General features: G+C 38.1%; 1 protein-coding gene, 2 long non-coding RNA genes and 1 pseudogene across 4 annotated transcripts; 1 reads left to right on the forward strand and 3 right to left on the reverse strand.

Moving 5' to 3' along the window:
* Window positions 1-2,801: 2,801 nt before the first annotated feature.
* LOC147568022 (uncharacterized) lies at window positions 2,802-5,809 on the reverse strand. Of its 2 annotated transcripts, none has more exons than XR_015238051.1 (4): window positions 5,545-5,809; window positions 4,592-4,719; window positions 3,692-3,786; window positions 2,802-3,173 (listed from the first exon to the last, which is right to left on the reverse strand). It is a non-coding gene; the product is annotated as an uncharacterized LOC147568022 (long non-coding RNA). The 2 variants fall into 2 exon arrangements; XR_015238049.1 differs by lacking the exon at window positions 5,545-5,809 and adding an exon at window positions 5,197-5,338.
* Window positions 5,810-8,105: 2,296 nt separating this feature from the next.
* Window positions 8,106-41,620, reverse strand: LOC147568023 (uncharacterized). Its single transcript, XR_015230936.1, has 3 exons — window positions 40,574-41,620; window positions 27,134-27,641; window positions 8,106-12,513 (listed from the first exon to the last, which is right to left on the reverse strand). It is a non-coding gene; the product is annotated as an uncharacterized LOC147568023 (long non-coding RNA).
* Window positions 33,497-34,040, reverse strand: LOC147568024 (secreted RxLR effector protein 161 pseudogene; annotated as a pseudogene).
* Window positions 41,621-63,097: 21,477 nt separating the features above from the next.
* LOC147568025 (oligopeptide transporter 5-like) lies at window positions 63,098-67,000 on the forward strand. The gene is made up of 7 exons (XM_086658892.1): window positions 63,098-63,119; window positions 63,192-63,640; window positions 64,497-64,594; window positions 64,682-65,254; window positions 65,334-65,595; window positions 65,675-65,860; window positions 66,256-67,000. Exons 1-7 carry the CDS (start codon window positions 63,098-63,100, stop codon window positions 66,877-66,879), a joined length of 2,214 nt encoding a protein of 737 aa, XP_086515018.1. The 3' UTR covers window positions 66,880-67,000.
* The last annotated feature ends 5,089 nt before the right edge of the window (window positions 67,001-72,089 follow it).

The following is a 72,089-nucleotide window of genomic DNA, read 5'->3' on the forward strand; positions in this document are numbered from 1 at the left end:
GTGATACATTATGAATTGGTTGAGAACCATTATGAAGTTTAATGATTTTTTTGTCCGCAAAGATGGACCTTTTTGTTATTTCATTTAATAGATTTGTTACTAATACACCCCATAAATTTCTCGTACGAATGAGTGAAAGAAGATAAAATTAATTTACCGTGAAAAGAGACAGAATCGTGAGCCCCAAAACAACAAAACCAACAATCATAGTCAGGTTATCAACAATCAAGAGTATTTGTAAAAGAGCTCTATTGCAAGGTCATTCAAACCATTCGTTTCACTCCCACTGCCAACACCTCCAACTACAGTACGCTTTAAGAAACAAGCCTAAGTCCCAAGCCTTTGATCCTTTTCTCACCATTGCAAATCTAAAACTTCACCAAGGTTCATAACTTTAGTTTTTGTCATCTACCGTCAACCTAAAGAGAAACATATGAAAAGCCATTGTGAGAAGACAAATACTTGTAAAGTTGATCTCCATAAATGTATGGTGTACATCAGGAAAAAGTTAAGGGGCATATATCTAGTGAGAAGAAAAGATTTTTGGCCGTTGGACTGGTTTGGTATAGACTGTTAGATGTTAATTATATCTGAAAGAGGTATGACAAAACTAAGTTGGTAAGGTTTGCGTAATGGTTCTTAGGCCATACTTGTATGATGATGATTAACATGGATGAAATAAATGATAAGAGTAACAAATCTATTAAACGTTACGCTAAAGTCCAAATATGTATCATCGGGGATTTAAATAGATTCTTTCACATTAACACTTTGTCATCCATGTAGGTTCAGATACACCAAGGAACAAATATAGGGCGGTATCACACAAATTGAAAGATGTAGACATTTTAGCAAACATCGACATAAGTATTGAACAACCAAGAGGACATGTCAAATTCCCCAAAAGAAATGAAATAGAATAGAAGCTAAAAAAATATACAAAAGGATCACTTACAACCAAAAGATTGGACTGCTTAGGAGCGTCTCCGAGGGAAACGAAGGTAGACTCTGCCGCAACAAAGTTAGACTTTGGTCCAACTGTGATAGACTCTGGTGCAATCGAGGTAGACTTGGCGCAATTGAGGTAGCCTTTGGTACAACACCGCGGCTACTGTTTCCTCTTCAACATCAACTTCTTCTAGCAATGAAGCAGGTTACTCAATAGGTTAGGGTTCTTCTAATGGAGTGAGTATTGTAATTATCACAATAATGCATATCAATTAATAAAATAGGAAGATGCAATTATCAATAACAAATAGTGACTAAATAAAACCTGTTTGGAAACTGAAAGACCAGCCACCCCCCTTTGCCATATTTTCTATTATATTACGAAGTTCAGCAAGGTATCAAAATATATCATTCAAAACTAAATAGCCCTCCTCTTGAGAGGCTAGGAAGAAAGAGTGAGCATAATTTTCATTCCATTTTTCTTTGCAAGTAAAACACACAATCACAAGAACAATAATTCCTTCATTCAAAAAATCTCGAGCATCAATTGTTTTCATCTCTGCCTAACGTTTGTCATAGTCAACAAATTTCAAAAATATATATTTACCTATTTCTTTTCAATAATCTAGGAATATGAAATGTATTAAAGTTAAAAAAAACTAACGTTTAAGATCTAAGACAATAAAAATTATGATGGTGAGGTTCTTAGTCCTCTTTTAAAACCACAATGACCATCAGAAAATTAGAAGAAATTTAAGAATACATGAATACGGAAAGGAAGGTAAAGGAATAAATCGAATGGTAAAACTGAGGTTTGTGCCGGTGAACGTAAAACTGAGCTGAATTCTACTTCCACAAATTGTGGAAGATGAACATCTATGCACAACCATAAATACAATTTGGTTTAATTATGAACTAAAAGACCTAAGAGTATGAAATTTGTTGGTTTCGAGTCTTTAAGGTACAAATGGAGAGGAAGTAGGTACAACAAACATATACATCACCCTATATGACATATTGTCAAACACCTTAGGTACAACACCCTACATTCCTTATTGCCAAACACATTATGACATTTACCATGAAATTAGTCAAATTCCACTATCTATGAAAGAAAAACATTCGTTCATGAAAGGAACAACACTAAAAGAATAATAACAGTAAGGAAAGAAAAACAGTAACTTTTAGAGCAAGAAAATCCCATATTTAAGCAAGGAATAACCGAAAAGGGCGAACATGATCCAGAGAGAGTTTCAGGCAGAATTGAGACCAACTGAAACACAAAAGGATAAGGATTTCATAGCCACTGCACAATGCCACACCAAGATATGATGTGACAGTGCAAAGAGCGGTCAATAAGAGTAAGGGGTTTGTACCTACTAATTTATGAAGATGAAATGGTACAGTGAATGAAGGAGCTTGATGGAAGAGGGAGAGGCTTAGGGCAATGAAGAGAGTTACGAGTTAGGAATCGATCTTGGTTGAGGGAAAGACATTAAAACAATCGTTCATTCCATTTAGCCGTTGATTCGATTTAAGAGTTTCGGTTACATGTGAGATTCCTTTGGACGGCGGAGATTATATGCATATGTGTCTTTCCAAGTCATGATCCAACTCACCATCTAGGATCATTTATTTTGTCCTAGTCACAACCTTTCTATTTTGTAATATAGACTAGAGATAGCCCGTGCCTCCGGCACGGTGCAAGTCCAAATGTCAACAAATAATTCGATTACATTACATTATAGAAAAAAATAATCTTCGATCGTTTCAAGTTTCACTCATATCCTCTACCGTTCGACTGTAAAAACAGATGAGCGAAGTAGTAAATTACAAAACTTTTAAGAAAAGTAGTCCAACAAATTGATTCCATTAGTTACAAAAGTTAATGATATTTGTTTCACGGCATTAAGTTTATTAAATTTCATTGAAGTATAAGAAAATCATAATAAAATTTAAAATCAATCACATCGTTCTTCTAATTTGCTCACCATCTTCGCTAATCATTTTCACAAGCAAAATTGAAAAATAAACCCACTATGACAAATTATAGAGTCAATGTTGAACTGCCGTTCCAAGTGGGTAAGAACCCAAAATAATCAAAAGAGTAAGAGAACTTCATCAACATCAATGTCAAGTTCATCAACCTCTCTTCCACCACGTGGAAAAATTTGCCCAACTTTGCCTTGTTGAATTTTTAAGTAATCATATAATTCCCCCCAATCCTGAAATGGACACAAGTTATATTGTAAGGTAAAAAAAGTTAATGTTTGGCAACTACCTTTATATTTTGCCATATACAGACATTATTAAGTATGGATTTTGATTTACCAATATAATAGGAATCTCTTCCAATAAAAAAGAATAGGAATTTCTTTCAACAAGAACGACTCTCAAGTTCTCCTTATTCAATATTAGTTCATTTGTCAAAAAGAAAAAAAAAATTCTTATAGATTATTAGATTAGCCTATCCAAAAACACAATCAAAACTAAACTGGAGGCTTAATTTAAACCATATCTTAGTTTAAATATTAACTCGTAAAACTAAATTATAAGTTCACACCAAACAACTATACTATGGAATAACATAAAATGAATACTCAACACTTAATTACCTTTAATCCATAAGAGTAGAGAAATGCGGGATCAGTTCAAAGATTAACTCGTATAAACTAAACTACAAGTTCACACGAAACAACTACACTATGAAATATCATATCACGAATATTCAACACTTAATTACCTTTAATCCATATGAGTAAATAAATGTGGGGTCAGCTGCACCTTGTTGTAAGCAAAGACCAACTAACATCATCTTTTATGCTATCCTTGTTGAAACTGCACAAAGAAACATGTAAAACTCATTACCAACTTCATAATGAATCCAGAAGGATAAGAAACAACTTCATATCGTTTCATTCATGGCAACTATTTTTTGTCGGATGGAGGTTGTTTCTACAAATGCTAAAAGATTCTCATCGCCTAACTTAAGACTTCTAGAAAGAAACATTTGGTTTTAAACTTGCTGAAAAAAATACAAGTCATGCATCATAGTCTGAATGTCTCGACATGCAATGGCATTAACCTTGACAACTTGATCATCAACACCTTCATCGTCCTCAACACCTTCTGTCAAAGGATTCACACCGATGTTCACGCCAACTACTCTTTAAACAACGGCCTATTATTTATCAAAACATGAGTGTGAGAAAAAAGAAGATGCAGTGATTGTAAACTACCAACCTTCTCCTCAACTTGTTAGAACATTCCATTTTCAATTTGAGCCTAAGAGAACAAGTAAGAAAAGTTCATCACCTAGAAGACATTAACACACCAACTATAGGACAGTGATAAAGTAAAATTCTATAATATATGCATCCAAATGGGATGTCAAGTAGAGAAATGAGTCAACTATGAACATAACGTAGATTAAAGTTGGCAATACTAAATCACACTAAACAAATTTCGCTAACTGATTTTGGATTTTCAAGTCTAACCAAGACTCTTTGACTATTTCTTACACAAGGGTATCTCAACCCTTCATTGCAAGGGCAAAAAAAACAAATATTCCCCACGGATCATATGCTTGCAACCACACACGATAATACAAATCCTTATAATGTAATGTACAACGAAGTCTTACCATCACAACCCACGTCATTGCTTGCATATGCAACCTCCTTTACAAGGATTGGGTCCATGTCCTTGACTATATGCTTGAACTTTATGCTCTTTGCAACAACGACACCATATTGTGCAGCTTTTGGCACCCTAAAGTTTTGTTCCAACACAAAATTCGAATACGAATTAAGATTTACTCATAAGGAACTAAAAAAGAAGAGTTCAAATACACTTATTTCAATTGAAATGAGTTCAATTAATAAATAAACTTATATTTTTGTCGAGAGAGAGACCTCAAATTTTGAAGAAGCAAAATGAGCAAAAAATTGATGTCAGGGGCAGAGATTTTTATTGAGAGGAATGCTTCTACAACAATCCAATTTTTAGCTTTTTATTATTATTATTATATATATATAATAATAATAATAAAAAAATGATTCTCTGATTTCCATCAAAAATAGAACATAAGTGAAATTAAAAGAATGGAAAACTGAAGTCAGCCAACCAAAAAATCAAACAGGGGCATATTCAAAAGCTTGGATTAAGAAGCTAAAAATTGGAGAACAACCTAAAAAAATTTCTTAGAAAAAAAATAAATTTACTGAAGATAAGATTAAAGAAACTAACCTTGAAGATATAATGACTGATTTGGTTAAGGTCTTTTATCGAACAATTTGAGCTCAGAATTCATTAATCAATATTATTCCAAAAATTAGTTATAATCACAAATTACAGAAAGTATGATTTTGTTTCAACTTGCTTTTGAGGAAAGAAAAAGTCATCTAGAGAGAAAAGTATATGAGGAGAATCGCTTCATGTTTCTCTAAACGATAAGCTTTATATCAAATATAAATAGTCCATGAAGAAAATTCAAGATTTCAGGAGAAAGATTAGAAAATTGACCAATAATCAACTATCAGGAAAAAGATTCATAATCAAAATCAAAATTTCTTAGAGGAACTTTCGTCGACTTACCTTGCTCTAATAACACATGTTGAGAGAGAAAAGAGAGGAAGGTTAAATAGGAGAACATAATGAGGTTACTAATTAATAGGGTAACTGAAGAATTGAATATGGAGATGGGGGCATTTGGGTTTCGGGGGAGAGAAAGAAGTCTGGGGTGAATGAAGAAAATTAGTGTAATGCGTCTTGTAATCAAGAGTCACAACCAATTCAATGAAGGGAGAGTTACATGAATTTGTTGTTGGAGGGAAGAGATAGAAGTTGAGAGGACTCTGAATACTAAGTTGGGTTGCCTACTCAGCTTTTAGACATCTAAATAGGTGGGTTGTCCTAGTCAGCTTATCCTAGTCACAACTTTTGTGTTTTGTTATATAGACAGGTATTAATTTTTTTTATTTGTATATTTGTTGTTGGTTTAATTACAAGTTTTGATTTTCTCTTTATAAAAATCTTGGATGATTCAACACAAATAGAACTACGATTTCTATATCATGGTTTTTGTTGGTTTTAGCTAGGGTTTTATAGGTTTTCTTTTGTCGTGTGAAGTTTAAACTTCGGACAACAATGAATCGATGCTTGGGGAATACAAAAATTTTCGGTAGATACGCAGTGTAGAAGCTGATTTTTTCGGCATATACTGTCGAAAATTCAATCGTTTTTTTGTTGTCGAATATTGCTTGTCTTTTCTGTTATTTTTGTCAGTATTTTTTTTATTTCTTTTTATCTTAATTTATTATTAATACATTATGAAGTCTTCATTCCTTTGTTAATTTTCTTTGTTTTATTTTATTAATTTGTCTAGAGAGACGAAACTGTGGAGTCACTGGAAATTTCATCACTTTCTCCTTCATTACTTAGTTATTCTCGTTTTTTCGCTCCAAAACAAATTTAGATAAAAAAAAGTGGTCAAATATGTTTATCGTTGTGACCAGTTACTGGCTGAAAATGTTCATAATTATGACCATTTGTTAGCTGAAATTTTGGGTACTAAAAAATATAAGAAAACAATTTTGATTCAGAAATCAGAGCTTTTTTTTAGTAATAATCACAAAAGAGTTTATCTTACTTCTTAATACAAGTTCTGACTCAAAATATTGCGATAGAAGTCTAAGACGTGAAATCCTCCTCTATCGGTAAAACTTCTTCGATGTTAATCATGCATCTTCTTGAATGTCAACTTCCTCCATTAATGTACAATAATGAACTCCTAAGTGGTGCTACAACTTTAATGGTTCAGCTCAGAAATGAATAAGAAGTATATCTTCTAAACCTATAAAATAAATATATCACTCACTATCAATATGGTCCCTTATAGTTCAACAAAAAAAAAAAACAATATGGTCCCTTAAAAAAATTTCTTTTAGTATTTGAATTATCTGTAGATACCAAAATTTTATCTAAAGAGGAAGAACAAAATATGAAAAAAAATGTTTGAAAAAGAGCTTTTAGTGCTCCGTAAATACTATTGACCTTTTTGTTTGGTATCATTTTTCTCTGACGCCGCTTCGGAGCAAAACCCATAGAGACTCCCATCTTATTTGGAAGCCTCTAAATTTTTGGGAGCCTTTTAGATTTTCAATTCTATGAGGGGCTCCTAACATGTATTATGTAGGGTTAACATCTTCAGTGTTAAAATTTTACAAATTCAATCTTTACTTTAAGAGCAACATCATCCTTATGTGGACAATTTGTAACTGATTTTTATTTATAAAGGATTAACTCCAAAAAATCATAAACTTAAATTGTTTGGTACGTGTGTGGAATTTTTAATTCAAATTTTCAACTATGAATTATTAGTTCCAAATATAAATTTTAAATTTGATCCATTGTTTGAAAGGAATTTTTTTTCTAAAAAAAAATAATAAAGAAATATATTTAAAAACGAGTTGGACAAAAACTTGTAAAAACATTAAGAAAAAGACAAAAAAAAAGTAATGGAGTGGATCCCTAATTCTAGGGAATTCACCCCAACGGCTAGTTGGAATATGCTGGGAGCCACACCCTAAGGGCCCATTTATGAGCCCCAAGGGTGGAGATCCCAACCTCTCGGGGGAGCCCAACACTATGACTCCCCTTGGGCAAACCTGACTGACTAGGTTATGGACTCCATACTTTTTGAATTTGGGATTCCTAACACCACCTACTGGGCATACTCTTAAAGAAACAAGAAAATAGTTTTATAATACAAAATTTGTTGAAAGTGTCTTGAATACGGGTTGACATCTAACCCAGTTTACTATCCGCCAACCCACTTTCGGTGCGAAATTTTGGACCCGTTAGCGAAGCTAATTTCCGAGGCAGAGCTGATATGCGAAGCAGTGCTCTAAGGCAGAGCTGATCCCCGAGACAGAGCTGGAAGGCAGAGTAGAGCTTATGGCGGTTATTAGTGTTAGCGTATCCATGTGCATTTCAGATTTAGAAATAGAGAGTTGGTGAGGCAGTGGGATTAGAGTTTTAGTGGCTATATAAACTAAAACCCTATGAAATATTTGTGCTCACGAATCTCTTGTGCATGTAACTTGTTTGCTTATCATAGTGAAAATTATTGCAGCGTTGTTGCCGTGGAGTAGGTCTCACCAACCGAACCACGTAAATCTCTCGTGTTCTATGTGATTGCTCTTTATTTCCTATTGCTTTTTCTTAGATTACTTGCTTTTGTCATTACAAACTTATTGTGGAAAGAGTCTATGTTTACCAACCCCTTACCACGACTTATTTTCTTTACGTCGATTCCTTGTTCTCTCTTCCTCTTTCTCTCTCTTCATTTTAACTTTGCCAGAACAGATTATTTGGCTTCGGTGATGACGTTAGAAAGTGGCTTCCCGAAAATCGTCTTCGAACCTTCAAACAACTTTTCCATCGTGTTGATGGTGAAGAGATGCGGGGACCTGTAAAGACACTTTGACGTCCAAGTCAGTTCAGAGTTAAAGGTTGAAAGTCAAATAATTGAAGGGTAAAGATCAGATCTCTTTTCAGGGCATGACAGTGGTGAATCGTCGGCTTGAAGGAAACCATGTGGCATGGTCTTTTAGAATATTTCAGATCTTTGCATATACGATAAGGCAAACAGGTATTTTTTTGTTATCTAGCCTTCCGCGTAACTTACATTTCTCTTAGGCGGAAGCAGAGCTCAAGGTGCCAATAACATACTTCTGCACCTTCCATGTCAGGGCTTAGGTTGCAGAGCTGGACTCGAATCCACTCTTCTCCTAACCTTTAAGTCTTGACAGAGCTCAAGGCATGACAAACTCCCAGGTCAAAGCTTAGGTAGCAAAGTTCCTTCATGTCCACCTATCTGTTGGTTTAGTCAAGGTCATGCTCGTGCATATTCAGGTGCCCGACACGCGTCGCCCAGGTCCATTAACTTACTTCATTGACTTGTCAAAGCTGGCCAATATTTGATGCAACAGAGGGAAACCCTAAACCAAACGATCTGACAAAAGTTTTTTTATTTCAGGTTTCCCCCAAACTAAAAGTTTGGTTATGGCGAACAAGACTGTCGCCTTCGATGAACAGAAAGAAAGATAAATGAGGAGAAAGAGAAACAAATAGAGGAAAGAATGAGAGGAAAATGATGATATATGTATATAAAGAGAGAGAGATAGAGAGAGAGAGAAGGGGGGGGGGGGGGAGGGGTGGTGGTGTGGTGGTGGGAGAGTGGTGGTCTGATATTTTTTTAAGGGTTGTCGGGGATGGTAGTTGATGTTGCGTGAAAATGCCACATTTAGATCACTTAACTTTGATGAGTTAGTTCGTTTTAGTTTTATTTCTAATAATTTATGTGTTTTCTTTAGGAAGCTTATTTGAAGTTTGACCTTAGATTTAGAGTAAAACAAAGCAATTCATCACATTTTCATCTCATGCGGACGAGATCGGAAGAAAACAACACCAAGGATATTTTGGTAAAAATCAGAGGTTAAATTATAAGTGGAGTCAATGGTGAGTCTGGCAGCGAAAATGGAAGTCGAATCGGAGTTCGGACGGGAAAGTTATGACAGATAGACGTCTAGGGGCATTTTAGTATTTTTTGGAAATTAGAGATCCAGAGATATATGATGAAGGCGCCCCTTGGTTTCTAAATGAGAAGCAAATCCCAAAATCCCAAAGAAGAAGAGCAAGGAATAATTCTAGGAACACCTCTCTTTTATGAAGACCAAGTCTAAATAAGATGACTTAGTCAAGGTTTTGTGTGGAGGTAGGAAAGAAAAGAGAAGTTTGATTTTGGTGTATGATCTTCTCCATTGGAGTTCTAGGGTTTTCAAGTTCTAAAAGGAGGAAGCAAGGGTTTGGAGTAAAACTTAGAGAGAGAAGGAGAAAAGGAGGAAGAAGAAGGAACTGGCCAAGCTTGGTCGGTCAATACACTAGGTCAGTCATAGCTTTGGCCGGTGGCAGAGCCGAGAGACAGAGAGCTCGAGCAGCAGGTCGAGTCTAAGATTCGAATGAACAACAAACACTCAGGCTTTCTGGTGTACCCACAACAAGTTGCTCAGGGAAGTTAACAGTCGGTTCAGATGCTTGGTCGCCGACACGGGACGTCTGACATCAGCTCGGGAAGAGCATATTCTTAGCCGAAAAAACCATATCTCACCGGACTTTCATTGGTGATTCCGACCATTATTTTGGTCGAAAAGTTTAGAGGTTTTGCTTGAGATGTTATTGCCTTGATTTCCTTGGTATTTGATTTGGTTTTGGGTTGAAATTTCTAGAGGAGAAAGCTTGGGTGAATCTTTAATGGTGGATGTTTTTTAGAAGAAGAAGATAATGAATCTGATTGCTAAAGGAAGTCCAATTTTTACGAAGGGGGCACCTAATTTGCAGTGTTAAGGGGAAATCAAAACTTCACTAAGGGGAGATCAGTTGCACCTAAACACATACATTTCCCGACGATCCTAGCCTCGCACCTCATTAAAAAAGGGGGATTTCAATCTTAACTCCTGTTTTTCTTTATCTTCTTCAAGTTTATAAATTGTTTCACTATGTCTAGCTAACACTTGTATTCGAATATTTTTGAAGCATGATTTGATATGTGGTGAATTCCTTATTATTTGTTAATTGGTTGTTCAATTAACTTCGTCTAATTTTATTAATTTAAAGTTTTGATCTTAATCGTTTATTGGCACATAGTTTGATAGTGCGTACATAGTTTGATAATCGATGCTTAGTAACTTTTGATCGGTTATATTTATTTTGATGCATTATACCGAGGAGTGTCATGTTTGTTCATTGTCAACTCATTTGATAGTGTGTGCTTAGTTTGATAGTCGATACTTAGTCACTTTTGATCGGTTATGCTTATTTTGACACATTATGTTTAGGATTGTTAATGTAGGTAAAGTTAACTAATTACCATGCTAATAGATAATTAATATTTGTCACTATCGATCTTGTGGATTGAAGTATCCCTCTCAATTGACTCATGCGCAATTCTTCTTGTAATTATTCTCCCGAAACTCTTTCACCTCTCACTTAGATAGTTTGTCTAGTTTAATTAACTTTTATTTATTTCTTATACATCCAAATAAAAAACCCATATATTAATCTTTCCACTTTAGTCTGAGATAGTAAGTGAAACCTACACCGGTGGACTAGACTATCTCGATATTCGAATGACCTCCCTATCTCTATGGACCGATCCCGATCTTACCAAGTTTTATTACTTGATCGTATATTTGCAGGTGCACCCTTTTTGGGCACATAAAGTTTTTGGCACCGCTGCCGAGGATAGGTTTATTAGTTTGGATATTGTTTGCTCGTCTTGTTCATTAATTTAGTGTAATTTGTTAACTTAGACGTTTTTTTTTAATTTCTGTAGTTTCTCACTCTTTATTGTTTTTAGGAACTACTTTAAGAAAAAAAAAGCCAGAAAGAGACATAAGAGCAAAGGAAACGAAAGGAATCAAAAAGCAAGTCGGAACGACGAACGAAGCAAGAAGAACATTCAACAGTATCACATGCTATCTCTTTCTTCTTACTTATGTGTGATTGTTTAGTGTATAAGTGTTAGCTCTCATTCAGTGATTGTGTTTCACCATCCTTGAACATTGTGAGATCATGACACGACACTGTAAGGGTTGGTCATACGATGATGATGATGATGACCTTGTTTTAAGAATTCCCAACACTAGTTGACCACTTAGAAGTCATCAGAACTACTCAAACTCATCTCGTATGGCATTAATTTGGATAATACCGACAGATTAATGAGGGGAATAGGCCACTTAAGCCTAACCGACCTAGTATGACCCTAGGAGAATACCAGCATATGCGTAGAAACAATCCGTCTCTAAACATCCTTTCGTATGACATTTGGAGAATACCGACGGATGTGTAGAGACAATTAGATTAGTGAGGGATATGGTTCACCACCAAATATGTATGGGAGACCTTATAGTCCACACCTATCTAAAACCAATGCCTTTAGAGGTGGGTATAATCTTAACATGTATGGTGGGAATTATCGTCAAGAGTATTTATCTAGTTACACTTGTGGACCTTATAATGAAGAGACTCTTGAGGATAGATCCCAATCAGAGTCTGAGGAACATCTTCGGGAGATGACGAAGTTACGTTAGAGGATTGAGTCCTTAACTCAACAGGTAAGATGGTTGAGTCACAGTTATTCGTCGATGAGGAAAGGGTTTCACCACCCCAAACTCAAGGGGGTACTATGTACGATGACGAGGTTAATATGTTTAACCCTACTAAGTTAAATGTCGATGAATCTACTAATAGGACCCAATAGCCCTTATCGTCTCATTATGATATGACCACACTAGACTTTGATGTTCAGGTTGATGGCTCCATGAGCAAGTTTGGGGATTACATGATTCTGAACTTTCCGATTTTTAACACTTGTAAGGGGTCAGTCTTAGATGCCATGTTGAGAAGACATGATATTATAACTAACTACGAGGCTCTAGATGCCCTTGAGGACATTGATGACGTAGTAGTTAAGGATAACATTGACTTAAAACCCCTTTACTTGACATGATTTAAGTATATGATTCTCGTGATTAGACATCTCTTGCTCATAAACGAACTTCTTGTATATATATGGTAGAATAGGTAATAGAATTCACCATGATATGTGAATACATGTGGTTTAAGTTATTGTTACACATGAAGTACTACTTGCCTAATATTATCTAGATGCAACTGGTAGGTCATAATATCACATTGATGAACATGGATTTTGATTTATGAATGTTGTGGTGTGATGCTATTATATGTGTGTGATGTGATGGAGTTGGTGAAGGTTGTAGGAGTTTTTGTTGTTGGTTCGACCCTCTCTACCGGATATGGCTTAGGTATGGAGCGTATGAGGTCGGCGCTAGCTAACACAAGAGTAACCTTGTGGACCACACTCTTATACAACGTAGACACCAACTTGTCATATTGTTTTTGGTTGTTTACTACAAATGGCGTGATGCTATTATGGATGTGTGACGTGATGGAGTTGGTGGAGGGTTGTAGGAGTTTTGTGGTTGGTTCGACCCTCTCTACCGGATGTGGCTATGTATGGAGCGTATGGGGTCGGCGCTAACACAAGGGTAACATTGTGGACCACACTCTTATACAACGTGGACACCAACTTGTCATATTGCTTTTGGTTGTTTGTTACGAATGTGGTTAACTTCATTTTTAACGGTCACAACTCGGATTCTATTTTCGGACACCTTTATATTGTTTTGGAGTAATCTATTTGTTTTGGTAGTTCTTGAAACTATCTATTGAGGCTTTAGAGGTTTCGAAATCTACTTGTTGGGGTCTGACTCAACCTATTATTTTTCAGGTCAAAGAAATCGGGAAGTGCCACCTGCTTGAGTCGTAGTTAGCCTTGGAGGAGTTTCTTAACATCCTTCTTTCTTTCTTTAGGTAGTTATTTTGGGAGTTGCATCTCCTAAATACTTGTCTTTATTTTTATTTGATCTTGTCCGACATATGTGTCGATGACTTAAAGAGATCATGCGAGTTTTGAGAAACTTGGTAGAGTTTTTGTTAGTTGATTTATTGTTACTTTTGAGCTTCATGTTCGATGACATTTGTCTATTTGATGAATATATCGTCTATGTTCACTGTTCTGCGGAGAAATGCTTTAAGTTTAGGTTTTTATGACAGCCGATGTGGAAATCTGTATTTGGGGTGTTACAAAGTGGTATCATAGCTCTGAGTTCATAAATCCTAGGGATTGTGTCTAGGGCTATTAGACAGTTAGAACCAGTAGTGGCACTTTAGTCTTTTCTTGGGTGTTGTGTGTGACATTAATTTAGTTTATCTCCTTATTATTCTCTTCATTAGATTCATGGACGGAGATGGAGCTATTGGTAGGGGAGTCGTAGTGCTCGCATCCGAGACCGAGGTAAATGCCGAGGTGTAAGCAGGGGGCAGGCCGAGGTGTAGGCAAAGCGATGGGTCGAGGAATCTTTGCGGAGGAAAGAGGATCAACAAGAACTGTGGGTACAACGTCGCAAGTTGAAAGCAATGCCACTCCAACTCAAAATCCGAATGGAGGGGCAACGGTGACCATTGACGCAGCTGCATTGCAAGATTTGATTAACATTGCAGCGGAGGCTAAAATGCGGGAACGAGATAGGGTTCAGGTTCCAACACGGGAAACAGGAAATCCTGTGGTACCTGTGGTGAATCAGAGACCACCGACTGAGATAACTTGGGTGCAGCATTATCACCATTTCAAGAAGATGGGGCCACCAGTATTTAATGGAACTGTGGGACCTATAGAAGCGCATGGATGGTGCCAGAAGATGGATAAAATCTTGCAGAATCTCGAGTGCTCGGAGGTTTATAAGTAGAGAATGACAGTGTTTCAGTTGGAAGGAAATGCAGCTTCGTGGTGGGATACAAAGACTCGGTTAGTAGATCCTATGACTATGACATGGGCACAGTTTAAGGATTCATTGAAGGCAAATTACTTTTTATATTCAACACAACAGAAAGTATTGAGAGAGTTCCAAAATTTGAGGCAGGGAGAGAATCAGACAGTCTTAGAATATGAGCAGGAAATTCATAGACTGTCATTGTTTGCGACTCACTTGATCCCTACTGAACAGGATAAGATTGAGAGATTTGTGAATGGGTTGCTCCCGAACATTGCGAGATAAATCATTGGGCAACCTAGTTTTGGCACTTATCAGAAAGTGGTGACATGTGCTAAGGCACAAGATTACTACATTCAAGAGATTAAGAAGCAGAGGAGTTCCAAGGGTGAGATGGGACATAATCAGAAATGGAGTGGTAATAACAAGAATGTTGGTAAGAATCGAATTGACCGCTATTATGGGCAGCATGATGGCAAAAGGGCTCGTACAGACCGAGATGATAGAGCAGTGATAGCAACCGATGGACAACCGGAACCGCTAAATGGCAACTGGGGAGACAGAGGGGTTTCCAAGGAACTTGTTACAACTGTCATGGGCAGGGTCATAGAGCAGCTGATTGTCCTAAGAAGAATGGGGCTCGAACTGGTAATCAAGGGCGACAACATGATCATAATTAACAAGGGAGGTTGCAGGGACGTGGTCAGCAGCTGCAGCTGAATGTCGTAGTTCCTAGAGATGTTGGAGCACCTGTTGAGGTAGTTGAAGGTACTTTCCTTAATCATAGTAATCTGGGAAGAGTATTATTTGATCCTGGTGCCATGGGTACCTTTATTTCTGCTTCTTTTTTACGCACTTTGCCTATTTTGTTAGATCGATGTGTAAGCCCTTTTATTGTGTCGTCACCATGGGTTGGGTCTATAGAGATAGACCATATTTGTCGGGGGTGCATTATTAAGTTAGGTGAACGAGAGTTTGCTTTGGACCTTTTTGTACTTCAGTTAGTTTACTATGATGTCATCCTAGGCATGGATTGACTTACTTCATATCATGCACTTGTGGACTGTTTTGCTAAGACGGTCACATTTTCTCTTCCGAGTGAAGATGTGTTAGTTGTGTCTGGACTTACGAGACAGATGAGGGAGATGCACTTGGGTAACGTGGAACTGATAGAGCATCCGGTAATGGGTAAGACGCTAGAGATGATTGATGTGGTATGTGAGTATCATGGGGTGTTCAGCGATATACCAGGGTTGCCACCGGGCAGAGAGGTTGACTTCTGCATAGAGTTGGAACCGGGTACTGCACCGATAGCTAGAACTCATTACCGAATGACTCTAGTTGAACTACGTGAGCTCAAGGACCAGATTCAACAATTACTTGACCTGGGTTTCATACGCCAGAGTAGCTCCCCGTGGCGTGCGCCTGTTCTTTGTGTTAAAAAGAAAGACGGGTCGATGAGGTTGTATATCAATTATAGGGAGTTGAATAAGGTTACTGTGAGGAACAAGTACCCTTTACGGAGGATCGATGACTTATTCGATCAACTGAGAGGATCCAAGTGGTTTTCAAAGATTGACTTGAGATCAGGGTATCACTAGTTACGGGTTAGAGAGGAGGACATTCCTAAGACTGCATTTGTAACACGACACGGTTCTTCTGAGTTTTTGGTTATGCCGTTTGGCTTGACTAATGCTCCAGCAGTTTTCATGGATTTGATGAACCGGGTGTTTCTGGATTTCTTAAATAGGCTTGTCATTGTATTTATCGATGATATCCTTATCTACTCCAGAACTAAGGAAGATCATGAGGATCACTTGTGACATGTACTAGAGAGACTGATGGAACATCAGTTGTATGCTAAGTTCGAGAAGTGTGAATTTTGGCAAAAAGTAAAATTCTTGGGTCATGTTATTTCTAGCGTTGGAGTATAAGTCGACCCTTCTAAGGTCGAGGCAGTGCTTAACTGGAAGCAACCTACATCAGTGACGTAGGTTCCCTGTTTTCTGGGTTTGGCTGGATATTACAGGCGGCTTATCAAGGGGTTCTCGAGTATTGCAGGTCCTTTGACGAACCTAACTAAGAAGGAAGTTTCGTTTCGATGGTCTACAGAGTGTGACCTGGCATTTGAAGAACTAAAGACGAGATTGACTACTGCACCAGTTTTGACCATTCCTGAGAGTGGTGTTCGGTTAGTGATTTACACTGATGCTCCATTCAGGGTTTGGGTTGTGTTCTTATGCAAGGTGATAGGGTGGTTGCCTATGCTTCGAGAAAGTTGAGACCGCATGAGCGGAATTACCCAACTCACGACTTAGAGTTGGCGGCTATAGTGTTTGCTTTGAAGATTTGGAGACATTATTTGTACGATGAAAAGTTTGATCTCTTTACCGACCATAAGAGCCTCAAGTATCTATTCTCGCAAAAGGAGTTGAACATGCGCTAACGCCTGTGGTTAGAGTTGATGAAAGACTATGACTTCTCGCTGCAATACCACCCAGGTAAGGCTAATGTAGTAGCTGATGCATTAAGTCGACAACTGAGGGGTATCATAGCCGCATTGATGATGAATCAGTGGAAGATGTTAGAGGATGTGGAAACATATGACATTGATATGGTTGGGTCAGGAGTTGACTCGTTATTTCTGGGTAGTATGGTTGTTAAACCATCCTTACTAAACCGTATTGTGGATGCACAAGTTAACGATGAGTGGTGCCAGAAAAAAGTTTCGTTAATTCAAGAAACTGAAACTGAGTTAAGTACGAGACAGGACGGAGGATTGAGATTCCGAGGGAGGTTATTTGTACTGGCAGATCCAGTCTTGAGACGGGATATATTAGACGAGGCACACCGGAGTAAGTACACCATTCATCCTGGTGGTAAGAAGATATACAGAGACTTGAAGAGGCAATATTGGTGGCCCGGAATGAAGAAATATGTTGCTGAACATGTAAGGAAGTATGAGGTGTGTCAGATGGTGAAAGCATAAAATCGACATCCCTTGGGACTTCTAGAACCGTTGCCTATTCCAGAGTGGAAATGGGAGAACATATCGATGGACTTCATCACAGGTTTACCGCGTTCAAGTCGAGGCTTTGACGCCATTTGGGTGATAGTTGATAGGCTGACTAAGTCTGCTCACTTCCTGCCGGTTAAGACGATGGATACCGGAGATCGATTGACACAACATTATATCAAGGAGATAGTCAGGTTGCACGGAGTTCTAGTGTCTATTGTGTCAGATAGGGATTCATTCTTTAGTTCTCGGTTCTGAAAGAGTTTCCAAGCTTCTATGGGAACATCATTACACATTAGTACAACCTTTCACCCTCAGACCGATGGGCAGACAGAGAGAGTCAACAAAGTACTGGAGGATATGTTACGGTGCTCGATACTAGATCTTGGTGGTAGTTGGCAAGATCACTTGCCTTTGGTAGAGTTCGCATATAATAATAGTTACAAATCTAGCATTTGGCATGGCTCCTTTCGAGACATTATATGGGAGGCCTTGTCGATCACCATTATGTTGGACAGAGGCAGGAGATGTTAAACTAGAAGGACCAGAGGTGATTCGAGACACTTCTGAAAAGATTGCGTTAATTCGGAGTAGGCTCCAAGCAGCTCAGAGCCGTCAGAAGAGTTATGCTGACAAGCGACGTAGGGATTTGGAGTTTATCTTTGGAGATGAGGTTTTGTTGAAGGTGTCACCTATGAAGGGTGTTTACGGTTTGGTAAGAAAGGAAAATTGGCTCTGAGATACATTAGACATTTCAGGATAGTTGAGAAGGTAGGCAAAGTGTCTTATCGTCTTGACTTGCCTGCAAGCTTGGCAGGAGTACACAACGTATTCCATATATCGATGCTTCAGAAGCATGTGAGAGATGAAGAGCAACATTCAGTTATTGACTACGATGATTTAGAACTCCAACCAGATGCAGCATACGAGGAGGAACCCGCTCGCATCGTTGACCGTAAAGAGCATGTGCTTCGCTGGAAGACTATTCCTATGGTAAAGGTGTAGGGTTTCATGCGTATCTAATACATTAAATCTAGTGTTCTAAGCGGAATCTCAACATCTATATGTTAACACTAGATTACCAGGATCGATTATACATGAACTAAACAATGAACTAGAAGAGAGATAAATACCTTTTCGCGTTTTTTCCTCGAACCATTCCAATTCGCGTGCGAAGATCGAGAGCTTCAATCGTCGCTCCTCTACTTGAGACACCGAGTTGGTTAACTTGATCTCCCTTCTTTAATGTCTGCTAGGACTTAATAGAAGGTTGAGAAGAACCTTTCTCCTTGACTAGATTGATAGAATGAGAGCTTTTTCTCTATAATCTCCTTTCTCCACTAGTCGTATATTGTGAGAGAGAGATGTGTATTCTTGAGAAAATTCCACACCTTCTCTGAACTACTAATGAGACTATTTATAGGCATTACCTTAGTAGAGTCATACTCGAATAAGGAATCCAAAAAAGTCTCCTTCAGAAAAGATAAGCATAGAGGAGTTTTAATCCTCTGGGATTCCGTAATTAGGGTTTTACCCTAATTAGGGCATCCCTTAGTGTGGCCGGCCATATCAGCCCATTATGGTATTTATGTGGCCGGCCCACTATGCCTTTAAGCCATCACATTGCCGGCCATAGTAGCCTTGCTTAGGGGCACCCCCTTTTATGCCCCATTGTTTCTATCTTGTTTCGAATCTATATTCGAACCCTTTTGGCCTATTTAGTTGGATCCAATCCATCTTTAGTCTAGTCCCATCTAGTCAAATCTCTCCGATTAATTTACCACTCTTATGTGTAACCCGTTGTAGGATCCGGTCTATGTTAGCCGCGAATTACCTAAGTAATCCGACGATCGTAGTTGGCTTCTAGCAAAGCACTACGACCCCTAATTGGACCAGACTGGATGATCTTCATAACTTATTCATCGTTATCCTAACCGACAAGTTGATCGCATTGTCATCTTGGTCGAAGGACACTCCTTCGGAAGAACATCTCCTTCAGACCGAACGGATATATCATTCAGTCTCCCACTTGTCCTTAGAACAAGTGCAATGCTCGATTCCCATGTCACTTTGTATCTCATCTGATACGTCATATCCTTTCAGACTTTCTTGATCTGGAGAACAACGACCAAGCTAATGATTAATCTTTTAATCCATTAGAGTACGACCGTACATTTTCAATTGCTTCTCCTCAAGTGGCCCGGAGATACTATTCCTAACCTAGTTAGGAGGACATAATCCATTCTTGTACTCCACTTAACTTCATATCTATCCTCTCTCCCCCAGCAATCCGCATTTATAACCTCCTCTTACGGCGCGGCGTTTAACGGTGCCAAAGTTCGACATTCCTTATAGAAGATGAGTGGAGTACTCATGTTTTAAGGAATCTCTCCAATCTTGTCTTATGAGAATTCCTGACGTGTTTCAATCTTCATTTAAGAATTCTCATTTTTGGGTTGCCCAGTGTATATTCCCCGATCATACACCCATGTAATTGACTTAAATACTATATTCTTATGGCCCATGAAACAGCGCGATCAATCAGTCTCACATGCTAGTCGTCTTGAGTCATTGTTGTCCATGTAATGATCTGGACTAGGGTTTTGATAATGAATCTTTTCCAAATTCACTTAGTAGGGTTTCATTTATCAGATCACGCATCTGATAAACCTACTTGATAAAAGTTTCATTATTTTGGACTGTCAATTAAATACTAAACCAATATTTAATGATGAAATAATTAAGTTTATTTCTTTTATTGAAAGTAGCTAATCAAATTACATAAAACTCCTTTTATTAATCTGATTACAAACTTAAAACCATTCTGCGATGTGCTTTATTCCCAGCCCCTTTGTATGACTCTCATGTTTGGGATGAGGTAGTGGTTTAGTTAACGGATCGGCAATGTTGTCATCCGTATGGACTTTGCAAATCACCACTTCCTTTCGCTCAATGATCTCCCTTATCAAGTGGTATTTCCTTTGGATATGTTTGGATTTCTGGTGTGCTCTTGGTTCCTTAGGTTGGGCGATTGCTCCATTGTTGTCACAATATAGAGTAATCCCTTTTTCGATGCTGGCAACGACACCAAGCTCGGAGATAAACTTCTTCATCCAAACTCCTTCCTTCGCTGCTTTTGAAGCGGCCAAGTATTCTGCTTCTGTGGTAGAATCTGCTACAGTAGTCTGCTTTGAGCATTTCCAGCATACTGCCCCTCCATTCAGACAGAAAACATGTCCCAACTATGATCGGTAATCATCTCTATCCGTTTGGAAGCTCGCGTCCATATAGCCTTCCACGATTAGTTCTTCTTTTCCGCCATATACCAAGAAATAATCCTTTGTCCTTCTTAAGTACTTAAGGATATTCTTGGCTGCGGCCCAGTGATTTTCACCTGAATTTGATTAGTAACGACTATACATGCTCAGAGCATATGAGACGTCTAGGTGAGTGCAGGTCATGGCATACATGATGGATCCTATTGCCGAAGCATAAGGTACCTTTTGCATGATTGCTAGCTCACGTGGTCACTAGGACTTTGGGTCTTGCTTAGCACTGTGCCATGAGCCATGGGCATGAATCCTCTCTTAGAGGTTTCCATTTTGAATCTCTTAAGAATCTTTTCTATATAAGTTTCTTGGCTGAGTCCAGTCATCTTCGATGATCTATCTCTACAGATCTTGATGCCCAATATGTATTCTGCATCTCCTAGGTCTTTCATTGAGAAACACTTCTTAAGCTATTCTTTTACAGAATTAAGCATCGGAATGTTATTTCTAATGATTAGTATTTCATCTACATATAAGACCAAGAAAACTAGGTTGCTCCCACTAACCTTCTTGTATACACAAGATTCTTCTTCGTTCTTCAGAAAGCTAAACTCTTTGATTTTCTCGTCGAAACGAAGATTCCAGCTCCTGCTTGCTTGCTTCAATCCATAAATGGACCTTTGAAGCTTGCAAACCTTTCTAGCATTATTGCAATCTACAAAACCTTTAGGTTGTGTCATGTACACATCCTCTTCCAGATTCCCATTCAGGAAGGCGGTTTTGACATCCATTTGCCAAATCTCATTATCATGATGAGCGGCTAATGATAGAATAATCCTAATGGAGTTAAGCATTGTGACAGGGGAAAAGGTTTCGTCGTAGTCTATACCATGGACTTGTTTGTAACCTTTTGCCACGAGTCTTGCTTTGAAAACGCTCACGTTTCCATCCATGTCAATTTTCATCTTGAAAACCCATTTGCATCCGATGGGTGTTACTCCTTCGGACAAATCTACCAAGTTCCAAACCTCATTCTCGTACATGGATTCCATTTCGGATTGCATGGCTCCAAGCCATTTTTCGGAGTCTGGGCTCGTCATAGCTTCTTTGTAAGTACTAGGTTCGTTATCTTCTACCAACAGTGTATCTAACCGTTGAGATAACTCGATTAACCTTGCTGACTTACGTCGGGGTTGAACAACTGGTGAGACATTCTCAATTTCTTGAGGATTCTCTTGCGCGGGAGGATCTCCGAGATCTACTATCTCTTCCTCACTGTTCCTTTGTATCAACTCAGTATAGATAGGAACCGCCACTTCTGACATCGGTGCATTGGTGTCAGCTTGTTGCTCGGATCAAATTTCTTCGATTTCTATATTTCTCCCACTTGTCTTCCTGGAAAGGAACTCCTTTTCTAGGAAGACACCATCACGAGCAACAAACACTTTGTTCTCTGATGCGTTATAGAAGAAATAACCCCTAGTCTCTTTTGGGCAACCCACAAAGAAACATTTGTCTGATTTGGGTGCTAGTTTATCTCCTTGTAGACGTTTTACATAAACGTCGCAACCCCAGACTTTGAGAAAACACAACTTTGGAACTTTTCCAAACCATAACTCATATGGCGTCTTTTCCACAACTTTTGACGGAGCACGGTTAAGTGTGAAAGCAGCCGTTTCAAGAGCGTATCCCTAGAAAGTGGTAGGAAGATCGGCTAAGTTCATCATTGATCAAACCAAATCCATCAAGGTTCGATTCCTCCTTTCGGACACACCGTTCATCTGAGGTGTTCCTGGTGGAGTGAGTTGGGACACGATGCCGCAACTCCTAAGATGATCCTCAAATTCTTGACTCAAATACTCACCACCTCGATCCGATCGAATGGCTTTTATTTTCTTGTCAAGTTGATTCTCTACTTCATTCTGAAATTGTTTGAACATTTCAAACGATTCTGACTTATTCCTCGTAAGATATATGTATCCATATCTGGTGAAATCGTCAGTAAATGTGATGAAGTAGCCATAGTTACCTCTTGCGGGTGTACTCATAGGTCCACATACATCTGTATGTATGAGTCCTAATGGTTCACTAACTCGGTCACCTTTCCCTTTGAAGGGTGATCGTGTCATCTTACCCACTAAGCATGGTTCACATGTATCGTATGATTCTAAATCACACGAACCTAGAAGTCCATCTGTATGAAGCTTCTGCATGCGTTTCATGTTTATGTGGCCTAAGCGACAATGCCAGAGATAGCCTTGGTTCGAATCATGAGTGCGAAGCCGTTTAGTGTCTATGTTCAGGATTTCGTCTTCTATGTTCAAAACATAAAGACCATTACAAAGTCTAGCACTGGTATAAAACACATCATCTTTGTATAGAGAACATTGCCTGTTTTTAAAAACAGTATGATATCCTTCTTTGTCCAGAACAGACACAAAGATGATGTTTCTTGAGATATTAGGTACATAATAGCATTTATGCAGCACTAATATCAAACCAGTATATAGACTGAGCTTATAGGTTCCTACAGCCGCAGCAGCAACTCTTGCTTTGTTGCGACTCGTAGAACCATTTCGCTCTTTGACAGACTTCTGACTCCCTCTGGCCCTTTCAAATCCGAGATTATGTGAGCTCCACATCCTGTATCAAATACCCATGTAGGGGAATCAGCTGTGTCTGCCAAATTGACCTCTATAACATAGATGCTAATTTCCTCTCCTTTTCTTGGTGTCTCTATTACGTTTTATTTCTTCGAAGTATGGAGAACTCTTCTCTGATCCTTCTCCCAATCTAGAAAGTTATCTAAATCTAAATTAATCGTGTGTGCCATTTCTACTCTACATTAACAGAAAAAGAAAATTTGCTACGTACTACATTCAATTGTTGTGCAAAAGCAACTGTTTTGCCATATTTTTCAATAAAAAACGTCCCCCTTTGAAAAATACGATTCCAAGATCCCATTGTTACGGGGCTAAGCGTACTAGGGCACTGCCCTTAACTCCGTCATCCTGGGTTAGCATTATGACTCTTGGTTGATGAATAACACTTATGTGTTAAATTCATCCTTTTGCCTCGAAATCCAAACCCTTTTGCTGACTCGTTAAGAATAACAATTTAGACATGTAGACCTCTGCTATAGATCTACCCGTATTGTCCCGAGGTAAAAGATGGCACTCTGCGAAGGCCGACCCACCATCGATGAACAAGGGATCAACAGGTGTCTTAGTCTGAGTAGGCATTACTCAAAATTCTTTTTCGGGACTTTTACGTAATTTATCAAGTTACGTTATTGTGAACTCTGGCATAGCTAACTGTGATTTATTACGTAAAGATTTATGTGAGTTTGCGTAATGTTTTTCATGTTCGCCTAAGGTTCGTTTCGATTCATATCCGTGAACCACCATTGAGTACTCCCACTCGAATCATGATCTCATCATTCGATTCGTCAATGGTTTCTCTAGACCCTATACTCTAAATATTATTCGGGCACATTACGCTTGTTCTTAGAATCAAGAAACGTTTACCTATCTAAAGGTACATTACACTATGCAATCACATACATGTACATACATTCATAAATATGACAATCATATAAAAAGTATGTCTCCTAGATTCGTTTCTAGGTTTGCTATTCGTGGGAAATTGTGACATTCCTATGTCTATCATGGATTCTCAGTCTATTTTTCGTAAAATACGGACTAATTTATGTCACGTTTCTTCCTTAATGATTTCTTAAAACCGTTTTAAGGAAAAACTCCGTTTGGATTATCGCATAATCCGGGTCAATTTCGGAAAAATTAAGGTTGAGGTCGGAAGAAGAACAGACTAAAACTCCCACTCGTATCAAGGCCCAAAAGGTGCCCGAGTCAAACTTTGAAAATCCGGGTCAGACTTGGTCAGGGGACCTTTGACCAGTCAAGGATGGAACCGAGATAGGTCAAAGTCAAGGTCCGGACTCTGGCCAGACCCGGCTCGGCACGTTCTGAGCCGTGCCGTGTCAGTCGGGTGGACGCGTCCTGGCCCTAGGCCAGACGCGTCCCCAAGCAGCTGCATCTCGGATCGCATCCGAGATGCATGGGAGCTATCAGACGCGTCCTTGGTCGTCTCAGACTAGGAGTCCGAGATGGCCCAGGATACCCCAGAGCGTCTTTTAGACGCGTCTGGAGCCGTGAAAGTCGTGTCTCGGATCCTAGTCCGAGACGCGCTAGGAGTTCTCATGGTCGCGTCTGATGACGCAACCTTCCGAGATAATATCGAACTTCCCAGTCTTAGTCGGACTGGGACACGTCCGAGATATTCTCGGACTCCCAGTCCGAGACGGACTGGGAGACGTGCCAGCGCACGCGACTGGCCGGGCTCATCCAGGGACGCGTCCAGGTCAGTCTGGCCTGGGACAGACCTCTTCTTCCTAAAAACTTGCTGTTTTTACCGTTTTCTTCCTGTTCCGAGCTGCTATAGCTGCTGTTTTTGATGGAAATCCATTAAAAAAACAACAATTTTTGAAAACCCTTTTAAAAAAATCAACCTTTTTCAATCATCCTTTCGAAAACGTTTTTCAAAATTAAATTTATTTCTATCCGATTAGTTCTAAACTAATCAATTCTATGTCAAACATGAAATTATCTAATCAATCAAGTTCTAATTCGACTAGTCAAAGTTAGTTTCATGTAACCGGCTCGTGATGCCACTGTAGGGTTTCATGCGTATCTAATACATTAAATCTAGTGTTCTAAGCGAAAACTCAACATCTATATGTTAACACTAGATTACCAGGATCGATTATACATGAACAAAAAATGAACTAGAAGAGAGATAAATACCTTTTCGCGTTTTTCCCTCGAACCATTCCAATTCGCGTGTGAAGATCGAGAGCTTCAATCGTCGTTCCTCTACTTGAGACACCGAGTTGGTTAACTTGATCTCCCTTCTTTAATGTCTGCTAGGACTTAATAGAAGGTTGAGAAGAACCTTTCTCCTTGACTAGATTGATAGAATGGAAGCTTTTTCTCTACAATCTCCTCTTTTCACTAGTCGTATATTGTGAGAGAGAGATGTGTATTCTTGAGAAAATTCTACACCTTCTCGGAACTACTAATGAGAGAATTTATAAGCATTACCTTAGTAGAGTCATACTCAAATAATAAAATCCAAAAAAGTCTCCTTCAGAAAAGAAAAGCATAGAGGAGTTTTAGTCCTCTGGGATTCCCTAATTAGGGTTTTACCCTAATTAGGGCATCCCCTAGTGTGGCCGGCCATATCAGCCCATTATGGGCTTTATGTGGCCGGCCCACTATGCCTTTAAGCCATCACATGGCCGACCATAGTAGCCTTGCTTAGGGGCACCCCCATTTATGCCCCATTGTTTCTATCTTGTTCCGAATCTCTATTCGAACCCTTTTGGCCTATTTAGTTGAATCCAACCCATCTTTAGCCTAGTCCCATCTAGTCAAATCTCTCTGATCAAGTTACCACTCTTATGTGTAACCCGTTGTAGGATCTGGTCTATGTTAGCCGCGAATTACCTAAGTAATCCGACGGTCGTAGTTGACTTCTAGCAAAGCACTACGACCCCTAATTGGACCGGACTGGATGATCTTCATAACTTATTCATCGTTATCCTAACCGACAAATTAATCGCATTGTCATCTTGGTCGAAGGACACTTCTTCTGAAGGACATCTCCTTCAGACCGAATGGATATATCCTTCACAAGGTTTAGTGGAATCATCACAATGATAAAGAAGTTACTTGGGAGCGCGAGGATGATATGCAACTTCGTTATCCTCATCTTTTCCTCTCATCATGTACGTTCAATTTCGAGGACGAAATTTTCTTTTAGGAGGGGAGATTGTAGTGCCCTTACCTATATAGTGGGGTGCATATAACACCACCAGTTAATACCCATAAACCCTATACCACTTTCTTATTCCCATTTTCTTCTTCCCTTTCTTTTTTGGCTGCATAGTTGAGAGAGAAAGAGAGTTTGAGGGTTTACAGTGAGAAAGAGTTAGGCAAAGAGAAGGAGAAAAAGAAGAAGGGCTTGGAGCTTGGGGTTTTCATTTTTGTTTTTTGGTGTTCTTGGTGTGGGAGTTCTCTTCATTGTTTTGCTTTGGATCTAAGGTAGGTTTCTACTTCTCTAGTGCTTGAATAACCATTTTCTAGAAAAACCTAGACAAATTAGATGAAACTACAAACCCTAGATTTTAGTATTACTTGAACATATATTAGGGTTCTTGACACAAATATATATATATGCTACAAGTATTAGATTTATATTTCTACAAACTCACTTTTAGGACACTTGAAACTCATCTATGTGTAAGATTTTGAAGAATATTTGCCCTAATGACATAGTTGATTAACCCTACAATCTTTACTATATTTCCCATGTTATATTCATGTATAAATATCAATTTGAGTATGATGATAGGAAAATTTAGCATGTATTATAAGGATAACATTGACTTAAAACCCCTTTACTTGACATGATTTAAGTATATGATTCTCGTGATTAGGCATCTCTTGCTAATGAAAGAACTTCTTGTATATATATGGTAGAATAGGTAATAGAATTCACCATGATATGTGAATACATGTGGTTTAAGTTATTGTTACACATGAAGTACTACTTGCCTAAAATTATCTAGATGTAACTAGTAGGTCATAATAACACATTGATGAACATGGATTTTGATTTATGAATGTTGTGGTGTGATGCTATTGTATGTGTGTGATGTGATGGGGTTGGTGAAGGTTGTAGGAGTTTTTGTGGTTGGTTCGACCCTCTCTACCAGATATGGCCTAGGTATGGAGCGTATGGGGTCGGCGCTAACACAAGAGTAACCTTGTGGACACACTCTTATACAACGTGGACACCAACTTGTCATATTGTTTTTGGTTGTTTACTACAAATGGCGTGATGCTGTTATGGATGTGTGACGTGATGGAGTTGGTGGAGCTTTGTAGGAGTTTTGTGGTTGGTTCGACCCTCTCTACCGGAGGTGGCCTAGGTTGGAGCGTATGGGGTCGGTGCTAACACAAGGGTAACCTTGTGGACCACACTCTTATACAACACGGACACCAACTTGTCATATTGCTTTTGGTTGTTTGTTACAAATGTGGTTTACTTCATTTTTAATAGTCACAACTCGAATTCTATTTTCGGACACCTTTATATTGTTTTGGAGTAATCTATTTGATTTGGTAGTTCTTGAAACTGTCAATTAAGGCTTTGGAGGTTTCGAAATCTACTTGTTGGGGTCTGACCCAACCTATTATTTTTCAGGTCAATGAAATCGGGAAGTGCCACCTGCTTGAGTCGTAGTTAGCCTTGGAGGAGTTTCTTAACATCCTTCTTTCTTTCTTTAGGTAGTTATTTTGGGAGTTGCATCTCCTAAATACTTGACTTTATTTTTATTTGATCTTGTCCGACATATGTGTCGATGACTTAGAGACATCATGCGAGTTTTGAGAAACTTGGTAGAGTTTTTGTTAGTTGATTTATTGTTACTTTTGAGCTTCATGTTCGATGACATTTGTCTCTTTGATGAATATATCGTCTATGTTCACTGTTTTGCGGAGAAATGCTTTAAGTTTAGGTTTTCATGGCGACCGACGTGAAAATTTGGATTTGGGGCGTTACACCTTGAGCTGCCATCGGCCTCAGTCTCGGATGGACCACCAATAGATGATGAAGAGACCGAAGTAGGCACATTCAAATCAGCCGTATACTCAGCAAATAATTCGCGTAATTTATTAACCATCGTGAAGGATTGCGAAGTAGAACACCTAATAACATGAGACGAACTTTAGAAACAATTCTCAAGTTCAGCTAAGAGCATATCAACTTTCATTTTGATTCTTGGATCTAAAATACATGCAATACCGAATAAAACGGGGGTTTCACCCCAATACTTGCAAAATTTAGCTTCCATGGAATTAATAATTTCCGCAAACATAGGATCATTTTGATTATCCAGAAATACCATTCCAATATCAACCAAATACTCCAAGAAGGAGTTAGTAGTTACATAATCAACACCTGAAAAGAAATTGGTTGCCTCATAAAAAGGCTTCAAAAACTTGTACAACATATTGGCATGTTGCCAATCATAACTCGATAAAACATACAGAGGAGAGCGATCGGATAAAAAAGAATCTATCGTATCCTTAAATGGCAAGACACTTTTCAACATAAGATAAGTTGAATTCCAATGATGGTTTACATCCAACTGTAATTTTTTGGGAGAAACCCCCTTTGATTCACAATGTGTTCGAAATTGTGCGTTTCTAGTCTCCGATGCAACAATATATTCAAGAGAACCTTTCAACCGTATAAGCATTTCCCTGAATTGAGGAACTTCGAAACCATCCTGAACAACTAGGTTCAAGATGTGACAGCAACATCGAACATGAAACAGTTCACCTCTCAACGGTAAATGAGGCATTAACTCGACCAATCGAGAAACAAAAACAACGTTTGCACTAGCATTATCCATAGAGAAGGAAAACACTTTGCCCGAAATCATCCAATCATTAGTTAATTTGTCAAACAAAACATTGGCAATATGTTCCCCGGTATGAGATTTGTCTAACAAAATATAAGAGATAATTCTCTTTCGAATGCACCAAGTCTCATCAATATAATGTGCAGTAATGGACATGTAACTAAGCCTCTGATTCGAAGACCAGATATCAGATGTGAGAGCAATTCGGCCAGGAGCATTAAGTAGAGAATTTCTAAGTGCATCTTTTTCTTCCTTAAAACATTTTAAGATATCATTTCTAGTTGTGCCCGTCGAAAATGATTTGAAACCAGGATGAAACGAGTGAGTAGCATAAAACTCGAAGAACGGATCTTCTACAAATTGCATTGGCAACTCGCGAAGGATTATAAGTTTGATCATATTTTTCCTAGCTCTCGCCTGACTAAACTGAAATGAGGCCAACTTTCCATTCTTTTGATTTTGCGACAATTTTGTCTGAGACATGTCAATTTTCAACCTGGCAGCACATATTGCAGTGTGCCGCCTAAAATGGGTTGTCCCATTAGACGATTTCGAATATCTCATAACACCACAAAAAGTGCATTTGGCCATTTTAATTATATTGCCATCTTTTTTAGGACCTGGAACATCCACAAAGGTATAAAAGTTCCAAACCTCAGAGGTTCTGTCTCTCGTACAGGTTGATTTTCCAGTCGCCAGATCCACTTCAACTGTGGGAGATCCGGCAGGAGCAGATGAACCAGGAACAGAAGAACCAGCAGTACTAGCAGGAGTTAAGTCTCCATGAGCACCACTTTGACTCTCCGTCAAATCAACCTAAATTAGAACCACAACCAACATAGAAATGTCGTACTAATAGGCTGAGTTCTTTTCTAGAGAATTAAGACAATTAACTTCATCATCGGTTTGTAGGCGGAGTAGATATTTGTTCCAACAATCAATTTGAAACCAGCTTCCTTGAATCACCCGTTTTGGTTACTATTTTTTCACAACAAAGAAGTATCCACAATTGTAAGACCACATGACCAGGTTCTTCTGTTGGATAACAGAATAAACCTAGACAACCGGTCTTCATCAATTCGGTCCTTCTAAGAGTTTAAACAAAGCATTCTGAAAACAGAATGACAAGTTATCTAGTTTGAATCCTACAAAAGTCCAAGAAATATCTGCTTTAGAAAAAAAATAAATAAGAAACTATTGAAGAAAAAACAAACAAGTTATCTAGTTTGAATCCTACAAAATGTTTTTAATAAAAAGAAAGATCTATTTTAGAAAAAGAAAGATCTATTTTAAAAAAAAAATCTCTTTTAGAAAAAGAAAGAACTGTTTTAAAAAAAAAACTAAACTGTTTTAGAAAAAAAGATCTGTTTTAAAATAAAATATTTTACAAAAGAGAAAGATATGTTTTAAAAAAAGATATGTTAAAATAAATCGATTTTAGAAAGATAGATCTGTTAAAAAAAGATCTGTGTTTGAAAAAGAAAGATCTTTTTAGAAATAAAGTTTTTAATTTTTTTTTTAAAAGATCTGTGTTAGAAAAAGAACAATCTACAATTAGTATGCTATACTACTGTATTTTTTTTTTGGAAGAACTTTTGTATTAGGTATTAGGCTATTAGCTATCTAATGGTTCTGAAACAGAACTCTCTGATCTGTTTGATCAGACAGATCGATGGTCAGATCTGTCTGAAACAACAGATCTGACTCAAAGATGAGTTATGTTTCAGAAACAAATAAAAAAATGCACTATTTCATTTTTGTACATCATACATATTACATCAACACCACATAAAAAAATACACGATAACATTATCTAATTACAGAAACAAAACTCTCTGATCTATTTGATCAGACAGATAAAGGGGTTGGATCTGTCTGATAAAACAGATCTGACTCGTGAGAGTCGAGATCTATATACAACCTTTACAATAAAATACAAACAACAAATAACAACATAAAATCAGAAAATAAAATCATTAACATCATTTATTAACTTTTCTATGATGAATTCGAAGGCTTAACCACGCCATTTAATCGGTAGATCATCGGTGTATACCCATTACGAACATAATATCATATCCTCAACCAACATGCAGAGATCAGAGAGATGCAGACAATAGATTTGATCATAAAAATAAGCCACAAATTCAAATAAGGCTTCGGTTCTCGAACTACTAACCATTGTGAAGCACCGAGGGAGCAGAGAGGCAGCGAGTGAGCAGAGAGGCAGCGAGAGAGAAGGAGAGACAGTAAGTAAGTAGTAATTATAATGGAGTAATGGTTATGGCTTAGGGTTAGGGACTTAGGGTTCTCTATTTAGAGAGAGAGAGAGAGAGGAGGAAAGAGAGAGAGAGAGAGAGGCGTGGAGAGAGAGTGAGAGAGGGGCGGAAATAGATTTAGGATTAGGGTTCCGGTTAAAGACGATGGTCTTTTATAGTCGTTGTTGTTGGGTTTTACAACCGTCTACTAGTGTTTATAGTGGAAATAAGACATCTAATGTCTACACTAGTATTCCCAGGATCACAATCATAAGCCCATAATAATACTAAGTAAAACTAGAAAGATAAATACCTTATTCGCTAGTTTTCCCTCGAACCTTTCCAATTGCTTATGAGAAGAGCAAGAGCTTCAAGCGCAGCTCCTCTACTTGGGACACGAGCAATCAACTTGATCTCCCATCTTGTTGTTTAGCTAGCACACCAATGGTGGTCGGAAGAAGAACTCCTTTCTTCTTGACTAGATAGACAGTTAATGGGATTAGCTCACTTTCTCCTCTCTACTTGATATGGTAGAGTAAGAAAGCTTAGAGAGAAATTCCACACCTTATTCTCTGCCCTAAAAGTGTTTATATAGAACCCTAATGAGAATACACCTCCTCAAAGGTTTCCTAAAACACCCTTTAGAATAAGATATAAGGAAATAGTCGAAAATAGCATCTAATGATCTCAATTCCCTAATGAGGAGGTGTCCACCCACCACGAAATTTTGCATGCATACTACTGGATATGTCAGAAATCTCCCCTCAACATTTCAGCCCAATTCGATCCCTAGAAGTGCCCAAATCGGCTAAGGCCCAAAACCCTGTTTTTGGCCTTTTTGTACTATCTTTGCCTAATTCCTTTTTAGGCCTATGAGATATGTTTATGGGACATTCCCATTGTTATATCTCACTCCCACTATTCATATCCTAGATCAATTTGACACTCTTATGTGTAAACCGTTGTAGGATCCGATTGAAGTTAGCCGCGAATTACTTCGTAATTCGACGATCGTAGTTGGTCTCTAGCTACAACTCTACGATCCCTAAATCAATCGGACTTGATGATATTCCACATCAATTTTCCTATCCGACAAATTGTTTGCATTGTCACCTTGGTCGAAGGATATCTCCTTCAACTCCTTCAGACTCCCACTTGGACTTAGAACAAGTACAATGCTCGATTCCCATGTCACTTAGTATCCCATCTGATACGTCACGTCATTCAGACTCTCTTGATCTCGAGTACAACTGTCAAAAAAAATGATTAACTTTTAATCCATTTGAGCACGGCCATGCATTTTCAGTTGTTGCTCGTCAAGTGGCCCGAGGACACTGCATCCTAACATGGTTATGAGGACATAATCCATTCTTGCGCTGCCACTCCACTGCATGTCTATCCTGTCCTTCCCACTATCCGTTTTTAATGGCGCGACGTTTAACGGAACCAAAGTCAGACATTCCTTACATAAGATGAGCTGAACACTCATGTTTTGAGGAATCTCTTCAATCTTGTCTTTATGAGAAGTTTGGCGATTCATCATTCTTTGGATGAACTTCTCATGTTGAGGGTTATTCCGGTGTATAGTCCCTATTATGCACTCACGTAGTCGAATCGAATACACTATTCCTATAGCCTATGAAACTGCGATATCCCATCGACTCCCGTACTAGTCTTCGTGAGTCATTGTTGTCCATGCAATGCCCTGGACTAGGGAATTGATAATGAATCACTCCAAGTTCACTTAGTAGGGTTTCATTCATCAGATCACGTATCTGACAAGTCTACTCGGAGTGCTTTCTTTATCTATGGACTGTCTCTTAAATACCAAACCAAATTTTAAGGACAAAAATAAAATTCCTTTTATTTTATTTATCGAATGTAAGTAATAAGGTACATAAACTCTTTTATGAATCCAAATTACATTTGTTGCCATTCCCCAATGCGCTTTATACCAATGCCCCTCATGTGTGAATCATGTTTGGGCTGAGGTAACGATTTAGTCAACGGATCTGCAACATTGTCATCCGTGTGAACCTTGCAAATGACCACATCTTTTCTCTCTATGATTTCTCTAATCAAGTGGTACTTCCTTTGGATATGCTTGGATTTTTTGTGTGCTCTTGGTTCCTTGGCTTGGGCTATCGCTCCATTGTTGTCACAATAGAGAGTCACTCCCTCTTCTATGCTAGGAACGACACCAAGTTCTATTATGAACTTCTTAATCCAAACTCCTTCCTTTGCAGCTTCCGAGGCCGCTAGGTATTCTGCTTCAGTGGTAGAGTCTGCAATTGTGCTCTGCTTGGAACTTTTCCAACTCACTGCTCCTCCATTCAGACAGTAAACGTAACCGGACTGCGATTTGAAGTCGTCTCTATCCGTCTGAAAGCTTGCATCCACATGGCCTACAACCTTTAGAGTATCTTCCCCGCCATATGCCAGCAAGTGATCCTCAGTCCTTCTCAGGTACTTTAGAATATTTTTGGCGGCGCTCTAGTGCGCTTCACCTAGATTTGATTCGTAACGGCTGCACATGCTCAAGGCATATGAGACATCTGGGCGAGTGCAGATCATGGCATACATGATAGATCCTATTGCCGAAGCATAAGGTACTTTCATCATGTGTGCTAGCTCATCAGGACTCTTAGGACACTGATATTTGCTAAGCACTATGCCATGTGTCATGGGAAGGAATTCTCTTTTGGAGTTTGTCATCTCAAACCGTTGAAGAATCTTATCTATATAAGTTTCTTGACTGAGTCTGATCATCCTCCTTGATCTATCTCTATAGATGTTGATTCCTAATATGTATTCTTCCTCCCTCTGTAACTGATTCCAACATCGGAATATTGTTTCCTATGATTAATATGTCATCGACATAAAGGACTAAGAAAATTAGGTTGCTCCCACTAACCTTCTTGTAAACACAAGACTCTTCTGCATTCTTGATAAATCCAAATTCTTTGATTTTCTCGTCGAATCGAAGATTCCAACTCCGGCTTGCTTGCTTGAGTCCATAAATGGATTTCTTAAGCTTGCAAACTTTTCCAGCATTTATGGAATCTACAAAACCTTCGGGTTGTGTCATGTACACATCCTCTTCCAAGTGTCCGTTTAGGAAGGCGGTTTTGACATCCATTTGCCAAATCTCATAATCATAATAAGTTGCAATTGCTAGAATGATCCGAATGGATTTAAGCATTGCGACAGGTGAAAAGGTTTCATCATAGTCTATACCATGAATCTGTTTGTATCCTTTTGCCACGAGTTTAGCTTTGAAAACGCTAACGTTTCCATCGTTGTCAGTTTTTACTTTGAAAATCCATTTGCATCCGATTGGTGTTGCTCCATCGGGCAAATCGATCAAGTCCCATACTTGATTTTCTGACATGGAATCCATTTCCGATCTCATGGCCTTTAGCCATTTTTCAGAGTCGGGGCTCGTCATAGCTTGGTTGTAGGTACTTGGCTCATTATCTTCTAACAGTAGGACATCTGTTTTCTGAGATAATTCCTGGAGCCTTTGAGATCTACGAGGGGCCTGAGCAACTTTTGGAGTGTTCTCAACTATTTGAGATGTCTCATGCGAATTTAATTCGACTTGTGCGGGAGGTTCCACGAGTTTCTCTAGCTCGACCTCATTTTCCTCTTCCATACTTTGTGGATAGATAGGAGCCGCTAAACCTTTTGATATCTCTATATCCTTGTTTATTTGTTGCTCATATCGAATTTCATCGATAATCAACATTTCTCCCACTTGTCTGCTTGGAAAGGAATTCTTTTTCAAGGAAGACACCATCTCGAGCAACAAACACTTTGTTCTCAGATTCGTGGTAGAAGTCCCTTGTCTCTTTTGGATAGCCCACAAAGAGACATTTGTCTGATTTGGGTGCGATTTTATCTCCTTGTAAACGTTTTACATAAACTTTGCATCCTTGACTTTGAGAAAAGACAACTTCAGAACATTTCCAAACCATAACTCATATGGCGTCTATTCTACAGCTTTTGATGGAGCTCGGTTAAGTGTGAAAGCAGCCGTTTCTAGAGCATACCCCCAGAACGTGTTCGGAAGATTTGCTAAACTCATCATAGATCGAACCATGTCTAACAAGGTGCGATTTCTCCTTTCGGAAACACCATTCATCTGAGGCGTTCCTGGCGGAGTGAGTTGAGACACTATACCACAGCTCCTAAGATGACCGTCAAATTCTTGACTCAAATATTCACCACCTCGATCGGATCGAATGGCTTTTATTTTCTTGTCAAGTTGATTCTCTATTTCGTTCTGAAATTGTTTGAACATGTCAAATGATTCGGACTTATGCCACATCAAGTATATGTAACCATAACGAGTGAAGTCATCCGTGAACGTGATGAAGTAGCCATAGTTACCTCTCTCCGGAGTACTCATTGGTCCGCATACATCCGTATGTATGAGTTCCAAAGGTTCTTTGGCTCGGTCTCCTTTTCCTTAAAAAGAAGACCTCGTCATTTTACCCATTAAACATGATTCGCATGTGTCATATGATTCTAAATTACACGAACCTAGAAGTCCATGCTTATGGAGCTTCTTCATGCGTGTCAAGTTAATGTGACCCAAACGACAATGCCAAAGGTAACTTGGATTTGAATCATCTGACCGTAGCCTTTTGGTTTCTATGTTAAAGACTTCGTTCTCAATATTCATAATATAGAGACCGTTGTATAACTTAGCACTGGTATAAAACATTTCACCTTTATATAAAGAACAATGCTGATTTTTTATTAATAGGTGATATCCCTCTGTCTAACTCTGAGACAGAGATAATGTTTTTAGAAATAGAGGGTACATGATGAGACGTGAAAATGTCTCATTTGAATCTCTTAACTCGGGTTAGTTAGTCCAGTTCGAGCGGTTACTCTGATTATTTGTTTGATTTTCTTTCTCAGGTCTCATTTACGGAGTTCGATGCGAAAACATCGTGATAAAGACATACTTGAGGGGCATTTTGGTCATTTTAATGACAAGGGTATTCTGGTCAATATTAGTGCTCATAGAGTCCAATACGAATCTATCAGAGAAAGCGGAAGTGAAATCGGAGTCCGGACGAGTGAACTAGGCTAAGTTAAAATTCGGGTTGCCTTCAAGTCAAATGTGGGAGAAATTCGGGATATTATGGGCATGCGGGATAGCTTGGGACGAGCTGGCGCAATTCCAAACTAAGCGTAGCATTGTTTCGATAGGCTGCACTACACTGAATATCTATTACATGTCCCAGCTTCGTTCAGATCCGCGCTTCTCTATCTCACGGTCCAAGATGAGAGTTTCATAGTAACACCGTTCAGCCGAGATACACCAAATCAGTCTGGTTTGGCTCCACCACAATTGGCGCTCATTTCTCTCCCTTAATAAACTCTCTCTGTTGTTATCTTCTTTTTCTTAAAAAGAAAGAACAAAGAAGATATTGAGATAAAGGAAGACCGAGAGAGCTATTGATGGAAAGATAGGATTTGATTTTTGGAAAACTTAGAGAGTGTGAAGAAGATTATTTTCTACTAAACTGAAACTCTCTCAAGAAATATAGAGAGAGAGACCGAGAAATATAGAGAGAGAGACCGAGAAAGGAATGGAGAGTTGGAAATCGATGGAGAGATTAATTTTGAAATTGAAGATTTGAGGGAAAGAAGGAAAGAAGATAAGTGAGATATCTAGAGATATTTTTGGATTTTCAAATATAGAGAAAGTGGGATTCGGCTTCCATAGTCAGAGATGACTTAGTTATTTTCTAGAGAGAGAGAGAAGAGAAATGGAGGACTAATTTGGGCGACTCATCTTCTTATTATAAATAGAAGAGAAACAGAGGCTGGAGGTATCTCGGTTTGGGGTCGGAAAAAAATCACCATCTCGACTGGAGAGTTTTCCTCTGGTAGCTCAACCAAAACCGACTATATTAGAGAGAGAGAGTAATGTAAAGAGCTCACGGCTAAGAAAGAAAAAAAAGACTTAGAGAGATAAAGGAAAAAAAACCAGAGAGCTATAATTCATTGGATCATCTTCTTCATCTTCATTTTCTGAATTTCTTTTAGTGACAGAGAGAAATTAAGAGAGGTTGTAGAGAGATAAGAACAGTAGAGAGAGAAAGAACCGAGAAGCTTATTTTTCTTGTTTTTGTTTCTTTTATTTGTAATCTCAAGTTCTTAGTGAGAAAGAGAGAGAGATTACAGTGGAAGAGAGAGAATTAGAGAGGAAGACAGAGAGATTGTAGAGAGAGAGAGAGATTAACAGTGAGATCAATTCTCGGTTTTTAAATAAATTTCGATTTGTTTCATTGATTCCGGTTAATTAAGTTAAAGAGACAGAAAGTAAAAGCTAGAAAGAGGTTAAGAGAAAATAAATCAGAAGGTTAGAGAGAGAAAGTAATTGGAGAAGACGAGAAAAAGGCGTGGAAAAGAATTTTCTCACGGGGAAAATACTTCCGGGAAGACGAGAAAATCATTTTCCCAGAGGGCGCGTTTGGCAGAGCAGTGGAAAATCAGAAGGAAATTACTTTCCTAAGGCTCTGTTTGGCTGGAAAATTTAGTAAGAAATCCAACTTTTCTACTTTTCTTTCCTTTTTCCATATATTTAAGCTTCCATCCTTTATCATGAAGAACTAATTTTCTATTTAGGGTTTAGATGAAGTCGTAATAATCATTTTCTCGACAATTTATTAAAGTTTTTACCATTTTAACGATAAAATCTTCCGGGTTTTTAGACCGTTCATGGACTAAAAACCTGAGTTATATAAAGAACTATCTAATCAGACCAAAATTAATTTGTCGTTAGAATTGTTAGGAAGACGGATTCAGAAAACCCTAGGCTCTCCCCCATTTGAGTTCCTTGTATCATTTGTAATTATTTTCTTTCCGTAATTTTATTTTAATATTTTATTTATTTTATTTTATTACCAAAACCTCATCAAAACCAAAAACCAAGTTACTTCCAAGTCTTAGAATAGGTTTCACTTAGTCTCTGAGGAACGAACCGGTCTTACCGGAATTTATTACTTGACGCCCGTGCACTTGCGGGTGTAGACCTATTTAGGGTAACTTTTTAGGCCCATCAAGTTTTTGGCGCCGCTGCCGGGGACTATGTTCCCCAAAACCAAAAACGGAATGGGGAAGTTAACCAACTCTTCTCACCTGATCAACTATCTAACAATGCTTCCTAGAGGTCAATAGACTATAATGATGATGTGACTAGAACTCCTGAGAACTCGACGTCTTCAAATCTTCAAGAATTACTTCAAGGGATAAACATTTAAACAAAACTACACAAACACTTTTTTTTTTTTTTTTTTTTTTTTTTTTTTAGTACTTTTCTGGTAATCAAACTCAAATACACAACATAGACTTTCTTAACACTTTCCTTGGGTATAATTCTCTCCACTTTGCTTCATGCCTTATTCTCAGGGTTCTAACAAATGGATTTCTATCTTTCTCTAGTTGACACTGTTTTCAAGTTTCTCAGACTACAAGAGAAAGGTTTACTTCTTGATGACATCCCTAGTGGTTGTAAAATTTGAACTCAAGAGATCAAATGAGTTCTTCTTTCAATATTGCGAGGTTGAGTAGCTCTTCATTCTACTCAGAATTAGCTCAGAAGAGATCACTCAAAACAACAAGAAAGGCTCAGAATCTCACATAGGTTAAGTCTCCACTAATGATCGATTAAGTTCTCTCAGAAAAGTCAACTCTTCACCTATCTAACACTCACATGGCTAGTGCACAAACAACTTCAAGACTCGAAATTCGTGGAAAAACCTTTAGCAAACGGATAGTCTGACAAACTAGACTCTATAACTATTAACAAGCAAAAACAACTAGACTCACATTTTCAATCCAAAAATTTAAAAATTTTGAAAAATTTTAAACCCTTTTGAATTTTTGAAATAAGGACTTAGCAAAAAATTTCAATCCCCTATCCCCAAACTTAAACCGAACATTGTCCTCAATGTTCTGAAGACTATGCAAAAAATAACAGGGTGAAGGGAAAGATATTACCTGATTCGGATGTCCTAAGCGTGGGTTGCCTCCCAGAAAGCGCTAAGTTTAACGTCTTCAGCCAGACGAAACAGATGATTCGAAAAATGGAAAAGATTATACCTACTGGATTACAGAAGCGTAACTAACTGTAAACCAATAATCGATACATCTGTGGGTCCACCCAAAACACAAAGTTTTCAGTGAACGATAGTCTCACATTTTTGTAAATTATTGATAGTGTATGTGAGACTATCAGAAAAGAAAGGCAATCCCCAAACTTAGACGACATTAAGGTCGTTAAGTTTGGTACTACACCCGAAATAGTATAGACCTGGTAAAAAGGGTCTATGTAGAAATGAAAAAGTGGGTGAGGAACTGCAAAAACGTCTAGACTTACTCTCGAGGGACCATATGCATTAACATCTAGAGGACTCTCAGGCTCAGATGAACATATACTCTTTTGGTCTGTCATAGACCACCCTATTGGTTTCCCCATAAATAGAGAGGACTCTAGGTTAGACTGACTGGAACCCTCTTCCGATGATGGTTGAGGTGCCTCTAAAGGTGACAGTATAATTGGCTCTGAGATTATGAGGAGTTCCGCTTTAGCTTCCCACTTTGCAGTATCCAGTAATGGGGTTGAATCCAATAAAGCATTCACCTCATTGATACTGCTCTCCTCGTCAAAATCTAAGTTAAAATGGGCCAACAATGCTTCCAACGGGTCAACTGCTAGAGTTTTTGGTAACAAGGGAACCATTTTTTTCTTTTTCTAAATTTTTATTTTTTTTTTTTTCAAAACCAAGGAATCACTACGAAGATCATATAGGAAAACAAGCACAAAAGTACCCACTTACAGGGGATTCGTGGGTGATCAAGGAATTACCTCCCGTTCAAGACGGGCGATGACATTTGAGGACGACCCGGGCCACTCTTCCCTCAAGTGTTCGAACCCGAGGCTTCTTTGGTTTCGATTACAATAAAGCCCTTTAAATTAGGGTCAAAACTTTAATCCAAAAATAAAAACTAGAAAGTCTAAAGTCTCTCTCTCACCAAAAAAAAATAAAAAAAAAAATAATAAAACTGTAAATTTCATCTTTTCGACTCCTCCTCCTTGTTTGCGTCTTCTCTTTCGCTCCTTAATGCCCTACACACCAAAAATAGAGAAGCAAGTCAAAGTGGCCAAAAATAAAAACTTACCATTCGTTCCTCAGAGACTAAGTGAAACCTATTCTAAGACTTAGAAGTAACTTGGTTTTTGGTTTTGATGAGGTTTTGGTAATAAAATAAAATAAATAAAATATTAAAATAAAATTACGGAAAGAAAATAATTACAAATGATACAAGGAACTCAAATGGGGGAGAGCCTAGGGTTTTCTGAATCCGTCTTCCTAACAATTCTAACGACAAATTAATTTTGGTCTGATTAGATAGTTCTTTATATAACTCAGGTTTTTAGTCCATGAACGGTCTAAAAACCCGGAAGATTTTATCGTTAAAATGGTAAAAACTTTAATAAATTGTCGAGAAAATGATTATTACGACTTCATCTAAACCCTAAATAGAAAATTAGTTCTTCATGATAAAGGATGGAAGCTTAAATATATGGAAAAAGGAAAGAAAAGTAGAAAAGTTGGATTTCTTACTAAATTTTCCAGCCAAACAGAGCCTTAGGAAAGTAATTTCCTTCTGATTTTCCACTGCTCTGCCAAACGCGCCCTCTGGGAAAACGATTTTCTCGTCTTCCCGGAAGTATTTTCCCCGTGAGAAAATTCTTTTCCACGCCTTTTTCTCGTCTTCTCCAATTACTTTCTCTCTCTAACCTTCTGATTTATTTTCTCTTAGCCTCTTTCTAGCTTTTACTTTCTGTCTCTTTAACTTAATTAACCGGAATCAATGAAACAAATCGAAATTTATTTAAAAACCGAGAATTGATCTCACTGTTAATCTCTCTCTCTCTACAATCTCTCTGTCTTCCTCTCTAATTCTCTCTCTTCCACTGTAATCTCTCTCTCTTTCTCACTAAGAACTTGAGATTACAAATAAAAGAAACAAAAACCAGAAAAATAAGCTTCTCGGTTCTTTCTCTCTCTACTGTTCTTATCTCTCTACAACCTCTCTTAATTTCTCTCTGTCACTAAAAGAAATTCAGAAAATGAAGATGAAGAAGATGATCCAATGAATTATAGCTCTCTGGTTTTTTTTCCTTTATCTCTCTAAGTCTTTTTTTTCTTTCTTAGCCGTGAGCTCTTTACATCACTCTCTCTCTCTAATATAGTCGGTTTTGGTTGAGCTACCAGAGGAAAACTCTCCAGTCGAGATGGTGATTTTTTTCCGACCCCAAACCGAGATACCTCCAGCCTCTGTTTCTCTTCTATTTATAATAAGAAGATGAGTCGCCCAAATTAGTCCTCCATTTCTCTTCTCTCTCTCTCTAGAAAATAACTAAGTCATCTCTGACTATGGAAGCCGAATCCCACTTTCTCTATATTTGAAAATCCAAAAATATCTCTAGATATCTCACTTATCTTCTTTCCTTCTTTCCCTCAAATCTTCAATTTCAAAATTAATCTCTCCATCGATTTCCAACTCTCCATTCCTTTCTCGGTCTCTCTCTCTATATTTCTCGGTCTCTCTCTCTATATTTCTTGAGAGAGTTTCAGTTTAGTAGAAAATAATCTTCTTCACACTCTCTAAGTTTTCCAAAAATCAAATCCTATCTTTCCATCAATAGCTCTCTCGGTCTTCCTTTATCTCAATATCTTCTTTGTTCTTTCTTTTTAAGAAAAAGAAGATAACAACAGAGAGAGTTTATTAAGGGAGAGAAATGAGCGCCAATTGTGGTGGAGCCAAACCAAACTGATTTGGTGTATCTCGGCTGAACGGTGTTACTATGAAACTCTCATCTTGGACCGTGAGATAGAGAAGCGCGGATCTGAACGAAGCTGGGACATGTAATAGATATTCAGTGTAGTGCAGCCTATCGAAACAATGCTACGCTTAGTTTGGAATTGCGCCAGCTCGTCCCAAGCTATCCCGCATGCCCATAATATCCCGAATTTCTCCCACATTTGACTTGAAGGCAACCCGAATTTTGACTTAGCCTAGTTCACTCGTCCGGACTCCGATTTCACTTCCGCTTTCTCTGATAGATTCGTATTGGACTCTATGAGCACTAATATTGACCAGAATATCCTTGTCATTAAAATGACCAAAATGCCCCTCAAGTATGTCTTTATCACGATGTTTTCGCATCGAACTCCGTAAATGAGACCTGAGAAACAAAATCAAACAAATAATCAGAGTAACCGCTCGAACTGGACTAACTAACCCGAGTTAAGAGATTCAAATGAGACATTTTCACGTCTCATCAGTACATAATAGCAATTATGAAGTTCTAAAACTAGACCAGTTTCTAAAGGCAGACTGAATGTTCCTACAGCTTTCGCAGCAACCGTTGCTCTATTTGCTACTCGTAAGACAAGCTCCCTTGCAGATAAATATTTGATTCCCTTAAGGCCCTGCACATCAGAAATGATATGAGCACCACATCCGGTATCGAATACCCAGGATTGAGAATCAAATGTATTTGCTAAGTTAACTTCGATAACATAGATACGTTGGTCGTAACCGTGAGTTCCTTCCTTCTTCCCTTTGTTCTTCTGAATCAGTTGACGTTCTTTCTTTGATTCAGACATTCCAATGCCACTCCGGATTGCCTTGGAAGTCCCGTACGTCTTCAACCGTGATTTGTTTCGGGACATGTCCCTTAATCGACGGATGATTGTGTGCGCATCCATTTTCCTGAATCTCTTTTGAAGATTAGGCTCCATGGTGGCCAACATATGGCAAGTTACTGAAACCGATTTCATCAAGATACTTTTGACTTGCTTTTGTTCCTCAACCTTTGAGTTCGCAGTTATTTTTGGAATAGGGGTATCTAGTACGCTTTCTTTGTTTGTAGACTTGAGAACACTTCTCAATCTCTTTTCCCAATCAAGGAAGTTATCCATGTTTAATTTATCCTCATCGAGGATTGAACATAGGTTGAATGATTTTTGCCATAGTAAAACAACATGAAACAGAAAAAAGATTTTGCTAAGTATTACATTCGATAATTTTTGCAAAAAGTCCTAAGTTTTTGCCACATTATTCAAGATAAAACGTGTCCCTAGATGAATAATGCGATTCCGAGATCCCATCTCTCAAAGACTAAGCGGACTAGAACCCTTCCCTTAATTCCCATTGATTTAGGTGAGTGAACACTTTCACTGATCATACGATACGATTCTCGGTTGATGGACTACATGTTTAGTGTAAAATCCATCCTTTTGCCTCGAGTATCCAAGACTCTCTTGCTGATCTCGTTGAGTAGAACCATTTAGACATGTAGGCCTCTTCTATAGGCCTACCCGCAATGTCCCAGGGTAGAGGAGGTACTCTGCGAAGGCCGACCCACCTTCCTCGAACAAGGGCGCAAGGAGTGTCTTAATTTGGATAGGCATTATACTCAAAATTACTTTTAGGGACTTTTACGCTAGTCTGGCGTTTGTTTTAGTGAACTAATTAGCCTAACTAACATCCACGACATAAAGCGTAAAAAATAAGTAAATGCGCACGAGAAAGTAAATCAAGCACATATGGATCCTAGTATGACCCCTAACCTAGAAGATCTAATCTCCTTTGGTTTGCTTCTTGTTTCGCCTTTTAGTTCGTCTAGATCTCCATCTTTGAACCTCCATTGATTTCTCCCACTTGCCTTTGGATTTCCTCCTTCAGTTTCTTCAATGGACTCATAAACCCTAAACTCTAATTACAAGACTCAAACGATTCGCAGATCGTGTAAACTTGAAATTAAAATTATTACAAATTATGCACCCATCCGTGATTAAAACAAGAATAAGAAATAAATTCTATGGCCATACTAGTTTCCGCATTCACATCACATGCAATCATATAATATATTTCAAGGCTAATAATTATATATGCATGTATATCCGGGAGATACTCTTGTCGACATCCATATGTCATGTACGGACCTTAAGTCTACATCAAAGGATTAGACTAATGGTGTGTCTTGGTTTGATTTTAAAATCCGATTTTAAAGAGAAATTCCGTTTGGGCCTTGAATGGCCCGGGTTAATTTCAAAAATATTTGGATTGGAATCGGGAGAAAATTTGGATAAAACTCCCACTCGAATGATGGTCCCTTTTCGTGGTCCGAAAAGCCTTGAAAAAGCCCGAGACAAGTCCTAGAGAAGTCTCGGCCCAAGCCCAAAAAGGGCTCGGACAAGGTCCGGACATGGCACGGCCCATAGGGCCGGCATGTCAGGGCCGAGGCCTTTAGGCCTGGTCTCGTCCTGGCCGGAGCCAGGACGCTAGTCCATGCACCAGACGCGTCCTAGACGCATCTGGTGCTGGACCAGACCAGCACTAGGTGTCTCGGACCTAGTCCGAGACACCTTGGGCCTCCCAGACGCGTCTGCAAGACGCATCTGGTCGAGAGCTACCGGACGCGTCTTCCAGGCTGCTGGTCCGGCCAGGAAGCTTCCTGGCCGGAACTATTGAGTTTCTAAAAACTCAATAGTTTCCAATATTTTTTTTTTGTGTTGCAATTCTAAATTGCTATTTCCAAAATTTGAAACACTTCTAAAATATCTCAAATTCTTTTTAGAACAATTATAAAATTTCCAAATTTTGTTTTTCACAAGTTTCTAAAAACTTAAAACAACTCTTTTAATCAAACCAATTTGGATAAAAAATTTAGGTTTTGAAATTCTTTTCAAGAACAAATTTTAAAATCTTTTGACAAATACTTGAATTTTATTCAAAATTAATCAAAATTTTATGTTCAAAACCATTTTAAACACAATAATCTATCTAGAAAAGCATGGAATGGGTCCAAAACTTAGATAAGATAGGCTATTTTCAAGAGGCTCTGACGCCTTTGTTGGGTTTTACACCCTTATACTCGTGTTTATAACGGAAATAAGACATCTAATGTCTACACTAGTATTCCCAGGATCACATGCATAAGCCCATAATAATACTAAGTAAAACTAGAAATATAAATACCTTATTCGCTAGTTTTCCCTCGAACCTTTCTAATTGCTTATGAGAAGACCAAGAGCTTCAAGCGTAGCTCCTCTACTTGGGACACAAGCAATCAACTTGATCTCCCACCTTGTTGTTTAGCTAGCACACCAATGGTGGTTTGAAGAAGAACTCCTTTCTTCTTGACTAGATAAATAGTTAATGGGAATTAGCTCACTTTCTCCTCTCTACTTGATATGATAGAGTAAGAAAGCTTGGAGAGAAATTCCACACCTTATTCTCTGCCCTAAAAGTGTTTATATAGAACCCTAATGAGAATACACCTCCTCAAAGGTTTCCTAAAACACCGTTTCGAATAAGATTTAAGGAAATAGTCGAAAATAGCATCTAATGATATTTTCTCATTTCCTAATGAGTAGGTGTCCAAACACCACATAATTTTGCATGCATACTACTGGATATGTCTGAAATCTCCCCTCAAAATTTCAGCCCAATCCGAGCCCTAGAAGTGCCCGAAACGGCATATGAGATATGTTTATGGGACATTCCCATTGTTATATCTCACTCCCACTAGTCATATCTTTGATCAATTTGACACTCTTATGTGTAACCCGTTGTAGGATCCGATCGAAGTTATCCGCGAATTACTTCGTAATTCGACGATCGTAGTTGGTCTCTAGCTACAACTCTACGATCCCTAAATCAATCGGACTTGATGATCTTCCACATCAATTGTCCTATCCGACAAATTGTTCGCATTGTCACCTTGGTCGAAGGACATCTCCTTCAATTCCTTCAGTTGTACCTTTCATCCAACTGCTGAGAGATGATTTGAAGGGGCGCCCTATCTCAGCCGTTAGATAAAACTTGAACGCGGATCCTAAGCTGGGTAGCGAGTAGGGTAGCCGGGCGGGTCGGGTAGGCGGGTATCGGTATCTTTCGCGGGCACGGGTATCGGGCGGGTTGACGCGGACGGGTGTTGGGCGGACCAAACGGGTCAGGACTCAGAATTGAGGGTTTGTCCGAGTCCCGCTCAATAAGCCCGATTCTCTCAGGCCGGGTAAGCCCGACTCGGGTTCATGTCGGTCTGCGGGTCCAGACAGACGGGTCCCGGGTTCCCGGACCGTTTTCCCAACCCTAGTTGCATGTGATGGAAGTTCTTCATCCCAATTCCATCCATGCTTCCTTTTCATGTGTCATTACCATTTCATGTTAGGGGTTGTTGTATGCTATATAACATTATATCCTTCTTAAGATTTTTCCTTGTATGTTTATTCATGTTTCATATTATGAAATTCTATGATCGTGGGAGTATATCTGGAAGAATGTAACTTAGTACTAATCAATGTTAAAGAGACGAATCAATTTTCTATAATTATAATTTACAACTACAAAATGAATTAACACTTGAAAAACATCTATACCTCTATATGGTTTCAACTGTATAAGAATGAAGATGACGTGCAATAACATGAATCAAGTATGGAAGAATGTACTTTGAATAAGTCGTGTGCGGGTTTCCATCACATTGCGAGCAAGTTGGTTTTCACTCACTTACACATCTGAAAGATTTATTGTTGGAATCGACTTTTTAGCAGGAGCGTTTTTTGCCCTTTTGACAAGGTTCCCTTTGTCGAAACAACTCAAATAATATACCGTTGCGTTCGTCTCGTCGAGGGCTTGAATTTCAAGCTTTGGTTTGCTCAAAACCGGTTCCGTATGAATAAGATACTAATTTTTGAAGTTTGGGTTTAAATATGGAAATATGTGAAATATTTAAAGAAAGTCCCATATCGGGTAAGTTAAAGGAATATGTAGGGTTTATAATAAGCTGCTCTCCCATACTATAGTATGATTGAAATAAAGGTCCAACGATTTGCGTGGTTTGCACGCGCACGCGCGTGGGCGTTTAGGGCGCATTGGGCGCTTTAGAGGCGCCCGCACGCACTTTGCACTTCCTAGGAGCATAGAAGCCTTTATTTTTATTTTAACACCAAAGGCAATCCGACGGACAAGATTAAATCAACATCCGACGGACCAGATTAAACCCGTGGATCAGTACCTCCTTTCTTCAAGAGGGTTGTGACTTTTCCCTCCAAATGTGACTGTTAACAAACAGTCACCTCTCACCTTTAAATAAGCCATGAAACCAGACTTCAAGATTCACTTCGAATTAAGAGTTTTTTAAGGCATTCAAGAGTTTTCAGTACTTACTGACGTTCGAAAGAGTTTTCAGATCCAAGTACCTCCGATCCGAAAAGGTAATCCGTTGTATCCTGTGAGACAAATCGCCTATACTGTTGGTACAATAAACAGGGCGAATTATTGTCTTAAGGAAAGAGATCACTCGCTAATATAATTTCTGTTCTTTATCCTCTTTTTTATTTTATTAGTTAAAGATATAATTTGTATCTGAAATTTTAAAACAGAGTACTAACCTTCTGTTTTTCATTTAAGGAATTTTAGTTAAAATACTGACTCTTTATCTCTGAAAAAGTTTCCAAAGGATATTATCATTGTTGAAAGAAACAAGACGATAATATAGTATACAAGTTGAACAACATTTATGTCGAGACAAAGTTTAGAGCATGAATTGTCTTCCAAATTCTAGTGACATTTCATTAGCTTATTAGTATTATGAGAATGCTATAATGATAAGCTCTCTAGCATCAAATCGAGATAGATATAAAGAGCTAACTTTGGAGGTGTCAACTCCATGTGCCAAATAAATAGTTGTAGTCCTTGTTGCACATCCGAAAGCACCTTTTGTATTTGTTATAGAGTTATTTGTGGATGAGTAACTACGTCTCATAAAAAATGATAATATTTTGTTACGAAAACTATCACATTTTGATGCGTAATTGTGCTCAAGTTTGAAAGAATTTATTTCAGAAGAAACAAATGATCATAATTAGTACAAAGATTATTATATCTTTTATAACTGAAGGAAACGTACCTCAACCCCGAATCCCCGATCATGTCAAAAAGGAAGAATTTGTTTGCTACGTCAATGTGTATACATCTGAATAATTATCCACCAAAGACAAAAAGTAAAAAGAAATAAAGAAGATACCAATCATGTCCCCAAATAATTTGAACACAAATATTGATAATTTATATGTTGTTAACTAATTTTATAAGATTTAAAAACAATTATGGGATCGTTAACCTGAAGAAGAATCCAGTTTTAAGTGGCACCACGGAAATCAGGTGTATGAATTTTTGTACGATGTAACTCATATATCATGTTCTTGTAAATGAAATTTATGTTTTTCTCAAATTGTTGCGCAATGGAGGTTTTTTTGAGGAGAGAGAAAACCTAGGGTTTCCTCAGGTTATCTTTCCCTTTTCACCTGTTTGATTAAACTAAACCAAATCCATCCTAAATTGATCCTTCAAACAAGTTCAGAACTCTCAATCAACATCTCTTGTAGTTTCCTCTCCAGATCTGATCACAAATTTCTCAAAAAACAGTAACATAAGCCACACTAGAATCAAAATCTCAAAACCCTCATATCTTCTCTCTTACCCAGATCATCATCTTCTGGTTCATCTATTTCAACCTATGAAACCTAGATCTAAACTTTCATCATGAAGTGGTGACCACTCTTAGTCCGATTAAGGTTTTTCTCGAATCAAAAAGAAAAATCACCCCAAGAAGGCAAAGGATCTGACTCAACTAAAAATAAATTTTGCATGTGAGAGAACGAAGAAACTGCCATAGACAAGGGCATACAAAAACCAGGGAAGTCCTTATACATTACTTGTTGTATTCTAAAACTGTTGATTTTAATTTCTCTACTGCCTACCTGCTCTTGGCTCATGTTCTAAATTCCCTGTTAGGTGATGAGGTAGACCATATTTTTAGTTTATCTTCTTTCAGATATTTATTCACTACTACTTCAGTCTAGGTTATCCACCCTGTATTTCAGAATAGGTGTAATTTTCATCCATTTGAGCTTCACTAATGAATCTGATAACTTTGCCTTTCATCACCTATCTTTTTTGGGATTGACTTCTCCACCTTACATTTAAGTCAAGTTTCATCACTCCCAAGAATAGTCTTCTATCTGATTTCAATTCAGTCGGTCGTCCGGTCATGCTGAACCTTTATGCATACTTAGTTCACAACACTAACCTTCGTTACAACATGTTAGCATATAGTCAATCTACTTGCGATCGTTTTGATCGGATTTCCATGTTAGCTTCATCCATCATTAACCGTAATCATTCTAGAATCACTAATCGAACAGTAGCTGGCCACTTTGGCCTCTGGATCAGTCGAATGACAAATAGAATACATCTCAACTTTCCATTCGACTCCGGACGACACCATATTTCGAATATAATTCTCCATATAAGTCATGCAGCTTATATCGCTTATCTTCCAACTCACTTTTTGTTAATAACTTTTTTCGTTGATTTTCATATAGATTTAACTCTTAAACCAAGCTCCGTTACATGTTAACTTCCACCCTTATTCGCAATTTTATTGCGTGCATTTATCAAAGTAGCGGGGTATTTATACTCGGGCTATGACGGAGATCCCAATTTCCAGGTATTTGACAGGTTTCTACTTTGTAGAATTCGAATAGATATGGTCTCTTTATGTGGAGAATACTGGCGGGATACCCAGGAATCATTGTTTGATTCCATCTTGCAAACATCTCTATTTCTTCAAGAAATTTTAGATATATGCTTAATCCATCTCAAGTGTTACAGGAAGCTAGGAAAAAGTTTCATCTTTAAATCAATCAGACGGAATCTCAAGAGCAAATATCATATCATACTAAAGAAGAGCTGCCAGCTTAGCAAGCTACAGAATGAAGATTGTTCGACAAATCGAAGATATTTTGTGCACTTCTTCAATTCTGTTATTTTGTTTTACTATTTGATGTACTATAATTTTAATTTTCTTCGTAGTTTATTGTAATACTGTCTTTATATTAATGTATTACCTTTCAACAAAATAAAAAAAAAAATTTGTTGTGCAATAAAAAGTGAAAGAAACAAACCAATTCAAATGAAAAACAAAAAGAAGGGAAAAATCTTAAAAGAACCCACTATAACAAAAAGTCTAATTCCCTTTCATATACATTCCCTCAGTTCACTTTCAAATTGTTATGCAATAACGTGCCTTCAACCCTACCACTACTATTCTAAGTATTGTAAAATTATGAAATCTTATCTAGACCTTCCCATCTCTTTAATAAATACAGTATTTCGAAAAACATCAAGGTACAAGTAGGAATAACTGCACCTTAATTCTTAAGTTAAAACAAGAAAAATTAATGTTTAGTGCAGTCGTTATATTTTATGTTGTTTTCACGGTATACATACCATGTCTTTAAAATTAACTATACTATATGACATAATAATGAATACGCAAATGCTATTATGATATATCATTTTTTTGACAGGAAAAAGTCTAGACGATAAATTCGAAAACTAGCTTTACTATAAGACATAATAATAATAATAATAATAATAATAATAATAATAATAATAATAATAATAATAATAAAGGTTTTTTGAGTTTAACCCCTCGATACTAATTGGTAATTGAGTTTACCCTACTCAATAACTGATAGTTTAGTTCACCCCCCTCAACTTACTATATTTGTTAAAAACACTAAGACAATGTGATGTAGAACGCAGCGGAATTAAAAGAAGATAATAAAAGTAAACGAAGAACGATTAAATAACTCGAAATAACTATAAACTTGCTTAAATTCAATTGGGTTTTTCTCTTCAACATGAATGATAAAGACAGACTGGACCTCCTTTTATAAGATATTAGACTTTCCTAGATAGACTCAAACTGGACTTTCCTAAATAATGGAAATACTGAAATACTGCAACTTCCTAAACCTAGATTTAATACGAATCATACTAAAATTGGGACTTTCCTAAAACTAAACCTTATGCGAATTGGCCTACGTGGCCGATAGGCCCACGGCTAAAAAGTCCACGTCGGGTGCCCCTGCATCAGCTTCCCCTTTTCCCACGAGGTTCGCCCCGAACCGTTTTGATGAAGAAAACAATTTGATGCACCTTACTCGCATATTGCAATGAGCTTCGCATGATTAATTTTAGTGAATAAACAACGTTCATCTCGCCATCTTCCCGCGGTAGACTCAACCATTTAATAATCTCCAAGAAAGCGATAAGTAATACCAATAATTCTGAAGTAAGCGTAATTTTAGCTAATTTCCAAAATACCTCGTTAAGATCCAAAGTAGAAGCATAACCAACTCCCAAAAAGTTAACGATATTGAAACACGTAGCATCGATATGACACTCAAAAAACGGTCTTCCCACGTTCATCCTCGTGAAGTTTATATACCTTAACTCGACCCATAATCGGAAATTGAAACACTTTCCGAACCAACATAGCAGCAAATATAATCGTTTTGGTCAAAGTGATTCTATTTGTAGAAGACAATATAGTAAAAATACCCATCTCATTGATCTTTCTAAGGAGCATTGTATCGAACATATTAGATCCATGTGATGAAGCCATTGACGGAGAAGATTCTCTGCCATCGTCTAAAATTTCAAAGAACAACTCAACCCACTTCTTCACCAAGTTCGTATGGATAATTTCCAAGATCTTGTTCTGTTGAAGTAACCCATGAGAGATTTTGAGGGGTCGGTCCTTAGAATCAACGGTATCCATAACAGAACTCAGATGCTCGAGGATTACATATTCTTCTGTGTTCATCTTCTCTTGATTCATCATCCAGATCAGCTTGTCTTTCTATATTGCTTCCATTAAAACATTATTTTGAAGAAAAAAAAAATCACCAGCAGCAGTCATAAACGAATTACCAACCAATTTCAAACAATTCATATTAGAACAATCCGTATATAGAGCTACCTGACTATACACAACACGAATATTAAACAAAACCATAGCTTTTTCTAAAGGAATATTGTGTTGAGAAGCCTGTTGTTGTATAAAGTCATCACACCAAACAGAATAACCATGATCCCTATCAGACGAAATCAGATGCCAACATGCCATGACAGCTAGGGTTTCAAATATGATTGGAGAAGGTCACGATGAATGTTCAATGAGTCTGCCGGAGATGAGCGTTCAATGTCGGCATCAAGTTGTTTGACAGTTTGAAGGTTGTCTTCTAGGTATTTTGTTGGCGTAATAAGTTTTTTAATGGTATTTGGAACATTAGCATTATCTTCTCCTTGATGAATAAAATCCCTAGTACCAATAACAACAGTAAAGGCATCATAATCATATTTCATGACCTCGTTATACTTCAGGGCCTCTTTCCTAACTAACTCAGTTGTTTGAGCAGTAAGCGTACCCTTCTTTTCTCGGTTTTTCAACTCCGTTTCAGGTATAGAAATCGCAAGGGGCTTAAGATCAGAACGACAATTGGACTTCGTACTAGTATTTTTGAGTTCAACGTGTGTACCTTCTGTAGCTAGATAATCGTCATCTTCACCTGATGGTGGAAGGTCGACGTCATCACAGAGTGCTGGAATATCAGGGAAGAAGTCGCTTCCGATGAATTTTTCAATTGCTGCAACATAAGTATCCTCATCATGAACGAGATTCTTCTTCTTTTTTAGTCTTTTGAAATCATCTTTATCACAATCTTCGTAATCGTCAGATAGTGGCGGAGGTTCCATATACATTTCTTTTTCTTTCTCCGACAGTGTAAGAGTATTGGTTTCATCGTGAACTTTTTCTTTAATATCAACGGAGTATGGTTCATTGACAGCAAATTCATAGAATTTGATTTGTCTACGAATTTATTCTTCTTCTTCTTCCTCTTCTAAGGAAGATTCATCAACTTCTGTTTTCATTGTCTGAAGAGAATATTGTTGACGGAGAGGTGATATAGAAAGAGACCATGTGGGAAATAATTGATGAGGGAAAATTTTATGATTCGAAACGAGGATGTCTTCTCCCGGAATTTCATATGAGTTAAAAGATTTGGTCAGACATGGATGTTTCCTATCATAGCTAGGGTTTAGGTCTGGAAGGAAATTTACTACCTTCTTCCTCCTCCGCCATTGACTGAATTTTGTTCTTTTTTTTTTCCAGAACTTCTCCTTCAATTGAAGTAACTTCGGATAACTGACTTCTCGGTTCAATTTTTGTTTCTACACATGAGAAATATTCATCAAAAGGAAGAAAACCATACCTAAGGATACTTTTCAATATAACCAAAGTATCTATTTTACCTTGATCAATGAGTCTCCATTGCAGTGCATTGAATTCTTCATAGATTCTTTCCGACATATGTTGTTCAACCAAAAAAACCTTATCTTTGTCATGAACTTCTTGATTTCTGAACCAATCTTCCATGTGTTGAATCCAAAAATTTATATGGAATTGACCGTCAAAGAGTGGAATTTTAGAAACTTGATGAATTTTTCTTTCATCTTCCCGATCAATGTAAAATTGAGTTGTATCTCGAATGGATCCCAACATAAACGTGGAAAATTTTTCCAACATTCAAGAGGAATAGTAGTGTTAACCATTGTAAACGATTAAAAAAAATATGGCTCTGAATACCACTTGATGTAGAACGCAACGGAATTAAAAGAAGATAATAAAAGTAAACGAAGAACGATAAAAGAACGATTAAATAACTCGAAAAAACAATAAACTTGATTAAACTCAATTGGTTTTTCTCTTCAACATGAATGATGAAGACAGACTGGACCTCCTTTTATAAGATATTAGACTTTCCTAGATAGACTCAAACTGGACTTTCCTAAATAATGGAAATACTGAAATACTGCAACTTCCTAAACCTAGATTCAATACGAATCATACTAAAATTGGGACTTTCTTAAAACTAAACCTTATGCCAATTGGCCTACGTGGCCGATAGGCCCACGGCTAAAGTGTCCACGCCGGGTGCCCCTGCATCACAATGTTTGACAGTGTGTGAAAAGATAATCTAACTGTCAAAAGTAATGATCGTGTAATGTTATTTTAGTAATTGTAATACCTTAGTCGTGACGATGGAGGATTCCCGAGAATGTCGAACTCTTCATGATAGAACCTCTTAAGCACTTCCACATTCGTTTCTTGCTTTGAATACTTATTCATGAACATACACACAAACACACATATATACAATCACATCACTCACACAAAAGAGCTAACATGCTCAAACATAACATAAACAACTTTATTCATCATTCTTTTTTTTTTCTTTTTGTCTTTCTTTCTTTCTTTTTTTCACTTTTTCACTTTTTTTTTTTTTTTTTTTTTTCACAACACAAATACAATTAACCAAAACAAAATACAACACACATAACTCTATTCTTGCAATCAACTTTTCATTTCATACTTGCTCTTGACATTCTTCATTCTTTCTTCTCATGTCTTCATTCTCAGGATATAAGATGATGGATGGTGATGGAGTATCCGCCTCCCTCTAGTTGGCATTCTTATCAGGTTTCATGGACTACAAGGGCAAGGTTAATTCGCTATCCTAATGTCACTCCTAGTGGCTAAGGAAGTTGAGCACACGAGATCAAATGAGCTCTTTTAACAGTTACGAGGTTGAGTAGCTCTTCATTCTACTCGGAGTTAGCGCGGAAGAGTACACTCGAAGGACAATTTAAGCTTTGAGCTCTCACAGGGTTAAGTTTCCACTAATGACTACTCTAGGTCTCTTAGAGATGTTTCTTCTTCAATAAGATGTTACTCCCATAGCATAACACAAACACTCAAGGACTCGACTTTCATGCAAAGACCATTAGCAATCACAAAACTCATCAACTCGACACATATGCATAAACATTCTCAAAACTATCACTATAATCACATGCAAATCTACTCAAAATGTTCAAAAAATTTCAAATTTTGGCTAATTTGAACCCTTTTGTCTTTGAAACCCATGATCATGCATTGGTTATGGTCATATCCCGCATCCCCAAACTTAAAACTAACATTGTCCTCAATGTTCTAAGCATACACTCACCAAAAGATAAAGAGCCACATCAATTTAAAGAGAAGAGTGGAAAGATATTACCATAACCGAAGGAGATAAAAGATGATACTACCAAGACTCATGTATAACGCGGTTCCAAGTTGATGCCAAGCTCACGCCATCCCCAAACTTGGAACAAACCACGCCTTAGAAGTAAAACATATAAGAAATGCTCCTAAAATATCCAAAAATATAATGAGAATGAAGCACATAAAAAGCAAGACCATATAAAATGACCACTCACGCTGGATCACTCGATTGCATTTCGCTATGCAATTAGCCTTTGATTCTCTTGTTTTCACACAAGAGCACGAGTTATGTCTCGCGGAGGGTTTCCAGAGATGCTACCCACAAACATCAAGACCCATCTTAATCGGCTAACGATCATATAGCAAAAGACGGAAGATTTGGGGGTCAACCCAAAGAAAGCTATATACAAATGCTAAAAGTCTCACAATAATATCGAACCATATAAGTGCACGTGAGACTAAAAGCGAAAAAAGACCATCCCCAAACTTAGTGGATGCACGGTCCACTAAGTACGCATAAATGCTAGGGGCGACGACTAAAAAGTCGTCAAAAGGGTCGACATATAAGGGAAGTGGGAGGAGGTCAGTCCGAGGCAAATAATCAAACTCTAGCTTAGTGGATAAAACATCCACTAAGTCCCTAGACATGCTAGGAAAGACATCCGAAGTGTCCCATAAGGGGTCAACAACCGAGTCTGAGATTAGGGGTGAGCAGAAACCGAACCAATTGGCCGAACCAAACCAAGTCGAACCGTACCGACCGATTTTTAGGCCGAATCGATCACCGTTCGACTCGGTTCGGCCGAAAAACCGAACAACCCTAATTCGGCTTGGTTTGGCCTCGACTTGAGTTTCTAGAAACCGCCCAAACCGAACCGACCGAACCCTAAGGAAAAATGAAATAATAATTTTGTAAAGTTAGAAAGTGCTAAACTAAAAAGTAAAAAAATTAGAAAACCCCTAATCGAATCTTCCATACTACTATCCGTCCTCCTCCCTAGTTGTTGTTGTCGGCTTCATCAACCACCTATTCAACTTGATTGAAAAGTTTTGAGGGTAAGTCTTCACTGATTTTCTATTTACCACAACTTATTCTTAGTTAATAACTTACAATTATAGATTTTCTATTCGTACTTCTATTTATTTATTTATTTTTGTAATCGTGGAAAAAGATGAATTTTTAATTTTTATTTTCAGCATATGTAATGGTGGAAAAGTATGATAAGTTCTTAATTTTTATTTTCGGTGTATGCAATGAAATGAATGATATTAGTTTACAATTTTCTCTAAATTGTGATCGGTTAAACCGATCAATCGAACTCAACCGAGCTGAACCAAACCGAGTCGAACCATGTCGGCCGGCCGAATGTTCGGCTCGACTTCGGCCGACGATTTAGTCAAACCGTCACTTATTGGTTCGGCTTCGGCTCGAGCCAAAACCGAAAAAAACCGACCGTTGCTCACCCCTATCTGAGATCACGTGGAAGGTCGAACTAGACTCTAAGGGTAAGGCAATAGGCTCGGGGACCAAGTCAAGGTCCATAAGTTCCTTAGGTAAGTAATCCAACAAGCTATCCGCTATCTCTTCAACTACTATGTTATCGACATCCTTAAAGGCATCGGGAGCCTCAAAGTTAGGCATAACACCTTCCATTCTACATAATCCATCCAAATAATCACAAGTGGTAAAAGTTGGAAAGTTCAACATCGTGTGATCCCCAAACTTGCTCGTAGAGCTATCATCCTGAACCTCAAAATCTAATGTAGTCGAATTATGGTGAGATGACAATGGTCGAGGGAGTGAGTAATAAGGTTCATCGGTCAGTTCATGCTCTAAGGGTCTATCAAGAGCTTCTTCGACATTTAACTTAAGACTAGAGTTAGGTGTATTACCCTCACCATCATTCATAGTCTCCTCTTGAGTTTGGGGTGCGCGAACCCCTTCCTCGTCGACGATAGGCTCCGACTCAATTCTATCAACAATATTGAGAATCCATTCTGTGATCTCTTTTATATCTCGATTGAATCTAGTTTGATACTATAACAATGCTTGGAGAGTTCCTTCAGACATCTCCTCGTAATAAGGCACATGAGTATAACTAGAAGAAGACTCTCGCGAAATACCGATCATGGGACAATACTCGGTCAAGTGGTCTAAGCTCGCACAAATAGCACAAACCGGGCTAATGGTCTCCATGGTCCTTTCTCCACTACCTTCATGTAGATACCTAGCCTCGACTCTTTGAGTGGAATCATCGAGTCGAGAATTGTCATCAGTGAGTGAACCGTTCATATATGCTTGTCGATAGTCACGAAGACTTCGACGTGGTCGATCAATACTAATAGAACTACGAACCTCATCAAATGACAAATTCCTACATGAAGGTGTGGTCATCCCAAATTCTTGTTGATAGTCTCGAAGACTCTTACGGGGTTGATTACCCTCATGCTCATAATTCCTAAAACCATGTTCATAACGAGTCTGACCGACTCCATACATCCGTCGATATTCACCCATGGTCATCCTAGGTCGGTCAGACTCAACTCGCCTATTCCTATCACTAGTCGTAACATTCCTATATAAATTTGAGTAGTCCTGATGACTTGTAGATGGTCGACTAGTGTTGGAAAGGGTTCGCATAAGGTCATTCTCATCAAACGACCAACTTGCCATGATCTCACAATGTTCAAGGATACTAACAACAATTACAAAATGGGAGCTAACACTTAAAGAACTAAACAATCACACACAAGTAAAAAAGGAAGAGATAGAATGTGATACTATCGAGTGCTCCTCTCGTTTCGTTCGCCTTTCTTCTTAACTTCTCGATTCCTTCCTTTTCCTTCCTTTTCCTTCGCCTTTATGTCACTTTTGGCTCTTTTCTTAAAATGTGTACCTAAAAAGACAAAAAGATAAGAAACTACAAAAATAAATAAAGAAAAAAAAAAGCGTCTAAGTAAGCAAACAACACTAAACTACTGAACAAAACAACAAACGATATCTTAACTACTAAACCTATCCCCGGCAGCGGCGCCAAAAACTTGATGCACCCGAAAAGGTTGCACACCCAAGTGGAGGTATCAAGTAGTAATCCGGCAAAGCCGGGATCGATCCAAGGATAGGGAGGTAGTTTGGATATCGAAGGGTCTTATCCCTCGATCTAGATATTAAAAGCTAACTTAGACAAAAACGAAAAAGAACAAGCGTAAATGGGGGTTTGATCGAATAAGAAACGAAGAAAGATAACAAGTTAAGCTACTAAATAATATAAGTAAACGGGCGAGAGAGCGAGTTGAGAATAAGATTGACTAAGAGAGTTGGGTGAGAGAGGTGTTGAGGGTCTAAGAATCCGTAAAGGCGATCTTACGACTATGTACGGTCCGATCGAATGTGTCGATACAAAACCTAAGCTCGACTCCTAAGATAGATGTCTATAAGCACTACGTATATCCATTGATCATACTTAGTCAAACAAACGTCCTAATCGGTTAAACCCGAGTCATCGAAGGTGTTATCTAGTCGCCTAACTATGTGAAGTGCATGACAAAACACATGAAATTTTGACTTAGACTACTATCGATATCGAATACTTCGCTTCATCTATTAACTATGTGAGGTGCATGACAAAACACATGAAAATACGATGGAAACGATAATCGAAATAAAAAGAGCATCGATTTATTATCAAACATTCAAACATACATACATCATCGCTTAATCGAAATACATCATCTTTTAGCCTCGACAACAAATAATTAGCTAACCATGGAGTTATTTCACATTAAAGCAAATGAAAGAAGAGAATTAAATAGCTAGAGTTTGAGAATCCCCCTTTCGATTTGATCGCAAAAGCTATGGTCGATGGAAAGATAAACCATGTAGTTGCAGCCGATCTCCCTATAGCAGAAATATGGGTCCCCTTAGCAGTGAAATATTAGCTCCCCTAGCTGAAATCTTGTTTGCCCCATATCCACTTCATCTTCTTCCCCAAAATAGTGTAACTCCATGAAAGCTTAAATGAAGCTTTCTCTCTTTAAGAATTAGAATCAAAACCAAGTGAAATCAACCCAAAACTATTAGATTCAATCCTTTCTCACTCTAGAAACCTAGATCTAAAAGAAAACAAGAAGTTTCAAGAAGAAATGGTGGTGGAAAGATGAAGAAAAGATGAAGAAAAGTTGAAGAAAACAAAGGAATAGAAGGGTAGAAGAAAGGGGTTGAAGGGGGTTGCTTTGGCCGGACCAAGCTTGCTTGTTTCCGGCCAAGCTGCTGGCCGGAATGCCCTTGGGCTTAATTAAAGAGGCTGCCTTCAAGATCATCTTCATTTCTCTTATCTTCTCTTCTTTCTTATTTCTTCTTTGTCATGGGCTTGGGCTTTGGTTGTCATTTAGAAACCAAGAGGTGCCTTCATATTATGTCCCTAATCTCTAATTTTCTGAAAAGGACCAAAATGCCCTTTGGCTTCTTTCTTCGATAACTTGTCCATCCTAACTCGGAATTGACTTCCGTTTTCACCGTCGGACTCGTCCTTGACTCCACTTGTCATTTGATTTGCTTGAAATTCTTTTCTCTTCTTTTGGGCACATGAAATGATGTTTTATTCTAAATAACATGCTAAACTCCAAAATGGGTACCTAACATGGAAAACACATAAAATATTATTTATAACACTCAAAACGAACTAACTAGGCTTAGTTAAGCTCTCCAAATGTGACATTTTCGTGTCACATCAGTGCCCCTGCATCACAATGTTTGACAGTGTGTGAAAAGATAATCTGACTGTCAAAAGTAATGATCGGGTAATGTTATTTTAGTAATTGTAATACCTTAGTATGTCAGATTTAGTCAAGAATATGATTCGTAAAGACTTATTTTGTTCGTACACTATTTAATTTGTGATTCAATTCCTTTATGCCAACACATGACCCTAGTATTTTGCTTTTAATAATTGTAATACCTTAGTATGTCAGATTTAGTCAAGAATATGATTCGTAAAGACTTATTTTGTCTGTACACTATTTAATTTGTGATTCAATTCCTTTACGCCATCGCATGATTCTAGCATTTTGCCTAAAATAATAAGTCTAGGAGGTAAACTCAATTATCAATTATTGAGAGGCTAAACTTAATTAACAATTAGTATTGAAAGAGTAAACCTAAAAAACCCAAATAATAATAATAAGTGACGGTGGAGCTAAACACTACAATTATATGGTCCCATGTGATGAAAGCATGTATTCTAGTTTCATGCAAGGTACTTTCATCTTTTTGTCACAATAAATCAATGCTAGGAAATCTTGTATAACTAACTAACATTGTCAAGCAACAAGATCTCTTTCAAGCATTTTATTAAACACATTCCTTGCATCAACTATACTTCCAAACTTCCATATAAATCCAACAAATAAGTTTGAACATAAACATCAAAACATCATAACTAACATAGCAAAAAAATTACTTCAATCCTAAAGATTGAAAACTTGAAATTGCAACTTTCTCTCTCTAGAATTCTTCACAAAAAATTAACTCAAAACCTTCAAAATCATCTTCAAACAACAATTAAAGAGATCCAATTACAAAAACCTAAAATATATTGATGATAAAAAAAATCAGGAAATCATTTTCGACCTTATAAAATCAACTCGGAAAAATCGTCCAATCCACCACGCTCGTTTGATTTTTTCATTGGTAGAAAACAACTTCCTAGTTTATTAGAAATTTGTTTTTTTGATATTTTTCATTAGACAAAGGGTATTTCTGACCTTAAAAATGTGAGTGCCTACAAGATTGTCCTCCAAAAACATTTTGAAAAGTTATTTGGGGCCTAGCTCTTTAAAAAGATGAGATGTCTTTTTAACCAAAAAAATCAAAAAAATTGGGCCTTCGGCCCAATTTCCTGAAAAAATAAATTACTCGAAATTAAACCCGAAAAATAATAACTAGAGAAAGATGAATATATGTTCAATGAGCATTTGGGTGGTGATCAATATAGATATATTGAAGGAAGACTGAATCATTATGAAGAATATTGTGGCAAGGGTGATTGGTTCACGTTACTTGATATGGGTTGTTTATTTGCTACTACTTTCGACTGTGTTTTATGCGTACTCTCAGATAAATAGAATAAAACTTATATACTGCTAAAAGAGGTGTTCCAGTACAACAAAAAATTGGTGTACTTGTTATATCTAAGAGGGGAAATCACTTTGTGAAGGCAATTTTGAAAGAAAATGCTCAAATTCCACTTATATAATCAATATTGTCAATTATGTGCATTTGAAAGGGACTATTGGGTTCTACCTCTAATTAAAACATGTGATGCTCTCATTGGAATATAATATGTTTGAATTTTTGTTGATATTTGATTAAATTTTTAACTTAATGTTCAATTAAACTTTTTTAGAACAATTAATTGTGGTAATCTTGTCTAAAGAAGAAATTTGAACCCGCAAGAATACTTGGTGGAATCGGTTATGGTTGTTATTTTGCTTTTAGTGTTGGTTCAGCAATTTAAGACAAGACGTAATTAATTATTTTCAACTATTTTTGTCCAGTAAATTTTTTGAGTAAAATCTGGAGTTGTGTGCAATGTGGAACAAAAATTCGATTATACTTGATTTTTGTTTTTGGTGCTGGTTAGCAATTTAGAACACTATTTTAATTAGTTTTATATAAGTTACTTTTGTCCAATAGTTGTCTTTAGTAAAACCACAGTTGCATATGTTAGCATAAAAAAAAAGAATTTAAGTCAAACATCACAAGGACATAGATGAAAAAGTAAGAAAAGGTCAGCGCTTTGGGGAAAGCAAAATAGTTTTCGGTGTGAAGAATTGGTCAATTTTGTTTGACAATTTTATTTTATGGGGAATATTTTTTACCTCTCTCTCTCTCTCTCCCCTCTCTCCCCGCCACTCTCTCTGTCTTCTCCGACCAAGTCGCCGGCCTAGAATATTTTCCGGCCGACGACCTGTAAAGATACAAAAAAAAAAAAAAAAATTCACTCTCTCTCTCTCTCTAGAAACTCCGGTGAAGGGGTTTCCCTTCGCCGGAGTTCCGGTCTGATAGTTTGTTGCTTGTCGTGTTAGTTCACATTTGTGGTACATTGTTTCACGTTCTCTGAAAGGGTATGACTAGACAGGGTGGCGCAAGTACGGAAATTTTGACACACCATGGCCCATTTGGTCATAGTAAGAGACTGTCCATAAATGGGTCGCATTGGTTTAAACCTTGGTCCTAACAAGTTGTGGTGTGCAGTTTTGGTGCCCATCACTTGTAAAACCACTACATAACTAAAGATGGAAGGAACTTTTTAGCTATAAATGGTGATAATATTTGAATGCTCCATGTAGTCTTCCTATTAAATTGGAGAAGTCCTAGATCTTTGGCGTTCTTGTCTGCCTCCTCGTAATTTACTTATTGTCACCACACGCTGCAAAAGGGAAGTGTTGAGAGATATGCCAAAGGACATGGCGCCTTTCTAAATTGCATCATATCTTTCCATTCCCATAAAAATATTGTAGTGATCAAGGAAAGCTCTCTAGGTTTTCTACCATTTCCTTAGTTGTTATTTGTATATAGATTTTACAATACTACCCCATTTACAAGTTCATCATGGAGATCAAAGAAAAATCAGGTTCTCTCTCTTTCAGTCTTTATACACACATACATATTCATATATTCTCTAACTAGTATTGCTACTTTGCAGATGGTGAGGATGAAATCAATGACTCACCAATTGAGCAAGTTAGGTTAACAGTTCCCATAACAGATGATCCAACATTACCAGTCTTAACATTTCGAACATGGATAATAGGCCCATCTGTATGCGTTTGCTTAGCCGTTTTCTCACAATCGTTGGCACTTCGTCAAAGCCCTGTCATTATCGAAGCTTCATGTTTCACAATCCTCACACTTGTATGTGGAAAGCTAATGGCAGCAACTCTTCCGACAAAACCCATAAGAGTACCAATCATAAATTGGACATTTTCGATGAATCCAGGACCATTTAATATTAAAGAGCATGTCGTGTTGAATATACTTGCGTCTTCAGGCGGCGACGGTCCATTTGCTCTACTCATTGTTACCATAAGCAAGGCTTTATACCACAAAACTATAAGTTTTTGGGCGTCATTTGTGTTAATTCAAACCACTCAGGTTAGTGATCCGAATCACTTTCTTTACAAACTATTCAATAATAAACTCTTATAGGTTTGTTTGACAATCATGAATGAAATGTGATTCTTAGATTTCTATTATGTTTATGTGGTTATATATTGTATTGCACAAAACCATAAATCTATAATGAAGTGACATGTCCAAAACACTTTCTTTACAAACTGTCTCGAGCCCATGACATGTTGGGAGCACTGGAAAGCATCTCAACCAACTGGGCTACAAGAGACAAGGTCCTTAACAATTATCGATATTGTTTCTGTTTTAGATATCTATGTCCAACCCTATAACTATCAATTCGAGAGGAGAGAGCGAACGAGCTGTAACTAACTCTAAAAAACAATCTTATCAGCACTCCCAGCTTATTACAAATCTTATATTCACCTCTATTCTTTATTAGTTTACCCTTCATTTACACTGTCTTCTACATACTCTAAAAAAGCCCAATGTCTACAGTATTTTCTTTGAAGGTTGAGGCCTCACACTTGCAAAACTTGAGCTTAAACCTACACCCAAATTCTACACACTCTCTCAAGCGATGTGAGACTCCTACAACAATCAAGCAAGCCTTGAAATGAACGTACGGTCATCACTTCACCCTTTTCTTTGATGACCCAATCGTGTGGTTAATAAGACCTTTATACATATTCATATGAGCTGTTGTGATTCATATATCCATTGGATGAATTGGTGAAATCCATAATCTTTTACTAAAGGACTAATTTCTAGTTCTACAAAAATTTCAAATTTTATTATTTAAACAATACTTCATCTTTAAGTGTAAATAAGTAGGGTATGTAAATTTCCTCTATATGCTTATCCATGTTTTTTTCAATAGATGGTTGGTTATGGATTTGCCGGAATATTTATGAAGTTCCTCGTCAATTCTCCTTATATGTGGTGGCCTTATACTCTTCTTGATGTCTCTCTCTACAGGTCTCTCCGTCTCTCGCTCACTCACTCTATATATATGTTTATGGTTAGAAATACAAAAGAGAATGTAACTAACATTTCTTTATGTAGGTTGTTGCACGAAGCGAGTACTCCAAGGGCTAAAAGACAACTAACAGGACTACAGTTTTTCATGATAGTAGCTGTTTCAAGCTTTGCCTATCATATTATCCCCAACTATTTCTTTCCTTCTATTAGTACTATTTCACTTGTCTGTTTGGTTTGGAAAAAATCGATTTTTGCCCAACAAATTGGTTCTGGTCTTCATGGTCTTGGCATTGGATCCTTCTCACTGGACTGGAATACTATTACTGGTTTCTTATCAAATCCCTTAGCTCTTCCGATGTTTACGGTCGTAAATATTATGGTTGGTTTCATTCTAGTCTCGTATATTATAGTTCCGATCTCGTATTGGACTAATTTGTACGATACCAAAAAGTTCCCTTTATTCTCTAGTGATCTATTTGATTCGAATGGACAAACTTATAATGTCTCCCGAGTTGTTAATGAAGATTTGTCTCTTAACAAGAATGCGTATGATAATTACTCAATCATCTATATGGGTGTCTTCCTTATCTATTCTTACGGATTTAGGTTTGCATCTGAAACAGCTGCTTTCACTTACTTCATTCTTTATTATGCCAGGTGATTGATGCCTCCTTCTCGATTGCTTCCTTCACTCAATTACAGCAACTTAACTAAGAATTATAACTTTTGTGTGTAGAGAGAGCTGGGATGTATTCAGGAAGGCATTGAAAGGTCAAGACCAATATAATGATGTTCATAATAGGTTGATGAAGTCTTATAAACCGATTCCGCAGTGGTGGTTTTATGCGATCATAGTTGTTATGATCTCTCTTGCCATAATTAATTCGATCTACTTCGGACAAGGTTTTCAGATCCCATACTGGGGAGTTATGTTGGGATACTTATTCCCTTTCATTCTAACTCTTCCGGCAAGTGTGATTGCTGCCACCACAGGCCAAGTAAGAATGATAAACATTTTATGAGTTATGTAGTTTATACTATCGAAACCTAATAGTTGGTAGTGTTATTTGAGAGCAGGCAGGCATAGATATTTACGGGCTCTCGGAGTTGGTAATGGGAATACTCTATCCAGGCTACCCTCTTGCCAACTTGGCTTTTAAAAGTTTTTGCATCTGCACCATGGATACCACCACGACTATCCTTACGGAACTTAAGATCGGACATTACATGAAGATTCCTCCAAGGTCATTGTTCATTGCTCAGGTAAACAAACTAACGATGCATAAACGAACTCCTTTTTGAGTTCAATGGTGTCGGTCAATTCGATAGAAGAACAAGTTAAACTTGTAAAGTACTTGGTATAGCCCCCACGTTTTCGCTCCTTGGTATATCACCTAATCTGAGTTTGGTGAAAGGCCGGTCTACTTGTTTTACTAAACAATCAACTCTTTCCACTAGAGTTACTCATCAAAATATTCATGTTACTAGAGTTTGACACAAAGAACACAAGCAACTCATCGACTACAATAGTCGGAGGCCAAGTCACTAAACCCAGTCGACCGACTAGCATTGTGATATGAGTTATACAAGGTAGATAGCTAGATTTGATTCATATATTAACTTATTTAGTTTTTCTACAATGGTTCTGAAATCTACAGATTGTGGGCTCATTCATCTCATATTCAGCCAGCTTTGGTACAACATGGTGGTTCTTGAGTAGTGTGGACAACATTTGCGACAAAAAAAGACTTCCGGTTGGGAGCCCATGGACATGTCCGACTGAGCACCGAATGTTTAGCCACAGCATGGTTTGGGGTGGGGTTGGGCCAACCCATGTTTTTGCACCTCATGGCCAGTACAAGAATGTCTACTACTTTTTTCTTGTTGGAGTGCTCGCTACTGTGCTTGCCTGGTTACTCGGACGTAAGTTCCCCGAGAAGAAGTGGATTAAACTTATCAATGTTCCTGTCATTTTTTCTGCTGTACAAAGCTCGCCCCCAGCTGCTGCTATCAATTTCTTGTCTTGGTTCGCACTGGCTATTTTCTTTAACTTGTTCGTGTACAAAAAACACAAAGGGTGGTGGGCTAAGTACAATTACCATTTGGGTAATGGCCTTTCTATTGGGACTGCATTTGTAGCTCTCTTAACGACGTTTACACTTAGTATGGAAGGTATTTATGGAATGAATTGGTGGGGACTGGATTGGGATGATCACTGTCCTCTTGCTACCTGCCCTACTGCACCTAGTATTAGTGTAGATGGTTGTCCGGTTGTTCACTAACGCGCATATTATGGAATTGCTTATTCAGATTCTAACTTATGAGTTTACATTCGTTAAGCTTTATGAAAGACATGAATGTGAACTTCGAATAGTTTTTTCCAAAATAAATGGTTATTTTACATTTATATATATAGTTACTGTGCTAGAGAATAACTCTTTAGTTTTGATGATATAATCTTACAACGTTAATAGTCACAGACTTCTCTAATGGGAATTTCTCAATCTTAGTAAGTGTCGTCAAGGCCTTTCGAGTTGGCTCGTGGAGCATTTTCCAACAAAAATGTAGTCAAAAGCAGGGACAACTTGTTGGGATTTGGGTTCTTTTCGAGGATGTCTCATCTCTAAGATGGGATAATGTAACTTCCCTTTAGCACATTAACAAAGTTTTGGCAATGGGGTAGTGTAGAGGGTGAGAAGTCTACGGGTCGGAAGTCAGGAGGTCGGAAGCGTGAACGTCTTCTGGAATTCCAAACGTCGAATTCTTGATTGATGGGCACCAACAACGTCTAAAAGAAACCTGCAAAAGAAAGTGAACAAACACGAACAAACCCGTGAAGACTTGGGGGACACCGGGATGATGCCTGCCAAGGGCCCTCCGACGGTCAAGTCAGCAAAGTATTACAATGAATAATAAACGAAATGCCTGAGGATGTAACCGTTGATGTATAATCAGAGAGTGGCTAGGCTCGTAGAATGACCGGAGTTCGAATCTACGGGAGTGAAATGATCAGAAGTATGAGAGTGGATGTTACCAGTAGCGTCGAGCAAGAAGAAGGTTGTGATCTCCTCGAAGACGTCTGGAAGCGTCGAGCAGGAAGCGTCGAGCCGAAAGCGTCGAACAGGAAGCGTCGAGCAGGAAGCGTCGAGCAGGAAGAGGAAGCGTCGAACAAGGATAAGCTTTAACACCCTTGAGGCGTCTAGTAGTGTCGACGACCAGAACCAGGTGAACTTGTATGCAAAATGTCTCAAGGACAGTCGAAGAACAAAGAGCGAGTGGAGAAAGAAGAAGTAGTATGGGTTGCTTTGCTCTGCATTCAATGATCTGAGAAATGAAAGTGCTCCTCTTTATATATGCTTGAGGAGTGATCCGTTGGGGGGAGTAAAGGCTTGACCACTACAGAGTAAATGCATGGAAAGATACCTGGGATGTGGTGACGTGTGCACGAGTTGTACATGCACAACGGTTCTGCATGTTCTCTAGTAATGACTCTCAGTGTGCATGTACATGGTCTCATTATTTATGTGAGACGTTACCATGTTATGCCTTTCATAAATGGGGGGATATTCGTTGCTGGAGTTACGTTGACCAAGTCTGAGATCTTTGTCATTATGGATATATTTGACATGTAGAGGATCTCTTCATTAAATAATCTCTTACACGTGGTGCGTGGAGATATAGACGTGTCGAGCGCCAGACGTGTGGAGATTAGGGCGTGTGGAGTTTTGTGCGTGTGGAAACTCTTTGCACGTGATTGAGCCTTGACACGAGTTTTAGGGTCTAGTTGACGAGGGCCCATTAAGAGACTTCTGGGCTGGGCCCAAACAAGGACAAGCGAGCCGAGTTGGGCTTGACGTCTCAATGGATATTTTATCGTCGAGGGCCCAGGTGTAGTTTTTGGTCAACACAGGTAGTCACTGACAGACACCGGAAGAGAACTTTTTTCTTTTTTCTTTTTTTGGGAAGGGGGGGGGGATTTGTTTTTAGTGAGTCAAGGAATGAAGTTGGTTGAGTCGCTTTATGTAGATAAGAAAATGGTTACTTTCGTCTTGACCCCCTTATTTGTAACCAACTCGCCATTTTGCCGCCCATAGCTGTCCGATCTAACTTCGAAGGGCAAAAAGAATTTCAATTTCTTTAGAAACACCTTTAGGGGCTAAAATGAAATTACGCCCAAAATAATGTTAAACACCCGTTCCATCGAGATTGACTTAGGCCCATCTTTATTTTCAACCAAAAAACTTACGAAGTTGTATTATTTTGCCTCTTAATTTTCATCTTCACATCTCCACCACCACAACTTCTGACCACCATCGCCAATATTTTCGACTGAACGACTACTACTGCCATCACTAAACTGTACACATATATCTCTAGCGCTTGCACGATGGAAGTATAAAATAAGATTGATTAAGTATAATTTTTGTTTGTCCAATTGGTTATCTGTTAAAGCTGCACTCGGTATTAATTTGATGATTGTCTCGTTATTCACTACCAAGTATGTTAGCATTTTCAACAGAAAAGTATATAGTAAAAAGAAAATTTGGAGCTTAAATTTTCTTTTTTGTGAAGCACTAATACAATAATCCACGGAATAGAAGTGTGCAAGTGAGGTGGTATACAACGACAAAAGAAACCTCATCAACTTATGTGCTCTTTCAATGTCATGCTTTCCCTTTTAGTCTTTATTTAATTTTTTTTGTTGAAATGCATACCTATAAATGTGAAGTTTTGCAGGGCACCATAATTTCCATGTGATGATTTCCACAATTTCAGTGTCATGCTTTCCAGTTCAGCCTTTATTTGATTTTTTGTTGAAATGCTATACAAATACATCTTCTCTAGCATACCTATAAGTGTGAAGTTTTGTAGGACACCATAATTTTCATTGTGATGTTTCCACAATTTCAATATCATACTTCCTAGTTTAGCCTTTATTTGATTTTTGTTGAAATTAATGCTATACAAAGACATCTTTTATAGCATACCTATAAGGCCAGGTTTGGCGCGCGGGAATAGAATGTGATTCCAAGGAATCACATTCCCGTAACGTGATCTCTGGAAATCAGATTACTGTAGTTTGATGTTTGGTTTGACCAGGAATGGTAATTTGATTCCTGACATATTCCTAATTAGGTGTTTGATTCGTATAGGAATAAGAATGTAAATATTTGTAGATATGAAATAAATAAATGTCTTAATAAAAAATTTTCGTGCCTGGCCCCCTACTTTAGCAATAATTTTAGAAAAAATTGCTCAATCATGTAAGTAGTACGGAAAATACCTCAATTTAACGTGACTCGTCTATACGCGTTCTTGATTCGTAAGTGTCTTTATTTTGTACATGCCTCCATTTTGCACGCGATTTTCAGTTAGCCTGTCTTGTACTCGTGTGAGGAATTCCTGAGTGTGTTTTTCCTTTGATACGTAGGATGGCCAGGACTTTCCCATACAACCGTGAACAAAGTAACGCTGAGCTTTCTCCGCATTTAGGTGGAGAGCCTCATGTTGACTCGTCTTCTGATGACGAGATCGATGTGGAACAACAACTCTCGGTGCTGACTGAGGAGTGCGTAGAAAACCTTAGGATGAGGTATCAAATTCCAACAACTCTAAAGATGAGAGCGCTTGAACCCGGTGAAACTGTAGTCGAGTCGCGTCGACCTGGATATTATGCCCTTTATGAGAACTTTCTGGAAACGGGCATACGATTCCCCATTTCTTGTCTGGTGAGGGATGTGTTGGTCAGGTTTGGGATAGCCCCTACTCAACTCATGCCGAATGCGTGGAGGTTGTTGATGGCTTTGGAGAAGCTTGGGGAGAATCTGAACGAGCCTTTAATCGCGCAAGATGTAACCGCCCATTATTTCATGAAAGCAAATGATCATGGATCAAGGCAGTACCAACTCAAAGTCCGTCCAAGGATGCAACAAGTTATAGTCGGTTTGCCACGTTTTGAAAAGAATTGGCAGCGTCGGTTCTTCTTTGTTAAGAGGGACGGCGTGTTTGCCCCGCGCGAGTACGGGAATGTCTCGTTCAGATGGAGAGATGCTCGTGAGTGTTGTCCATATTGTCGATTTCGCTTTCACATGCTTGGTTTTCGTGTGTTTGGTTTTCACATGTTTTATTTTCACATGTTTTGTTTTCACACGTTTTGTTTCACATGTTTTGTTTCACATGTTTTGTTCCACATGTTTTGTTTTCACACGTTTTGTTTCACATGTTTTGTTTCACATGTTTTGTTTCACATGTTTTGTTCCACGTGTTTTATTTTCACACGTTTTGTTTCACATGTTTTGTTCCACATGTTTTACTCTGACATCTGCTCTGTGTAATGTAGAATTGGCAGACGGGAATTTGCACGGACTTTCTCGTGAAGATCAGATAGCCAAGTTCCGGAATTTCTGGGAGGAGCCCGTATTGGGGAGGAGTTGGAGAAGGTTGGTTTTCGGAGAGAATGAGTCTGTAGCTCCTAGACGCGCACAGGGTACGTGTTCTGCTTTTTGCGCGCATCAGCTTTCTCCAGCCGTTTGACTTTTACCTGTTTCCTTCGCGCGCGTAGATGTTTTCTTCAGCTGTTTCCTTTGTTTTTTACAGGTGGAAATATGGCTCCAAGAAAGAGTTTGAAGGTACCATCAGCTAAGGAGGTGGCCTCCAAGAAGAAAATTCCAACGAAGAAGCCGAGGGTCGAATCGTCTCCCGAGCGTGTGCTCGTTCATCCCCCTACTTCTGGTGTTGGGCCCTCTTCCTCGAGAGTTAATACGCATGAGGTAGACTCTGGAGCGATGCACGTGGATTTGTCCTCCTCGATGTCGGTGTTCGAAGATGAAGGAGTTGAAGGAGATGTCCTTCGACCAAGGTGACAATGCGAACAATTTGTCGGATAGGATAATTGATGTGGAAGATCATCAAGTCCGATTGATTTAGGGATCGTAGAGTTGTAGCTAGAGACCAACTACGATCGTCGAATTACGAAGTAATTCGCGGCTAACTTCGATCGGATCCTACAACGGGTTACACATAAGAGTGACAAATGATCTAGGATATGACTAGTGGGAGTGAGATATAATCATGGGAGTGTCCCATAAACATATCTCGTTGGCCTAAAAAGGAATTAGGCAAAGATAGTACAAAAAGGCCAAAAACAGGGTTTTTGGGCCTAGACCGGTTCGGGTACTTCTAGGACTCGGATTGGGCTGAATTTTAGAGGGTTAGTTGCTGATATAATAAACATTATATCTGCCAATTTTCGTGGTGTTTGGGCACCTCCTCCTTGGGGAATTGAGAAAATACCAATAGTTGCTATTTTCGACTATTTCCCTAAATCTTATTCTAAAGGGTGTTTTAGGAAACCTAAAAGGAGGTGGATTCTTATTAGGGTTCTATATAAACACTCTTAGGGCAGAGAATAAGGTGTGGAATTTCTCTCTAAGCTTTCTTACTCTACCACATCAAGTAGAGAGGAGAAAGTGAGCTAATTCCCATTACTATC

This window comes from Eschscholzia californica, unplaced genomic scaffold (genome assembly GCF_041429995.1).
Source record: "Eschscholzia californica isolate CP2 unplaced genomic scaffold, dmEscCali1.0.p SCAF_1, whole genome shotgun sequence".
Lineage (NCBI taxonomy): Eukaryota > Viridiplantae > Streptophyta > Magnoliopsida > Ranunculales > Papaveraceae > Eschscholzia > Eschscholzia californica.

What these genes read in the sequence shown, in the direction of transcription:
- LOC147568025 (XM_086658892.1), top strand. Translation starts at nt 63,098, where the DNA reads ATGGAGATCAAAGAAAAATCAG. An exon ending in TGTTAATTCAAACCACTCAG is followed by an intron (nt 63,641 to 64,496) that starts GTTAGTGATCCG and finishes TTTTTTCAATAG; the next exon opens with ATGGTTGGTTATGGATTTGC. An exon ending in CTTGATGTCTCTCTCTACAG is followed by an intron (nt 64,595 to 64,681) that starts GTCTCTCCGTCT and finishes TTCTTTATGTAG; the next exon opens with GTTGTTGCACGAAGCGAGTA.